The following is a 72,089-nucleotide window of genomic DNA, read 5'->3' as shown; positions in this document are numbered from 1 at the left end:
GTGCTAAACTTTCTCCATTTATAGACAATTTGTCTTACCGTGGACTGATGAACAGCAAGGCTTTTGGAGATACTTTTATAACCCTTTCCAGCTTTATGCAAGTCAACAATTCTTAATCGTAGGTCTTCTGAGAGCTTTGTGCGAGGCATCATTCACACCAGGCAATGCTTCTTGTGAAAAGCAAACCCAGAACTGGTGTGTGTTTTTTATAGGGCAGCTGTAACCAACACCTCCAATCTCATCTCATTGATTGGACTCCAGTTGGCTGACACTTCACTCCAATTAGCTCTTGGAGATGTCATTAGTCTATGGGTTCACATATTTTTTTCCACCTGCACTGTGAATGTTTACATGGTGTGCTCAATAAAAACATGGTAACATTTAATTCTTTGTGTGTTATTAGTTTAAACAGACTGTGATTGTCTATTGTTGTGACTTAGATGAAGATCAGATCACATTTTATAAACAATTTGCACAGAAATCCATATAATTTTTCTTGCAACTGTATACGTCTGGTTTTATGGCTCAGTTCCTTTGAGAATTAATACAGGGGTGCATTGAGCATTTTAATTTCGCAAGTGTTTCATAAAATGTATTACAATTAGGGCATGAAAATAAAAAATTGCATGTTAGAAGGGAAGAAGCACCATTTGACTTTTGAAAACCAGATTTTACTGGAATGCGTTTAGGTACCATATGAAACTTGCAGCACCCCTGAGGTACTAGTACAGTGGAAACTCTATGAAATAGCCCCATTTTTGAAACTGCAACCATGAAGGAATTCAGCTAGTGATGTAGCGATGGTTAAGATTCTACGGGTGTTTTATAGAATTTATTATCATTGGATGAATGAAAATAAAAAAATATTTTTTCCTGTAGTACAGTATGTTGTTTTAGTCCCAAATTTTTCATTTTTGCAAGGGCTAAAAGGGGAAAACAGATGACATAATTTGTTACACAATTTCTCCTGAGTATGGAAATACCCCAAATGTGGTCATAAACTGCTGTTTGGAGAAATGGCATCACTTAGAAGAGAAGAACCGGAATCTGGATTTTGTAACATAAAAAACATTTTTAGCAAATTCTAAGAGCCATAACTTTTTTTTGTTCACTGAGCAGTGTGAGAAGTTGTTTTCTGCAGGACATTTTCAGTTATTGTGCCCACTGCATACAAAGAAATGTGATCAGTGACGAAGTAATTTGTTACGAAGCAAATTACGTTGTGAAATTCGGCGAAGCAGCAAAATCAAGCTTTCAATAACTTTGCTCAACACTAGTAGTTTGCATCGCCTTATACTAACATCCATAACATTTTTATTTTTCAATCAATGTAGTTGTGCGACGGCTTGTTATTTGCAGGATGGGTTTAGTTTTTATTGCTATCATTTTGTGGTACATATGACTTTTTGATCAGTTTTTATACAATTTTGGGAAGGTAGGGTGACAAAACAGCAATTCCATAATTGTTTCCTAGCTTTTTTTTTTAAATGCCGTTCACCACAGGGGGTAAGTAAAATGATCCTTTTAGAAATCAAATCATGCCAATTATGTGTATTTTTTTTTTTTTTTATCGTTTTTTACCAATTATAAGTGGATACAAAAAAGGGTGATTTTTTTGTGTTGATCGAGCACCAGAGCACAATGGAAGTCAATGGGAGATCCAGGCACCCCCTGCTCTGAAGAGGGGAAGGTGTCTGGTTCACAGTAAAGGGTCAGAAATTGATGGAAACACCACTGAAATGGTTCGAGAACAGCATGGGGAGCATGTCTGGATGCATCTTGGACTCCCAGGTCGCTGCTGGGAATGATGTTGCCCGAGTAGTACGCCACTTTTACAGACTGACAATAATACGCACAAAACCAAAGATAAAATTGATTTTAGAGGAAAAATTGTTAGGAAACATTTTTTCCTATATATTTACTTGTATATAAAGTGCAAGTGCTGCCAAAAATTACAAGGAAGAGGCACTCTGATACAACCTATATATCACATAAAGGAGGGTCTGATTCACATTATGATACAATTGTTCAGGTAGTGGGACTCCTACACTCATAAAACCTATGCACTAAGTGAAAGGGCTGCCAAAAATTACAAGGAACCGGCACTCCAATACACCCTTTATTACACATAAAGGAGGGCATCCTATACACCCATGAAAAATTATGATTGATGGCCTGCTGGTGACCCTCTAAAACATTAGGAGCAAGGGCCTGCTAGTGACACTCTAAAACATTAGGGGCGAGGGCCTGCTGCTGATCTGACCTTCTGAAACATTAGGGGTGAGGGTCTACTGCTGAGCTGACCATCTAAAAAATTACGGGTGAGGGTCTGCTGCTGATCTGACCTAAAACATTAGGGGTGAGGGTCTGCTGCTGAGCTGACCATCTAAAAAAGTAGGGGTGGGGGGCATAGCCAGCAGCCAAAATGAACGGACGCTGGTGAGAGGAGCTCCGTGGCTGCAGCTACACAAAAGGATAAATCCTGACCAACACCACAGCAATTCATGAAAACAAAGACCCTTGACGAAACCCTGCAATACTTGGAAGCCAGAGCTGTGTAGAGGCACCTTAGGCAGTGAGCCAGTGAAATCGCGCCGGGAGCCGGAGGAGCACACCACGCGGCAAGCCTGCATAGAGACCAGCAGTGTGCCCGGACACACTGGACTTGGTGAGGAGAAGGGAGAAAGAGTGGGAGGCGGCAGGCACATTACCTGTCGGGGAACAGTGTGATCTGGTCGCAGTGTCAGTTACTCCCTTGGTTTCCCGCCAGTTGGCCATTTTACCCGCACCTCCACTACCCAGTAATGGAGGGGGGAGAAAGAACATTAGATCCTGTGCAGCAAAAGTGCATAGCGATCTGGTGGGCCTCATATAACAGCAGCAGGTCACTATATAAAAGACTAGAAGGAAATACAGATAAGGAGAGAGCAGACATAAGCTATTGCCCTACATATAATCTTACAAGACACACACAGGAGACAACAACCCCTCTGCAAAACAGCGGAAGGCCAATAAACAGAAATATACTACGTCCTAAAGAGGTCCAGATCCTGATTTCATTACAATAAACGGACAGATACCCTGACACTTCAATGGGTCCACAAAAAGCACAGAGTGCTGCTGACAAATTGCGTGACTTCGCTAGACACCCAGAAGAGGGTTCGTGGTTGCCAATACCACAACAGAATGTCACTACAAGAGCAAGTAAGGGGAAGACCGTGAGGAACTCACACTGAAACAAGTGTCTGCCCAAGTTCTATAGGCTATAACAGCTTGTAAGTCATCCGTCACAGGGAAACTAGACGAAGACAAAAATGATTTGGGGTTACTACACCAAGACCTACACAACGTGCGAGAAAAAGTCCAGCACACCGAAGAACGCATATCCCACATAGAAGATGCTACTGCCACTGTTCCATGATCCATTTCTGATCTAAAAACTAAAGCAGAAATCTGAAAACAAAAAGCAGACGACCTAGAAAACAGACTTCGTAGAGACAAAATCAGAATTATCGGTCTTCCTGAAAGAGCAGAAGGTCGTGCACCAGATGAGTTCATAGAAAAATGGATAAAAGAGCTTTTCCCTGATAATGAGTTCTCAGCAGCTTACACAGTGTCACGGGCACATAGAGTACCAGCAAAACCCCCGCCGCCAGGGGCTCCACCTCGACCTATGCTTTCCAGGTTTCTCACCCGCAAAGACAGATACAAGATTCGGGTTCAACGTTTTGGGCCGAACTTCACAAAAAAGTTTGACCCGAACTTGACCCCGAACCTGAACCCCATTAAAGTCAATGGGGACCCGAACTTTGGATCACTAAAATGGCTGTAAAAAAGTCATGGAAAGGGCTAGAGGGCTGCAAATGGCAGCAAAATGTGGTTAAGAGCATGGCAAGTGCTCTGCAAACAAATGTGGAAAGGGAAATGACTTAAAATAACATAAAATACATTATAAAAAAATAGAAAATCTTGATCTTGGAGGGCGAGGTCCATATGGAGTGGGAGGTTGAGGAGGTGGTGGATGTGGCAGTATAGGTGGAAGTGGCAGTGGAGGGTGAGGAGATAGCCTACACTGCTTTTTGGTTTTATTTTTTATTGTTTAAATTAGGGTACACCCCAAAACATTGGGAAATATAACCTGTGATAACCCCCTCCAGCCGTGCTAAAAAAACGTTCAGACAATACATTGGCTGCAGGATAGGCCAGCACCTCCAAGGCATAAAGGGCAAGCTCAGGCCATATGCCCAATTTGGAGACCCAGAAGTTGAAGGGGGCAGACCCATAAGTCAGTACGTGTAGGCGTGTGCACACATACTGCGCCACCATGTCGCACGTCCCCGTGATGTCCACGATCCAATCGGATATCTGCTCTATCAACTTTCGATGTTTTTTTCTGCGCCTACCTTGTTGATCATGGTTAGCGGCGAATCAGGGTTCCATGCCGGAGAGGGAGCGTGAGAAAGGGATACCACATCCAAGGGAGGTCAATGTATGAAATTAAATGTGATCGAGCGGAAATGTGGGAGAAGTTATCAAAGCGGAAGGATCGAATGAAAGGAGGGGGCGCATGGAAATTGCCCACTCCCGACTCGGAAACGTTAGACAGGAGAGGCCCTGGTGCCCCTTTGTTAACTTAAGATAACTTCTGCTTGATCGCACGTCCCCGTGACGTCCACGATCCAATTGAATATCTTCTCTATCAACTTTCAATATTCTTTTCTGCGCCTACCATGTTGATCATGATGAGTGACGAATCAGGGATCCACGCCGGAGAGAGTGGGAGCATGAGAAAGGGAGACCACATCCAAGGGATGTCAATGGCTGCAATGTGATCGAGCGGAAATGTGGGACAAGTTATTAAAGCAGAAGGATCGAATGAAAGGGTCAATTAAAGACAAATTTTAGAAATTTAAGTCCCTGTCACCGATGCAGAGCAGTGGTTTTTCATCGCCAGAAATGGGTTAATGTCACCCACCAATGGAACAGATGATTTTTTTCAATTTCAGTCCCTGTCACCTATGCAGAGCAGGGGTTTATTCATGGCAAAAATTGTAAAATGTCACCCAAAAATGTAACAGAAAAATTAGTGAAATTTATTAACCTGTCAACTAGGTAGAGCAGGGGTATATCACAGCCAAAAATTGGTGAATTTCACCAGAAGAAGTAACAGACAAATTAGTGAAATTTGTTTACCTGTCTACTAGGTAGAGCAGGGGTATATCATAGCCAAAAATGGGTGAATGCCACCAGAAAATATAACAGACAAATTAGTGAAATTTGTTTACCTGTCTACTAGGTAGAGCAGGGGTATATCACAGCCAAAAATTTGTGAATTTCACCCGAAAATGTAACAGACAAATTATTGAAATGACATAAAATAAAATAAAATACTTACAAATAAAAAAAAAAAATCTTGATGCATCAGGTGGAGGTCCATATGGAGTAGGAGGTTGAGGAGGTGGTGGACGTAGCGGTGTAGGTTGAAGCGGCGGTGGAGGAGGACGTGGTAGCCAACACTGGTTTTTGGTTTACATTTATTTATATATTTTTTTAATTAGGGTACCCCCCAAAAGAGTGGAAAATATCAAAAATACCACAATGAGCAATTGCGCTGTAGTATAACAATGGCTGGGTAAGGCCGGTATACATGTCTATTCTGCACAAGGTAAGTCCTGTGGGATCCATGCCTGGTTCATTTTAATGAACGTGAGCTTGTCCATATTGGCTGTGGACAGGCTGCTGCACTTGTCTGTTATAACGTCCCCTACCGTGCTAAACACACGTTCAAATAATACACTGGCTGCAGGGCAGGTCAGCACCTCCACGGTGTAAAGGGCAAGCTCAGGCCATGTGCCCAATTTGGAGACCTAGAAGTTGAAGGGGACAAACCCGTCATTCAGTATGTGTAGGCGTGTGCACACATACTGCTCCACCATGTTGCTGAAATGCTGCCTCCTGCTAAGACGTTCCATATCAGCTGGTGGTGCTGGTTGTTGTGGCGTGCTGACAAAGCTTTTCCACATTTCGGCCATGCTAACCCTGCCTTCTGAGGTGCTGGTGGTGCCCCAGCTGTGTTGGTGACCTCTTCCTCCTCCTCTGCCTTGTGCTTCCACTGTGCCCCCGCTGTCAGGTGGGAATGCCACCAGCACTCGCGCATCTTACGATCACGCTCCAGTGATGGAATTAAGGACGGTACGTTGTCCTTGTAACGGGGATCCAGCAGCGTGGGCAACTCGGCGGTCATTGCAGAGACACTGCAGCAAGTAATCGCTCATGTGTGCCAGGATGCCCCGAGGCAACGAAAAGCTGTCCTCTGTGGGAGGTGTATAGTTTGTGTCCTCTGTATCCCCCCACCCACGCACCAGTGATGGCCATGAGCTTGTTTAGCTGCCACCCTGCTGTGAAAACGGTTCCTCCTCCTCCATCTCCTCATCCTCCACCTCATCATCCTCCAGATTTGTGCCCTGGTTGGACAATTGTGTACCTGGCGTTTGTGGGTGCAGGAATCCATCCTCGGAGCCACTTGTGAATGACTGGCCGGAAACTCTATGAAATTTTCCCTCTTACTCCTCCTGTGCCACATCCTCTTTCATCATCGCCAAAATAGTTTTTTCAAGGACGCATAGAAGAGGGATAGTAACGCTGAGAACTGCGTTATCGGCACTGGCCATGTTGGTGGAGTATTAGAAACAGCGCAACAAGGAACACAGGTCTCGCATGGAGGCCCAGTCATTGGTGGTGAAGTGGTGCTGTTCCGCAGAGCGACACACACGTGCATGCTGCAGCTGAAACTCCACTATCGCCTGCTGCTGCTCGCACAGTCTGGCCAACATGTGCAAGGTGGAGTTCCACCTTGTGGGCATGTCGCATATGAGGCGGTGAGCGGGAAGGCGGAAGTTACACTGCTGCGCTGACAGGCAAGCAGCGGCAGAGTGAGAACGCCAAAAGCGCTCACAGACGGCCCACACTTTCTGCAGCAGCTCTGACATATCAGGTTAATTTTTAAGGAACCTGTGCACCACAAAATTCAGCACATGCGCCAGGAAAGAGATGTGTATCAAACCGGCTAATCCCAGAGCTGCTACGAGATTTCCCCCATTATCGCACACCACCAGGCCGGGATTGGGGATCACTGGGACCACCCACTCATCGGTCTGTTGTTCAAGGCCTGTCCACAGCTCCTGCGCGGTGTGGGATTTGTCCCCCAAACAGATAAGTTTTAAAACTGCCTGCTGTCGTTTACCATTGGCTATGCTGAAGTTGGTGGTGAAGGTGTTAAACTGACCAGATGAGGAGGCAGTAGAGGATGAGGAAGCGGAGAAGGAGGAGGAAGCAACTGTCATGCCCCACTCTGACGATGTGCGGAGGTCGGCCAGGATTGCAGCACGAGTTTAGTGTTTGTTTTGGAGTCATGCTGGATCCGCCCCTCATCAGGTGCACTGGGTGGAGTCATTAGTTTAAATAGCTCCTCTGCCCAGTGCCCTGAGCGGATTATATTCATTATTGTGATCTTGGAAGCTAGGAAGGAAGGTTGGCTGTCTGCTCCAGCTCAGGAAGATAAGTGTTGTTTCTAGTTGGTTGTTTTGTGTCATCTTTCCCATCCAGGTTCTGTGCGAGCAGACTGCTCCTATTTCCCACTTCACCATCTCAGGGAATTCAGGGTTTTGTCAGCCCAGGCACGGGGACATCTCAGATCTACCTTCAAGATCTGTAGATGGGCTGAGCAGTGCAGAGAAAGAGGTCAGGGATTAGCTAGGAGATGACCCTTCCCTGTCTCTCGCCCAGAGCCTGGTTGGTTCATTATCTGTCATACTGAGTGCACGCCCGCCGTGACAGCAACAGGAGGCAAACTGAAGCGCCCTGCAATCCTCAGTGGTGGAAGGACATGCGCCAAACTGCTATCCGCCTCAGGCCCAGCTGCCACTGCATTTACCCAGTGTGCTGTTAGGGAGATATAACATCCCTGACCGAGCTTACTGGTCCATGTATCCATAGTTAGGTGGACCTTGCCATAGATGGCGTCTGCATCCTCCACTTGGTTGTGCAGGGAAAGGGATGGCTCACCGCCATAAGGCTTTTAAAACTCTCCGTCTCCACCAGACGGAATTACAGCATTTCAAAGGCCAGTAATTTTGAAATGCTGGCATTCAGAGCCAGGGATTGTGGTTGGGTACTTCCTCTTGCGCTCCAGAGATGGAGAGCTGAACGCTTCCGTGGTACATTGTGGAGATGCTTGGTGACCTAGGTGGTGGTGTTGCTGGCAGATCCTCTGTTTGCTGGGTGACCTGTGACACTGTTACTCCAGAGGTGGATGAAGAAGCCGAGACTGCAGCAGAAGAGGAAGCAGGAGGAGCCAGAGACCTTTCTTGATATTTGAGGTGTCTACTCCACTGCAGCTCGTGCTTTGCACTTAGATGCCTGGTCATGCAGGTTATGCTCAGGTTGAGAACCTTCAGGCTCTGATTGCACAGCTTGCAAACCACTCGTATCTTGTTGTCAGCACATTGTCTGAAGAACTGCCACGCCAGGGATCTCCATGGAGCTGGCTTTGGTGTGCTCAGTCTCTTACTGCTTTGGGCAGTAGCAGGCGTACTGTCTAGGGGACAGCCTCTCCGCTTTTGCACCCTGCTCCCTCTTCTGCTGTGTTGGTGGTTCTGTGCAACCACCGCCTCTTCCTCCGAACTACACAGGTCACTCGCATGACCTTGATTCCATGTGGGGTCAAGGACCTCATCGTCCTCCACATCATTTTCCACCCAGTCTTCACCCCTGCCCTCCTTGTCGGTCTGCACACTGCAGAAAGTCATAGCAGTTGACAACTGTGTTTCGTCATCATCCGAGACATGCTGCGGTGATCCTCCCATATACTCATCCTCAAACATAAGTGGTTGGGCATCGGTGCACTCAATCTCTTCCACTTCTGGGGCAGGGCTATGTGGACTGCCCTGGGAAACCCTGCTAACAGAGTCATCGAAAAGCAGAATAGACTGCTGCATGACTTGGTGCTCAGACTGCTTGGCTGATTTGCAAGGGGGTGATGTGAAAGACTAATGGACATCGGCTGCAGGTGCTAACTCTGATCTTTCAGCAGGAGACTGGGCAGTTAGACAATGTGAAGGAACTGGAGGCACTGTCAGCAACCCAATCTACTATTGCCTGTACTTATTCTGGCCTCATCATTCGTAGAGCCCACATTAGGCCCGACCAAATAACGCTGAAGGTTCTGTCGCCTACTCGCACCTGAGGAAGGTGTTTCACTTGTGCGTATAGCTGGCACAGATCGACCACGTCCTCTCCCTGCAACAGGAGCTCCACCAGCAGCACCACGACCGGGGCCACGTCCCTTATTCGACGCTCTTCTCATTCTCTGCAAATTTAGTATTTGGCCCAAAATGGGTCAGTATCTAACGCGTGTATTTCACACTGACAGATTCAGCAAAGGCTGCAAATTTAGTATTTGGACCAAAATTTGTGTTTTTATTAATAACAGAATATAACAGCAGTATCTAACGCGTGTATTTCACACTGACAGAAGCAGCAAAGGGCGCAAATGTATTATTTGGTCCAAAATGGGTGTTTTTTAAATAACAGAAGATAACAGCAGTATCTAACTCGTGTATTTCACACTGACAGATGCAACAAGGACTTTAAAACCCAGAAAATTATTGCAGTATTTCAAGCTTAAATTTCACACTGACTAATGCTGCATAGGCCCCAGATGGAGGGTATTGCCAAAAAGGGGTGCTTTTTTTAAACCCAGAAAATTATTGCAGTATTTCAAGCTTGTATGTAGCAATGACAGATGCAGCAAACACCGCAAATTTAGTATTTTGGCCCAAAATGGGTGTTTTTTTAAATAACAGAATATGACAACAGTATATAACGCTTGTATTTCACACTGACAGATGCAACAAGGGCTGTAAAATTTAGTCTTTTGCCCCAAAAGGGTGTTTTTTAAAACCCAGAAAATTATTGCAGTATTTCAAGCTTAAATTTCACACTAACTAATGCTGCATAGGCCCCAGATGGAGGGTATTGCCAAAAAGGGGTGCTTTTTTAAACCCAGAAAATTATTGCTGTATTTCAAGCTTGTATTTAACAATGACAGATGCAGCAAATGCTGCAAAATTATGATTTTGCCCTAAATGGGTGTTTTTTAATAACAGAATATGACAGCAGTATATAACGCTTGTATTTCACACTGACAGATGCAGCAAGATGTAAAATTTAATATTTTGCCCAAAAAGGGTGTTTTTTAAAACCCAGAAAATTATTGCAGTATTTCAAGCTTAAATTACACACAGACAAATGCTGCAAAGGCCACAGATGTAGGGTCTTGCGAAAAATTGGTGATTTTTTAAAACCCAGAATATAATTGCAGTATTTCAAGCTTCTATTTGACTGTCACAAATGCACATATGCTGTGCTGGTGCACAGAACTTGAATAAAATGGCCGCCGCCGCCCACCTAACTAACAGACAGATAAAAGTAATTTTTCTGGGTCACTGGGCTCAGGGCAGGGTAAAAAGATTGTGTACTGCACCCACAAAACAAAATCTAGGTAGATTGCAAGCACTTACAAGCACTTCAGATTAAAGATTCTGTCCTATTCTCTCCCTCACAGCAGCAGCATCTTATCCCTACACTAATCAGAGCAGAGTGACGTGCAGCGCTACGTGACTCCAGCTTATATAGAGGCTGAGTCACATGCTGCACTGGCCAATCACAGCCATGCCATTAGTAGGCATGGCTGTGATGGCTTCTAAGGGCACACAAGTTAAACGCTTGTTGATTGGCTGCTATGCAGCCTTTCAAAAAGCGCCATTAAATAGCCGAACACCAAACCCAAACTTTTACTGAAAAGTTCGGGTTTGGGTCCAGGATCCAAAAATCCTAAAGGTCGGTACGAACCCGAACTTTACAGTTCGCTCAACCCTAGATTCTAGCACTAGCCAGAAGACGGCAAGAAATTAAATTTGATGGTATCAGGGTCTCTTTATTTCCAGACTTTTCAATGGAACTGCAAAAACAACGCGCCATTTTTATGGATGTTAAAATACCCCTGAGAGAAGAAAGCATTCATACTCCATGGGATACCCTGCAAGACTCAGAGTAGTGGATGGCGACAGGGCAGTCTTCTTTTCCTCCCCTGGAGAAGCATCGGAATGGTTGGCCCTACGAAGAAGATCCCTAAGACGCTGAGACTCACGTTATAACTAGAGTCCGGTTGCCGATTGATGACAACAACCTGGTTTGGTTTATCTGCTAAATATAAGACAGTTAACTAGCGTTGTACTGTTATACTTAGTGACTGTCTAATCAAGGATATAGGGCATTAATATTCACCTTCATCTAATAGAATGGTTATACCATTGTTGTGGCTACTAGGGATGAGCAAACCCGAACTGTATAGTTCGGGTTCGTACCGAATTTTGGGGTGTCCGTGACACGGACCCGAACCCGAACATTTTCGTAAAAGTCCGGGTTCGGTGTTCGGCGCTTTCTTGGCGCTTTTTGAAAGGCTGCAAAGCAGCCAATCAACAAGCGTCATACTACTTGCCCCAAGAGGCCATCACAGCCATGCCTACTATTGGCATGGCTGTGATTGGCCAGTGCAGCATGTGACCCAGCCTCTATATAAGCTTGGGTCACGTAGCGCTGCACGTCACTCTGCTGTTACAAGTGTAGGGAGAGGTTGCAGCTGCGACGTTAGGGAGAGATTAGGCAGTGATTAACTCCTCCAAAACACTTAAGACAGTGATCGATCTACAGCTGTGGATCATTGAACTCCTGCTATTCAATTGCTCACTGTTTTTAGGCTGCCCAGAGCGTTTTTCAGTCACTTTTTTTTTTGGTGTGATCGGCGGCCATTTTGTGGCTTGTGGTGCGCCAGCACAAGCTGCCACCAAGTCCATTTAACCATCAATAGTGTGGTTATTTTTTGCTATATCGTACATCAGGGGCAAGCTGTCACCAAGTCCATTTAACCATCAATAGTGTGGTTATTTTTTGGCTATATCCTACATCAAGGGCAAGCTGCCACCAAGTCCATTTAACCATCAATAGTGTGGTTATTTTTTGGCTATATCCTACATCAGGGGCAAGCTGCCACCAAGTCCATTTAACCATCAATAGTGTGGTTATTTTTTGGCTATATCCTACATCAGGGGCAAGCTGCCACAAAGTCCATTTAACCATCAATAGTGTGGTTATTTAAATCTATCCCTAAAAGGGTATATTAGATTCAAGGTGCTGTTAGGGTCATTCTCAATAACTTCACACACACGCTACTGTGCAATTCCAAGTCTAATTCTGTGTGTAAACGTATACCTGTCACCCAGCGCCTAAAAAATAGGCCTCAAATTTATATTCATCCAAATCTGTCATTATTGCTTTAGCTGGTCAAGTTATTTAGTGTCCGTCAAAGCACAGTTTTTGTTCTGGGTTGAAATACAATTCCCAATTTTGCAATTCTCTAAATTAGTGGTTTCTGCTGTATCAGGCCTACTTTAAATCTATCCCTAAAAGGGTATATAAGATTCAAGGTGCAGATAGGGTTATTCTCAATAACTTCACACACACGCTACTGTGCAATTCCAAGTCTAATTCTGTCCGTAAACGTATACCTGTCATCCAGCGCCTAAATACTAGGCCTCAAATTTATATTCAGCTAAATCTGTCGTTACTGCTGTGCCTTTATTAGTGTAATACGGTACCTAAATAGATAGCCAGATAGTGTTAGGTGTCTGTAAAAAAAGGCCTGAATTTGAATTCAATACATTGGGCCAAATAATATTTTTCTTATTGTGGTGAACGGTAACAATGAGGAAAACATCTAGAAAGGGACACGGACGCGGACATGGTCGTGGTGGTGTTAGTGGACCCTCTGGTGCTGGGAGAGGACGTGGCCGTTCTGCCACAGCCACACGTCCTAGTGAACCAACTACCTCGGGTCCCAGTAGCCAGCAGAATTTACAGCGATATTTGGTGGGGCCCAATGCCGTTCTAAGGATGGTAAGGCCTGAGCAGGTACAGGCATTAGTCAATTGGGTAGCCGACAGTGGATCCAGCACGTTCATATTATCGCCCACCCAGTCTTCTGCAGAAAGCGCACAGATGGCGCATGAAAACCAAGCCCATCAGTCTGTCACATCACCCCCATGCATATCAGGGAAACTGTCTGAGCCTCAAGTTATGCAGCAGTCTCTTATGCTGTTTGAAGACTCTGCTGCCAGGGTTTCCCAAGGGCATCCACCTAGCCCTTCCCCAGGGGTGGAAGATATAGAATGCACTAACGCACAACCACTTATGTTTCCTGATGATGAGGACATGGGAATACCACCTCAGCACGTCTCTGATGATGACGAAACACAGGTGCCAACTGCTGCATCTTTCTGCAGTGTGCAGACTGAACAGGAGGTCAGGGATCAAGACTGGGTGGAAGACGATGTAGGGGACGATGAGGTCCTAGACCCCACATGGAATGAAGGTCGTGCCACTGACTTTCACAGTTCGGAGGAAGAGGCAGTGGTGAGACCGAGCCAACAGCGTAGCAAAAGACAAAGAGGGAGCAGTGGGCAAAAGCAGAACACCCGCCGCCAATAGACTCCGCCTGCTACTGACCGCCGCCATCTGGGACCGAGCACCCCAAAGGCAGCTTCAAGGAGTTCCCTGGCATGGCACTTCTTCAAACAATGTGCTGACGACAAGACCCGAGTGGTTTGCACGCTGTGCCATCAGAGCCTGAAGCGAGGCATTAACGTTCTGAACCTTAGCACAACCTGCATGACCAGGCACCTGCATGCAAAGCATGAACAGCAGTGGAGTAAACACCTTAAAAACAAGGAAGTCACTCAGGCTCCCCCTGCTACCTCTTCTGCTGCTGCCGCCTCGGCCTCTTCCTCCGCCTCTGGAGGAACGTTGGCACCTGCCGCCCAGCAAACATGGGATGTACCACCAACACCACCACCTGCGTCACCAAGCATCTCAACCATGTCACACGGCAGCGTTCAGCTCTCCATCTCACAAACATTTGAGCCACCCTCGATCCCTGGCCCTGAATACCAGCATTTCTAAACTACTGGCCTATGAAATGCTGTCATTCAGGCTGGTGGACACAGACAGCTTCAAACAGCTCATGTCGCTTGCTGTCCCACAGTATGTTGTTCCCAGCCGGCACTACTTCTCCAAGAGAGCCGTGCCTTCCCTGCACAACCAAGTATCCGATAAAATCAAGTGTGCACTGCGCAACGCCATCTGTGGCAAGGTCCACCTAACCACAGATACGTGGACCAGTAAGCACGGCCAGGGACGCTATATCTCCCTAACTGCACACTGGGTAAATGTAGTGGCGGCTGGGCCCCAGGCGGAGAGCTGTTTGGCGCACGTCCTTCCGCCGCCAAGGATCGCAGGGCAACATTCTTTGCCTCCTGTTGCCTCCTCCTCCTACTCAGCTTCCTCCTCCTCTTCTTCCACCTGCTCATCCATTCAGCCACACACCTTCACCACCAACTTCAGCACAGCCCGGGGTAAACGTCAGCAGGCCATTCTGAAACTCATATGTTTGGGGGACACCGCACAGGATTTGTGGCGGGGTATAGAAAAACAGACCGACGAGTGGTTGCTGCCGGTGAGCCTCAAGCCCGGCCTGGTGTTGTGCGATAATGGGCAAAATCTCGTTGCAGCTCTGGGACTAGCCGGTTTGACGCACATCCCTTGCCTGCTGAATTTGGTGGTGCAGAAGTTCATTCGAAACTACCCCGACATGTCAGAGCTGCTGCATAAAGTGCGGGCCGTCTGTTCGCGCTTCCGGTGTTCACATCCTGCCGCTGCTCGTCTGTCTGCGCTACAGCGTAACTTCGGCCTTCCCGCTCACCGCCTCATATGCGACGTGCCCACCAGGTGGAACTCCACCTTGCACATGCTGGACAGACTGTGCGAGCAGCAGCAGGCCATAGTGGAGTTTCAGCTGCAGCACGCACGGGTCAGCACCACTTCACCAGCAATGACTGGGCCTCCATGCGAGACCTGTGTGCCTTGTTGCGCTGTTTCGAGTACTCCACCAACATGGCCAGTGGCGATGACGCCATTATCAGCGTTACAATACCACTTCTATGTCTCCTTGAGAAAATACTTAGGGCGATGATGGAAGAGGAGGTGGCCCAGGAGGAGGAGGAGGAGGAGGAAGAGGGGTCATTTTTAAGTGACTCAGAGGGAGTTTTTTTGCGACAGCAGAGGCCAGGTACAAATGTGGCCAGACAGGGCCCACTACTGAAGGACGAGGAGGACGAGGATGAGGTGGAGGAGGATGAGGATGAAGCATGTTCACAGCGGGGTGGCACCCAACGCAGCTCGGGCCCATCACTGGTGCGTGGCTGGGGGGGAAACGCAGGACGATGACGATACGCCTCCCACAGAGGACAGCTTGTCCTTACCTCTGGGCAGCCTGGCACACATGAGCGACTACATGCTGCAGTGCCTGCGCAACGATAGCAGAGTTGCCCACATTTTAACGTGTGCGGACTACTGGGTTCCCACCCTGCAGGATCCCCGGTACAAAGACAATGTGCCCACCTTACTTCCTGCACTGGAGCGTGATAGGAAGATGCGCGAGTACAAGCACACGTTGGTAGACGCGCTACTGAGAGCATTTCCAAATGTCACAGGGGAACAAGTGGAAGCCCAAGGCGAAGGCAGAGGAGGAGCAAGAGGTCGCCAACGCAGCTGTGTCATGGCCAGCTCCTCTGAGGGCAGGGTTAGCATGGCAGAGATGTGGAAAAGTTTTGTCACCACGCCACAGCTAACTGCACCACCACCTGATACGGAACGTGTTAGCAGGAGGCAACATTTCAATAACATGGTGGAACAGTACCTGTGCACACCCCTCCACGTACTGACTGATGGTTCGGCCCCATTCAACTTCTGGGTCTCCAAATTGTCCATGTGGCCAGAGCTAGCCTTTTATGCCTTGGAGGTGCTGGCCTGCCCGGCGGCCAGCGTTTTGTCTGAACATGTATTCAGCACGGCAGGGGGCGTCATTACAGACAAACACAGCCGCCTGTCTACAGCCAATGTGGACAAGCTGACGTTCATAAAAATGAACCAGGCATGGATCCCACAGGACCTGTCCATCCCTTCGGCAGATTAGACATTAACTACCTCCGCTTAACCATATATTATTGTATTCCAGGGCACTTCCTCATTCAATCCCATTTTTATTTTCATTTTACCATTATATTGCTGGGCAACCCAGAGTTGAATGAACCTCTCCTCTGTCTGGGTGCTGGGGCCTAAAAATATCTGAGAGTGGCCTGTTCCAGTGGTGGGTGACATGAAGCCTGATTCTCTGCTATGACATGAAGACTGATTGACATGAAGCCAGATTCTCTGCTATGGGACCTCTCTCCTCTGCCTGGGTCTAAATATCTGACAATGGACTGTTCCAGTGGTGGGTGACGTGAAGCCTGATTCTCTGCTATGGGACCTCTCTCCTCTGCCTGGGTGCCTGGGCCTAAATATGTGACAATGGACTGTTCCAGTGGTGGGTGACGTGAAGCATGATTCTCTGCTATGACATGAAAACTTATTCTCTGCTGACATGAAGCCTGAATCTCTGTTATGGGACCTCTCTCCTCTGTCTGGGTGCCAGGGCCTAAATTATATGACAATGGACTGTTCCAATGTTGGGTGACGTGAATTATGATTCTCTGCTATGACATGAAGACTGATTCTCTGCTGACATGAAGCCAGATTCTATGTTATGGGACCTCTCTCCTCTGTCTGGGTGCCGGGGCCTAAAAATATCTGACAGTGGCCTGTTCCAGTGGTGGGTGACATGAAGCCTGATTCTCTGCTATGACATGAAGACTGATTCTCTGCTGAGTCGCTGACATGAAGCCAGATTCTATGTTATGGGACCTCTCTCCTCTGTCTGGGTGCCGTGGCCTAAATTATATGACAATGGACTGTTCCAATGTTGGGTGACGTGAAGCATGATTCTCTGCTATGACATGAAGACTGAATCTCTGCTGACATGAAGCCAGATTCTCTGCTCTGGGACCTCTCTCCTCTGCCTGGGTGCCTGGGCCTAAATATGTGACAATGGACTGTTCCAGTGGTGGGTGACGTGAAGCATGATTCTCTGCTATGACATGAAGACTGATTCTCTGCTGACATGAAGCCAGATTCTCTGCTATGGGACCTCTCTCCTCTGTCTGGGTGCCGGGGCCTAAATATATGACAATGGACTGTTCCAGTGGTGGGTGACGTGAAGCCTGATTCTCTGCTATGACATGAAGACTGATTCTCTGCTGACATGAAGCCTGAATCTCTGTTATGGGACCTCTCTACGCTGTCTGGGTGCCGGGGCATAAAAATATCTGACAGTGGCCTGTTCCAGTGGTGGGTGACATGAAGCCTGATTCTCTGCTATGACATGAAGACTGATTCTCTGCTGAGTCGCTGACATGAAGCCTGAATCTCTGTTATGGGACCTCTCTCCTCTGTCTGGGTGCCGGGGCCTAAATTATATGACAATGGACTGTTCCAATGTTGGGTGACGTGAATTATGATTCTCTGCTATGACATGAAGACTGATTCTCTGCTGACATGAAGCCAGATTCTATGTTATGGGACCTCTCTCCTCTGTCTGGGTGCCGGGGCCTAAATTATATGACAATGGACTGTTCCAATGTTGGGTGACGTGAAGCCTGATTCTCTGCTGTGACATGAAGCCTGATTCTCTGCTATGACATGAAGACTGATTCTCTGCTGACATGAAGCCTGATTCTCTGCTATGGGACCTCTCTCCAATTGATATTGGTTAATTTTTTATTTTTATTTTAATTCATTTCACTATCCACATTTGTTTGCAGGGGATTTAACTACATTTTGCTGCCTTTTGCAGCCCTCTAGCCCTTTCCTGGGCTGTTTAACAGCCTTTTTAGTGCCGAAAAGTTCGAGTCCCCATTGACTTCAATGGGGTTTGGGATCCCGAACCCGAACATTTCCGGGAAGTTCGGCCGAACTTCTCGAACCCGAACATCCAGGTGTTCGCTCAACTCTAGTGGCTACATGCTTCTGCCTTATAGTTATAGGCGGGGGCATCCCAGACTTACTGGCCAATAGTTTGGGGTTAGACATAACTCTGAAATATAATTGCTTGTAAAGAAAGCAATAATAATGTTTTATAGGTTAAATGCAGTTGCTTATATAGTAATGTTACACACTACTAAACCCACTGCGCTGTACTCCACCTGTGACAACACATGTCTGCTTTGGAATCCATGACTGAGCTAAAAATAGTGTCGTGGAACGTCAGGGGCTAGGAACCCCGCAAAAGAGATCTATGGTGTTTGCCTTTACTAGGAATTCTAACCAACAAGTCCTATGTCTGCAAGAGACACATCTCACCAATAGCACTTCTAGAGTCTTACAAAAGCCCTGGGTTCAATGGGCCACTCATTCCTATCACACTTCTTCTTCACGAGGAGTCTCCCTACTAATTATTAAACAACTGTGCTGGGAGGTAAAAGAACTAGCTGTTGATTCGGAAGGCAGATATGTCTTTATTCACTCTCTCATTGACAATGTACAATACACATTATTATGTATCTACAATCCTCCCCCTGGTTCAAAGCAAATATTATATCAGGCTGCCATATTCGCAGCCACTTACCCACAGACTAGAAAAATATGCATGGGAGATCTCAATATGACGGTAGACTCCTCGATGGACAGATATAGTAGCCCCAGCAGGGATAGAGAGTCCTTCAAGACTTAACAGGTTTCTAACTGAGTTCAGATGGTTTGATCTGTGGAGAGCTAGGCACCCCAGAGATAGGGTACACTTCTGCCATAACAATAGTCACAATTCCCTAACTCGAATAGACTACATGCTAGGTAATGGACTGACTATGTTGAGCCTCAGGAATATACGATATCTATCTAGAGGTATATCAGACCACTCGCCAATGCTGGGGGTTATAACACGAGGCACTACCTCAGTAATGTACAGAATGAGTATACACCCGTTCTGGTTGAACTTACTGGATTCAGCAGACGGAACATCATTCCAGCTACAAGAATTCTTGGAGTGGAAGAGACCAATTAAGCACTGGTATGGGACACGTTAAAAGCATTCCTTCGCGGGTCCCTGCATTCTAGCATATCCCACATTAAAAAAGACACCAAACGGTTAGAAGCAGAAATGGAGTCTCAATGTAGCACATTAGAACAACAATATATACAGCACCCGACTGACTTTAACAGAACTTCTTGGCTTCAAGCGGGCAGGAAATATCTTATGATACATAAGGACAAAGCAGATAGGAAATTATTTTTCTTGAAACAGACAGCATTTGAACTAGGGAATCAATCAGCTAAACTTTTGGCCCAACTGATCCATCACAACTCACTCTCCTCAACAATACTATCGATAAGGAACTCTGCAGGTCAGATACTTAACACGCAACAAACAATCCTTCAGACCTTTACACAATTCTACTGAGAGCTATATAGAACCAGCATAACAACATCAGAATCAGAGATAGGCGCATATTTGGAGAGCATACCTCTCCCCAAGCTCACAACAGCACAAAGTACGCACTTAGACCAACCAATTAGCCTAGAAGAAATAACGCAAGCCATATCTGATCTCAATAATGGGAAGTCACCTAGGCCTGATGGGCTTCCTAAGGAAGTATATGCCAAATATGCAAAGGAACTAGCCCCACAATTGCTGCTCACTCTACATGCAGCCCAGGAAACAGGACATTTGCCAGAGTCATTCATGGAAGCAAACATTATCTTATTACTTAAACCAGATAAAGATCCCCTAGAATGCAGTTCATATATACCCATTGCATTGCTGAATGTAGACTATAAAATCCTAAGGAGGTATGGCTTTGGTCCACAATTTTTTAAATGGATCACTCTTCTATATAGCAACTCGGTGAGCAGATTATTAATAAACGAGGAGCCCTTAGAAACATTCCATCTTCACAGGGGCACTAGGCAGGGATGCCCGTTATCACCATTCCTGTTTGCTCTTGCAATTCAGACACTGGCAATTAGAGTAAGAAATAGTAATAACTTAACTGGGGTGAAACTGGGAGAGAAGGAGGCGCATATTGGGCTATACGCAGATGACATGATCCCATATCTATCAACACCCAGCAAATCACTGAAGGGTGCAATAGAACTAATAAATGAATATGGGGAGTTTTCAGGTCTCAGAATTAACTGGGGTAAATCAGTGTATATGCCTCGGGCAGAGCAAGCTAGACAGGCCCATCTCATGTGGAGATGCTGAAGGTAGTGGACACATTTAAATATCTTGGGGTAAATATAACTAAAAGGCACTCCCAGGCCCTGTCGCTCAACATTCATTTCTTAATTGGGTATATACGGAATAAATTACAAAATTGGAAGACCTTACCTATCTACATAGCAGGACGTATTAACTTGATAAAAATGATTATACTTCCCAAAGTTCTCTATACACTTCAACATTCTGAAATATACTTACATAAGGCAGTATTCCAGGAGATAGATTCACTATCTAGGACTTTTATATGGGGAAGATTTAGAGTTAAATAAAGCTTGGATACATTAAAATGCCCCAAAGTAGAAGGTGGTATGGCATTACCAGACTACCACATATATTTTTTAGCAGGCCAGCTGAGACTAATTAGCACATTGTATTCCTCTGAAGAACTGCCCATCTCAGAATATTTTTTAAAACATTATTTAAACTGCCATACTCTATGGTCAGTCCTGGAAATGCCTCCAAAATTTCAGAGACCGCTGTTACTTCTCCACCGCCTGGAGCAAATGACCTGGAGGGAGGCTAAAACATTGACCTAGTTCACAGGATCACATCTGACATACCTTTGTGGACCAATTAATCGCTGCCATAAATGCAAGTGGTCATGGGGGTGGATAGATGGAAGATAGCAGAGGTTAACGCTCTCAGAGATGTATATGAACAGGGAGTGTTGATGACATTCGAAGCACTAGCACAGAAATACAATATCCCCAGAACCCATTTCTTCTCATACCTACAGCTTAGATCAGCCATACAGAGCAAATTCCCGAGCACCAACACCACAATATCTAAATTCCCACTCATAGGAATAGTTAAGACCCAGGGACCCAGAGGACTGGTGTCAGTAATTTATTCGTACCTGGTACAGGCAAAAATTAAAGCTAACCCCCTCAAGACAATAGAGACATGGAAAAAAGTAATACCCCCACTGACGGAGGAATCAGTATCAGATTTATTGGAATCGCATTTATATGTATCACCAGCAGTCAACAATAAAATGATCCAGTTTAACATCCTTCTTCGGACATATCACACACCAACTAGGATGTACAGAATGGGTAGAGCGCCATTCACAGCATCTCCAAGGTGTGAGGAAATGGAGACGGATTTCTGGAATATGATCTGGAGGTGTAGCTCAATTGCTGCCTTCTGGGTGGAGGTGACTTCCTTTCTCTTGGACTTGTGCCTGTTCAGGTGGAGTGTAGACCTGAGATATGCCTGCTGGGATAATTGGATGGGGATAACTGGGATCATTACATGACTATATTTTTAAAGAAATCTTTATTCATGGCACGTAAATGCATTGCCCTGAGATGGTATGATCCCAATACACCGAATTCTTCCATATATAGTGTTGGTGTTTAAACACCGCAATAAATTACAAAAAATTGATGGGGGTTTGAGGCTTGTGGTGTGACTCCCCTCACACACAATACTCATCATCGGGACTTCGACAAACCATTCTACTGGCTCAGGGATCCATATCTCTATTAGTTTAATGGGAATACCAAAAGATACAGAAGTGGTGAACGACAGTACTGATACAATTGTAAATGTTGATATTATAAGGCATTTTTTGTTGTACTTACTTGTACTCGGACGTATATTAGGAATGAATATGTCAATGTACTGTACCTTTTCTTATTCACTGTTGATAAAAAGAGTTAAAAAAAATAATAATTAGGGCTGAGTGTTTGCTGCTGAGCTGACCATCTAACAAATTAGAGGTGAGGGCCTGCTGCTGAGCTGACCATCAGAAAAATTAGGGGTGAGGGCCTGCTGCTGCTCTGACCATGGAAAAAATTAGGGGTGAGGGTCTGCTGCTGAGCTGACCTTCTAAAACATTAAGGGTGAGGGCCTGCTGCTGATCTGACCATCTAAAACATTAGGGGTGAGGGTCTGCTGTCGAGCTGACTCCCTAAAACATTAGGGGCGAGTGCCTGCTGCTGATCTGACCATGGAAAAAATTATGGGCGAGGGCCTGCTGCTAAGCTGACCATCTAAAACATTAGGGGTGAGGGCTTGCTGCTGAGCTGACTCTCTAAAATATTAGGGGCGAGTGCCTGCTGCTGATCTGACCATGGAAAAATTTATGGACGAGGGCCTGCTGCTGATCTGACCATGGAAAAAATGATGGGCTAAGCTGCCCATCTAAAACATTAGGGGTGAGGGTCTGCTGCTGAGCTGACTCCCTAAAACATTAGGGGTGAGTGCCTGCTGATGAGCTGACTCTCTAAAACATTAGGGGCGAGTGCCTGCTGCTGATCTGACCATGGAAAAAATTATGGGCGACGGTCTGCTGCTGAGCTAACCATCTAAAACATTAGGGGTGAGGGTCTGCTGCTGAGCTGACCATCGAAAAAATTATGGTTAAGGGTCTGCTGCTGAGCTGACTCTTTGAAACATTAGGGGTGAATGCCTGCTGCTGATCTCATCATGGAAAAAATTATGGGCGAGGGCCTGCTACTGAGCAGACCCTCTAAACCTTTAGGAGCGAGGGCAGCCTAACAAGCATGTTGATATGATGGAGGAGGAGGAGGAGGAGGAGGAGGAGAAAAGGAAGATTGAACCATATACCCTTTTTTGTGGTGGAATGGTGCATGGGAATACAGTGTATTCAATACACCATAAAAGCCACATTTAAAGTGCCTTTATGTTCAGCCTCTTTCCTCTGGTGGAGTAGAGAAGTCATGGGCAATCCAGGCCTTGTTCATTTTGATAAGAGTCAACCGGTCAGCAATTATTTTCAGTTATGCCCCCAGCAGCACTAAATACCCACTCTGACAAAACGCTGGCGGCAGGGCAGGCCAGCACCATTCCTACTCATCCATTTAGTCTGGTCTCACCCATTATGCTATGCGGTTGATAGCTCCCTTTGGTTGTGAAGAGCTGGTGTATGGTTCTCCTCTGAGTTCCTGCTTATCTGCATATTTTAGAGCTAAGTGCCCTTTCCCTATTTCTTGTTTGTGGTTTTCTCCTACCTTTTGGTATTATGCCTAAGGGGGTCTCCTGTTCCTTCAGCTGGGAAGGAACAGGTCCTCTCTTGTCCTAACACTATTTCCAGGGCCCTTTAGGGTTAGATAGGGCCCTAGGTTACAGCATATGAACATTCCTACCATCAAGGTCTTTTCATACTTATAGTAGTCAGGGCTTGGGTTAGTGATTCACTAAGTGGTGACCTTTCCCTAGTTTCCAGGCCTGCCTAGTATCTTTTCCCTTCCCTCTTGTGGTCGGTGTTGAGTTATCCTCCCACACCATGCCGTGACAGTAACTTAGTCACAGGCTTGCATGCACCATGCAGTTTTTGCCCATCTGAAACATGGCGCTGATACCAGAAACCGGCCAAATCCCTGCTGGATTACAGTCAATTGGCTCTGGCAGTGCATGGCCTTATCCAGCTATGCCGGATATGGTAAAATACCTAGATGTAAAATTAGCCTAAAAGTTGATCAGTAAGTTATATATAACCCAAACTGGTGTGATTAAAAACTACAACTTCTCCAACAAAATACAAGCCCTCATATGACTACATCAATGGAAAAGTTAAAAAGTTATAGCTCTTGAAATGGGACAATGAAAAGAAAAATATTTGCTTGGTCACTAAGGCCCAAAACAGGCTTGTCACTGAAGTTTTAAATAAGAGAAGCAGAAGGGCTTGGCAATAGCTGAGGCCGTTGACTCCAATGGCTCTGCATTTTGAGGACAAGTATAGGAGATTTTTTTGCGGCACGGACATATGGATGTGGAAAGCACACAGATCATCTGTGTGCTTTCCTGTTTCGCATGTTAATTACACCAAAGATAGACTGTGACCGCAAAATGCAGACCACAGATTCATTGAAAATAATGGGTGCGCAAATAAAATGCGATATGGCCATATGCATGGGACAGTAAATAGACCGTTGGGTCTGACATCGTCTTGAGGTCCTGGTTATACAGGTATTTGAACACAGATGTTATGACTACAGGAAACAGGAGCATTGCAGCCCAGAACTGAAGTGGCACCGGCAAGTGCTGGGGAAGACATTTTATGAGGGCGTGTCAGAAATTTGATACGGTGACGGCCTGGGTGCTGAAAGCTGGGAATGTCATGTCCGGTTCGGCCGCATCACAACAGGAAGTGACGAGGGTAGGGAAATTTCACAGGTAGGAGAAATATCACGGAACACCCCCAGCAATTGCTATAATAAAAGGCTCTACTCGAACAGGCAAGGTTAGTAATCTATGGCTATAGATTTTCTACTAGGTTTACATCATTCTGATCCTAGGAGAGAAGTAAAAAGCTGAACTGAGCTAAAGGGGCACAGAGCTCATACCTCCCTTTTTCATAGATCATTTAGGGTCTCAGCATCTGGACCCCACCTATCGAAACTTCCGATCTGATGCCACTATGTCATGTCAAAAAGTTTTTTAAATGACAGAGCTCCTTTAAGATTAAACCAGCTGTTGGAGAAATAACATTTTAAATCTTACGAATATAAACACCATACAAATGGTCTGACATTTACATGGCAGCTGGTACAGCTAATTTATAGTGTGACTTTTGCTTTTCCAATACAGAACAGTAAAGTACAAACAGTACGGATTCTTTTGCATTGGTTACACACATTTTGCTGACACGGACTATAGTAAATTCTGAAAACCATCATTGGAATATTAGCCTGAAGTGTAACAAGAACTCTTAAGCTCTGAGCACAGGAAGGGGGTTTTCTTATGTCTCCCTCTTACTGCTTTACAAGCACCCCAAAATGAGCAACCAGCAATACAAACTGGAGAGTGAATAGTGCAGTCACAAGAAATATTATTTGCATAAAACTATTACATTTTTTTTAATTAGATTTGTTTTAAAATAGTTATTTTTCTTTTCTTTTGGTATGTGAGAAGTTCTACACCTTCATGTGTTCATAATATAGCAGATATAGAAATTATAAGTGTTTTAAAGAGGACACGTCACAGGCAGTGTGTTTCGAGCAGAAGCTGAGCAGATTGATAAACAGTTTTGTGGGATAAGATTCAGTAAAACCTGAAATTAACACGTTTAAAGTGTCACTTCAGCAAATAGCATTTGTTATGTAGTGGAAGTTAATACAATGCACTTACTAATGTATTGCAGGGATCTCAACTCTCCCGGAGGTTCAGGGAGTCTCCCGCTATTAGATAACAGCTCCCTGACACCCATCCCGGAAAGGTTTACTGATAGCAGAGCAGAGAGATAAGAGAAGTGACAGGACAGAGTTTAGATTACAGGTTGAATTAACCCTTTAGGGTCAAATTGGCTTCTCAAGGAGATATATATGTTAAAGGCCTCCCTTCTTCTGTCTCATTCAGTAGCTATAGAACTATTGAGAGAGATGCATTTTTTTTTAAATACATTTACACATTTAACCCTCCATTTTAATTATATTATTTACCCCAGTGTTAAATTCACCCCCCCTGGATGCTTTAATAATATATATAAATATGATAATTTGGGGCAGGGTAATGAGCCCCGTCCTCCACACCATAGAGCAAAGTGTGCAGATACTGCATATGTATGGAAAATGTAATAAAAAGTTTGTAAAAAAAAACAAAAACCTCCCTGAAATGAGAAGTGCACCTCCCTGAAATGAGTTTTTGCAGGTTGGGATGTCTGGTATTGTGATTGTTCGTATTGTTTCCTTTGCTGGCTGGAATCATTTTTCCATCACATTATACACTGCTCATTTCCATGGTTACGATCACCCTGGTCGTGCTTGCACACTATAGGTAAAAGAGCCAACCTCTCTGGTAGTCAGGATCATGGGAGCACGCATAGGCTAGTGTTTTTTTTTTCTATAGTGTGCAGGCACAGCCACCACTGATGGATTGCAGAGTGGTTGTAACCATGGAAACGAGCAGTGTATCATGTGATGGGAAAATGAATCTAACCAGCAAAGAAAGCAATATGGACAATCACAATACATTAGTAAGTTGCTTGTATTAACTTCCTCTACATAATAAATGCCACTTGCTGAAATGAGATAGCCCTTTGATGGTGTGCCCTTGTTGGGGTGCCCTTGATGGTGAAGACGTTTGCTGACTGCAAGGCAGGAGTGCAGATGTAGAGCCAGCAGACAAATGATTATGTCAATAATACAGGGGCAAAAGGCACAGTTCCAAAGTATATCACAGTGCATTCTTTCTCCCAATAGCAGAGTATAGGCAGCAACAATGGAGGTTGTAGTATTCTCTTTTTCTCTCCCTAAAGACACTTTGCAGTTTCTCTAAAATAACCACAAGAATGCATTCAGATTGAATGCATTTCTAGACTGAAGGAAGCAGATTCAAGATACAAATATCCCGTTCATCTCAAAGTGTGGGAGGTGCCAAAGCAATACTTCTTTCCACAGAAGTAAATTCTTTTATGCCATAAACAAGTGAACACCTTGCTGCCTGAAGCTTGCATGGCCTCGTTGGTTCTGGACCTGGTCTATTTCCTTCAGGGTTACTCTAATAGGTCATCAATATTAAATGCCTGGAGAACCCTTTTAAGCAGCAGACTCAGGCCGTTATTCTACTCTCCTTCTCAGCAGAGGTACAAAGTTTATCCTTGCCTCTGTAACATGATACAGAACCAGTGTCGGGACGGAGAGAGGGAGTGCAATTGCACTGTGAAGCCTGGGCTATATCAGCCAGTCTTGAGTGGGACTCGAAGACTCCTCCCTCCTCCCATTGCAAGCATGGCCACATGCTGGAGGTAACTGGTGAGCTGTTTGTGAGTCGGCCTTATGCTCCTGTAATTTGCCCACTGGCTCCTGTTATCGCCCATACGGCTCAGGTAGGAGAGCGTTAGGTCCCAGGCTACTTGAGAAACCTTGGCGTGGTGCCCGGGCTTAGACATGTTCTACACCGTAGGACATGTTGACTAATCTCTCAATTTTAAAATCAGTTTGAGGGTTTAGGTAGATTGCAGAGTGCACCTGTATTTGTTATTGTTTTGTTATATTGTCATATTAATTACAACATCCGCACTTGTTACCTTGTGTAGGATGTCTATTGTGGTACTTGTGGTTCGCCGCGGGCATCCTCCACCGTATGCATTTTGCTGGGGATTGCCATTAGCAAAGGGCCACAAGTGCAGGATCTGCTCCCCTATATATATGCACAACTGCATGTGGGTTTGAGCAGCTCCTGCTAATGCCAACCTGTCTTCTTAGTTTGTATATATAGATTCCTGGAGGTGTATAAACTCCAATTCAAATGTGCCTGTTTTCCATCTACAGGTCACATTTAGGTGCACCTGTGAAGCCTGGGCTATATCAGCCAGTCTTGAGTGGGACTCGCAGACTCCTCCCTCCTCCCATTGCAAGCATGGCCACATGCTGGAGGTAACTGGTGAGTTGTTTGTGAGTCGGCCTTATGCTCCTGTAATTTGCCCATTGGCTCCTGGTATCGCCCATACGGCTCAGGTAGGAGAGTGTTAGGTCCCGGGCTACTTGAGAAACCTTGGCGTGGTGCCCGGGCTTAGACATGTTCTACACCGTAGGACATGTTGACTAATCTCTCAATTTTAAAATCAGTTTGAGGGTTTAGGTAGATTGCAGAGTGCACCTGTATTTGTTATTGTTTTGTTATATTCTCTTTTTCTCTCCCTAAAGACACTTTGCAGTTTCTCTAAAATAACCACAAGAATGCATTCAGATTGAATGCATTTCTAGACTGAAGGAAGCAGATTCAAGATACAAATATCCCGTTCATCTCAAAGTGTGGGAGGTGCCAAAGCAATAATTCTTTCCACAGAAGTAAATTCTTTTATGCCATAAACAAGTGAACACCTTGCTGCCTGAAGCTTGCATGGCCTCGTTGGTTCTGGACCTGGTCTATTTCCTTCAGGGTTACTCTAATAGGTCATCAGTATTAAATGCCTGGAGAACCCTTTTAAGCAGCAGACTCAGGCCGTTATTCTACTCTCCTTCTCAGCAGAGGTACAAAGTTTATCCTTGCCTCTGTAACATGATACAGCCAACAGAACCAGTGTCGGGACGGAGAGAGGGAGTTCAATTGCAGACACTGTGGGGAAGTCAAGAAGAATGCAGGGCCCTCCCCATCTCTAAAAGCGCTCCCCGTCCACTCCATGTGTGTTAGTCTCTCTAGTGGTACCTTCTATGAACTGTTCCCGCAGAGTTTTGTCTCTGTCTTCTGCTTCACGGGGGTCCATGTGAACGACAGCTCTCAGGGCCTCTTGCATTGATAAGTCAAAGTCTCTGAGGGACTTACCAAGCGATTGTTTCTTGCCAAAGTACCACATTTTAAGTTCTCATGCAGTTCTGGTTTCAAAGGTAGTGCATAACTTTTCAAGAAATTGTTCTACATTTTTTTTCTCTGACCATGGCTTGGTGCAGCACCCTCTAATTGGTCAATGAGAATTTCTACTTTTTGCTCTGTGGACACAGGATACAGCTTGAAGGAGGCAAACATTTTCTCCTGAATGTCTCTTAATGTGTGGGCTTCTCCTGTGTAGTGTGGGAACCCTGGTGCCCCAAAGTAGTATGGCTTAGTTATCAGGCATGGTGTAGCAGTTGTAGAGCAGTTGCTGCGGCTTGATTGAGCACTATCCTCGTTATCAGACATTTTGATAGTGAGTTCTGCCAAATACACAGTTTAAAGGGAGGCTATTATACCCATTTGTGATGCATTGCTATTGGCTGTAATATAGGGTACAGGTCCCTTTAAGAAGCATGAGGAGTGGCTATAGTGCACAGCTATGGCAGCGATGGCCCCAGACAATCTGTGCAGAGTCTATTGTCTCCAGCAGTACTCATTATGGCTGGGCTGGAACCTTGCATGGGTTATCATTGTTGGTGCTACAGCAAAGTCATACTGAGAAGCAGTTGTCTATGCGCCTTTTTCAAGATGGCAGCGCCCTTGCACTTCCTGTGGGTGTACGGCTGTTTTTTCTTGCTGTGGCCGGGTTTGAGGTGGCCCCCAATGCTACAATACGCAAGGTACCAGTCAGATCCCTATTCACTATAATAGGATCTGTCGGGTGTCTGGCAAGAGTGACGGCTTACTGCATGTAAAAAAGCCAACAATCATGCCAGAAACTTGCTGGAAACCCAACGGATCGCATTATAGTGAATGGGGATCTGGCGGGCCCTGGCAGTGTCTGGCTATGCCAGACTACCAGATTTACTGAACGCAGATGTGAACCTGGCCTAATAGTAAAATACATCATGAACATTGGATGTAAAATAGAATACAACACTAAAGGCATAAGGCACTAAAGAGTTATCTAGACTAGAGTAATTAGATCTTAGGACAGCTAAACCTCTTTTGCTTTGATACATAGATACAGACCTCACAAGACATTTGCAATCAATACAGGGGCTTAATGTGCACACAGAAACCTATGTATTGATTTCAAAACCCTTCTGCGTGTTGTGACTACATGAAAATGTATCACTCATTTCTTTTTATAACACGCTTTCTGTATGTAGTAAGTATAAGGAGTTTCATCTTTCTTGAAGCATCGTATGGACTCCTTTTCATTATGGGCCACATAACAAGTACACCGCCATATATTCATCTTCATACTTCATCTGACGTGTTAGCGCCAGAGCATCTGCAATGAGCCCCTAAAGAGGTCAATTGTCATGTTTTATATGCAATGTTGTTTATTTTTTCATGTACTGGCCGTGTGTTTCAGTAGAGGAGGGTATGGTTGGCAAGAACAGGGAGTACACCGTGACACAACATCTCATCAGGGCCACTACCACTTCCATCCTCTGAACTGGCTCCTCTTAGTATTTAAAAATGAAATACTACAGGAAAAGATATGTAAAACAGTTGTGTTATCAGCAAAAATAATAGTACCATAAATGATCTTTTTCCATTATCCCACGGACAACTTCAGAAGTATGCAGTCTCTGTTATTCGCAGGAGACTGTCAAACAGCTTTAGTAATGTACTGACAGGCACTACAACACTCAGCCTCTCTAACTAGTCTATCAACACACTGTAGGCTTCCACAAACAATGCCTGCATTCTAGAATTTGGAATTCTTAGTAGACATGTTAGCTGGACGCATTACAAATTCTTGTAAAGGAGGTGATTATCAGATTCTGTCCTCTTTGGAAAAAGTAAGTACCCAGTGTGCGTTAAAAGTCTACTTTTATTAAATCATGATTAAAACATTTTCCTGAGATGAACACAGCCTCAAGCCAACATGTTTCCGCCAAACATGGTCTTAATCATGGCTGTTCTCAAATATGGTATAAGATTTAATAAATAAAGCTAATTAGAGGGCCATGCAAACATTGTACATTGGGGCTCTATTCTAAAGCTGACCACACATACAACATAACTGTAGACTGGCAGCTGTATTCCTCCTAAGAGTTTTGGGAAATCCTGCATGCCCGGTATCTCTTTCCACAAGATGTGCCATCAAGGGAGGACACAGCACACATTGGACAATTCTGTTGAAATTGGTGCCACTATTCAACCACATATTATCTGTTTTGGCCACTTTAAACGGTATACCTATTTTAACTTTTATGGCATATGCACAGAACTCAAATCCTATGGCTGCTGTAAATGAAGAGATTGGGCCTGCATGCAGTTTTTCTTTCGTTCACTTTGATAGTATTTCTTAAATAAGCAAAGTAATGGAGCTAGTACTTGTAATTACACCGGGCCGCCGTTGCCAGGGAAATGACAGAGCTCGCATAGAAGAAGCGATCACATGGAGCACCGCTGATTGGCGGGGATAAAACCCCTGCACAAACACTTTAAGTAACTCAGCAAGTGAATTGAAGTAACTGTGTTGAAGAAGATTTTAAACTATATGAAAAGTTTATTGTATTATGTTGTTGGAGATTTCATTCACTTTTATTTTTAATAACTAAAATCAATTAGTTAAACAAAGCTAATTAACTGTTCACCAGCTACACCGACCCTTGTGTCCAAGAGCTAAAATAATTCTACTTTTGCTTGACTGTGGTAGTGACAGCAATTACTCAGTTCATGTGCTGCTTTATACTGTTTATCTCTTAATGCGGAGGGCATTAATTAGAACATAATATCGTGACCTTAATTCTGAGTTGAACAAACACATAAGATTACATTAAAATAGCTACAGCATAACATTGAACAGAATCTTTTGTTCCCCTAAAGTTACTTTTGGGGCTTCCCAGGTAATAATGAGCGGCAGGGGCAATATTCGAATTCGCAATATTTCACGAATATTTGGGTCAATATTCATCATGTATTCACAAATTCGAGATCTCCAGTCATTATTTTCTTGATTGCGAGAATCTGCAATCGGAAAATTTGCAATACGAAAATTAGCGATCAACACTACTCTTAAAGTCAAAGATATTGCAGCCTTCTCATTGGCCCACAAGCAAGAAGCAATGAGGATTATGGGTACTGATGAAAAAAAATCCTAGAATATTTGCGATTACGAAGATATAGAACTATATTCTAGATATTCGTGAATTCTCGAAGTGCCAATATTTGCGATAAAAATTTGCGAATAGAATATGTCAGGTGCTGCTATGTTATGTCTGAAAACCTGTTTTTGTCTGGAAAAATTGCTATGTCATTGAGTATCATTAAAGCTTTAATGCTAGAAGAGATGGAAAGTGTAACATTGTATTTATTTGTACTGATTTTCTCCACTCCACCCCTCCCATTAGAAATTCTAGTTCAGCTAGAAACTAGATACAAGGAAAACAGTCAGAGCCCCTAGTGTTCTACAGTTAGGGATCAGTGCTTAGGCTACTTTTACACTAGCGTTTCTATTTTCCGGTATTGAGATATGTCATAGGGTCTCAATACCGTGAAAAAAACGCTTCCGTTTTGTTCCCATTAATTGTCAATGGGGACAAAACGTAACTGAACAGAACGGAATGCTCCAAAATGCATTCCGTACCGTTCTCATACCGGAAAGCAAACCGCAGCATGCGGATCCGTTTTCTCTGACACAATCTGACACAATAGAAAACGGATCCGTCCCCCATTGACTTTCAATTGAGTTAATGACAGTTCCGTCTTGGCTATGTTAAAGATAATACAACTGGATCCGTTCAGAACGGATGCAGATGGTTGTATTATCAGTAACGAAAACGTTTTTGCTGAACCCTGCCGGATCCAGCAACAACTTTAGTGTGAAAGTAGCCTTAAAAGAAGAGACTCATGCCAGACTACTTGAGTGACCAGAAGAAGATGCTGAGACGGGGATACTCTACCACAGACCCTGGAATACATCAGCCTTTGTCCAGGCTACAAGCCATCTTAGAGAGAAGGACAGTTAGCTCAGGCCTTTCCTCAGCATCACTATAGAAAAATAATAAATGTTTGGAACTCGGATTCAATGTACCGGTAGATTGTTTTTAACTTTTATTCCATCAATAATGTTTTTTTGCAAAATGGCCAATTTTTACATCCGTCCCGGATCTTGTTCACGGTCGATCGGTGCTGTAGTAACTAGAGGAATGGATAGCCATGAAGGTGATGTCACTGTGTTTTTTACTCATGTACTATGACATCACTGTGTTTATTATCTCTATACTATGACATCAATGTGTTTATTATCCCTGTACTGTGACATCACCGTGTTTATCATCTCTGTACTGTGACATCACCATATTTATTGACAAAAAGAACAGAGAGCGCCGGGTGCTTCCTAAAGAAGCACTGTATAGGTTGTGAGAAGGGTACCGTTTGCGAGAACTGATATCTCTCATTGAAACAGTTAAACTGTGTTTGGTAAGCCTTGGGTGTGTCTCTGGGAACCGAAAGGTTAACCCAGACACAGGATAAGCAGGGTTGATAGCCTGTTTTGTCTGTTAGCCACAGCTAACATAGACAGATTGTAAAATACGTACTAGGACCTGCTTATACTGGAGTGAGTGAGGTTGGCAGTGGGACACTCACTCCACTCGGGCTTCGGTCCTGGGCTTCCATAGCCCACAGCTGTGGGTCACATGGGTCATTAGGGCCTAATTTAAAGCTCAGTGTAGAGCTGAGCAGTGTGGCCATACCTGGAGAAGCTGACTGCTGAACTACTGAAGGTATTGCATGTGCCAGCCAATACTTTCCATTTGTACCTGTGGGCTGGGTAGCTGGTCCCAAGTATAGTCAGGGACTGTCTTGTTGTATTAGGTACTTGCTCAGCCGAGCACGGTTTGTTTGTATAAGCATATTTGTTAAGGCTATGCTTATGTTTAAATATATGTGTAAAATAAAAACACTTAAATCTGACTTTATCCTGTCTGTGTCCCTGTTTCCTGCACAGCTACCAAGTGTCTGGCGACCCCCCCCCCCCACAAGTTATTCCCATAAATGCAGCACTATGGTTGCACTTACTCGCGTGAGTTGTGCACACTGAGGCACAACTGTGGAGTAAACATATGGATGTGACCACTGCTCCTACTACTCGGGACTTCAAAAATGGCAGACACTACAATATGATGAAGAGGGAAAAAAATGGTTTTGGGGCGTTGGTCACTAAAATTGTAGTTTATTAAATAAAATACATAGGAAAATAAAGACAGAGAGTGAAATGTTTTCGGGTGGACTGCCTCCCTTCTTAGGCTATCAGACAACGGTATCCTCATGCCATTATATGTGGATGTTTCACTACCTGGTTTTAATTAGTATAAGTGACATATTCTTTATAAAAATGATCACATACCACATAGTATACCAATACATAGTGTAGGGATTTGCTCTGGTAGGCAGGGTAAGCGGACGCAATACAGAGGCAAGACCACGGTTGATAAGCTAAAGTTCAGTGTTTATTCACACAAAAAGGCAGAAAAGATAAACAATACTTTGCAGGGTCCTGGTGTTAATTCACACAGAAAGAGTCCACAGAGCAAAAGATGTCACCTGGCAGTTCACAGCAGGCTTTAGGGCGCCTGACTCCCAGCACGCGGCTCTCAGCCTTGCAGCATGGCAGAACTCTTTAGCTCCCAAACACAGAGCTTCCACAGCTCCACTAAGACTACTTTCACACCTGCGTTCGGGTGTCCGCTTGGGAGCTCCGTTTGAAGGGGCTCACAAGCGGCCCCGAACGCATCCGTCCTGCCCTAATGCATTCTGAGTGGACGCGGATCCGCTCAGAATGCATCAGTCTGGCAGCGCTCAGCGAGCGTTCGGGTGTCCGCCTGGCAGTGCGGAGGCAAGCGGATCCGTCCAGACTTACAATGGAAGTCAATGGGGACGGATCCGTTTGAAGATGACACCATATGGCTCAATCTTCAAACGGATCCGTCCCCCATTGACTTTCAATGTAAAGTCTGGACGGATCCGTTCAGGCTACTTTCACACTTAGAAATTTTTTTCAACTATAATGCAGACGGATCCGTTCTGAACGGATCCAAACGTCTGCATTATAGGAGCGGATCCGTCTGAGCAGACATCAGACGGACCCGCTCTGAACGCTAGTGTGAAAGTAGCCTAACCCCCTTTAGGATCATTCCACACCCAGCTGAGCTGCTGGCTGGGTTTTTAAATCCCAGCCCAAAACCTGGCCTGGAACATGGGGAACAGCCACCCACCCTGCTCTTTGGCTGCCCCCAATAAGAACCGGCCCGGATTGGCTCTACAGCCACACTAAGTAAAAACAGTGTCAGCGAGCACTAGCTGCCGCTGACGCATAAAATTACCGGTTCCTATGTCACCGAGGGCAGGAACCTCGGTGACAAGTACCTTCCGTCAATGACGGACCCTTGCGCCTTCCTACAATAGTAACTGTTATCCAGCAAGTTGATCCAGAGGAAGGCAAAAAAAAAACTGAGGTACAAGCCATTTTTCCCCACTTAAGGGGGGTAAAATTCCTTCCCGACTCCAATCAGGCAATCAGAATAACTCCCTAGATCAATGACCCCTCTCTAGTAGCTATAGCCTGTAATATTATTACACTCAAAATTTATCTAAGCCCCTCTTGAATTCTTTTATTGTACTCACCATCACCACCTCCTCAGGCAGAGAGTTCCATATTCTCACTGCTCTTACCGTAAAGAATCCTCTTCTATGTTTGTGTACAAACCTTCTTTCCTCCAGATGCAGAGGATGTCCCCTCGTCACAGTCACAGTCCTAGGGATAAATAGATGATGGGAGAGATCTCTGTACTGCCCCCTGATATATTTATACATAATAATCAGATCTCCCCTCAGTCGACTTTTTTCTAAAGTGAATAACCCTAATTTTGATAATATTTCAGGGTACTGTAGTTGCCCTATTCCAGTTATTACTTTAGTTGCCCTCCTCTGAACCCTCTCCAGCACTGTTATGTCTTCCTTGTTCACCGGAGCCCAGTGATTTGTAAAGTGGTAGGACTGTGTTCTCCTCACGGGCATCTATGCCCCTTTTGATGCAACCCATTATCTTATTGGCCTTGGCAGCAGCTGCCTGACACTGTTTTTTACTGCTTAGTTTGCTGTTTATTAAAATTCCTAGGTCCTTTTCCATGTCAGTGTTACCGAGTGTTTTACCATTTAGTATGTACTGGTGACTTGCATTATTCCTTCCCATGTGCATAACCTTACATTTGTCAGTGTTAAACCTCATCTGCCACTTCTCTGCCCAAGCCTCTAATCTATCCAGATCCATTTGTAGCTGTATATTGTCCTCTTCAGTGTTAATTACTTTACACAGTTTAGTGTCACCTGCAAAAATTTATATTTACTGTGCAAGCCTTCTACAAGATCATTAATAAATATATTAGAGAATAGGGCCCAATACTGACCCCTGAGGTATTCCGCTAGTGACAGTGACCCAATCTGAGTGTGTACCATTAATAACCACCCTCTGTTTTCTATCATTGAGCCAGTTACTTAGCCACATACAGACGTTTTCTCCCAGTCCAAGCATTCTAATTTTATATACTAATCTTTTATGTGGTACAGTGTCAAATGCTTTGGAGAAGTCCAGATATACAACATCCATTGATTCACCACTGTCAAGTCTAGAACTTACCTCCTCATAGAAACTGATTAAATTAGTTTGATTAGTTTCATCCCTCATGAAGCCATGCTGATATGATGTTATTTACTTGTTTTCATTGAGATCCTCCAAGATAGCATCTCCTAGAAAACCTTCAAACAGTTAACCCACAACAGATGTTAAACTTATCGGCCTATAGATTCTGGGCTCTGTTTTTGCACCCTTTTTGAATACTGGCACCACATTTGCTATGCGCCAATCCTGTGGAACACTCCCTGTCAGTATAGAGTCTGTAAATATCAGAAATAAGGGTTTGGCTATGACATTAATTAATTATCTTAGGATACGGGGTGTATGCCATCCGGTCCTGGCGATTTGTCTATTTTAATCTTTTTAAGTCGCTGTTGTACTTCTTCCTGGGTCAGACAGGGCACTTTTAATAGGGAATTTACTTTTACATTCCGCATTTTATCTGACAGTTTATTTTCCTCAGTGAATACAGTGAAGAAAAAAATATTTAATAGCTTTGCTTTCTCCTCATCGCTCTCTGCAACTTCCCCCTCATTGCTCTGTAGAGGACCGACACCTTCAGATTTATACTTTTTACCATTTATATAATTGAACATTTTAGGGTTAGTTTTGCTCTCTTTGCCAATTAATCTCTCGGTCTCTAGTTTTGCGGCTTTTATTTGTTTTTTTCCTTATAGCTTTTCAGTGCTTCCTCGCTACCCTCCTGTTTTAGTGATTTAAACGCTTTCTTTTTTTAAATGCTGTCATTTATTGCCTTCTTTACAGTTCTATTTATCCACATTGGTTTCTTCTTGTTCCTTAACCTTTTATTCACATAAGGTATGTACCTCTCACAATTAGATTTTAGGATGCTTTTAAAAATATCCCATTTTGTGGCAGTATTTTTAGTTTTGAGGATTTTGTCCCAGTTAGTTAGGCCTATGCCCTCTCTTAGTTGGCTAAAGTTAGCTTTTTTGAAGTTTGGTATTTTTGTTCCTCCCTGTAGAAACGCTCGTTTGAAGGATAATTGAAAGGTTATTACTTTATGGACACTATTTCCCAGGTGTCCCCCAACCTGCACGTCTGTTGTTCTGTCAGGCCTATTGGTTAATACTAAGTCCAGTATGGCCGTCCCTCTAGTCGGGTCCTGAACCAGTTGGGAAAGGTAATTGTCTTTGGTTATTGCCAAGAACCTGTTTCCTTTATGAGATGTACAGCTTTCAGTTTTCCAGTCTATATCTGGGTAGTTGAAGTCCCCCATAATAACTATTTCATTATGATTTGCCGCCTTGTCTATCTCGTTTAGTAGTAGATTTTCTGTGGACTCTGGTTTATTAGGTGGTTTATAATAAACTCCTTTTAGTAATTTATTATTATTTTTGCCTCCATGTATTTTTACCTACAGTGACTCCACATGTTCATGTCCCTCACTTATATATTCTCGGACTGTGGGCATTAGACAGGACTTTATATAAAGGCAGACCCCTCCCCCTCTCCGGTTTTGATGATCCTTTCTAAACAGACTGTAACCTTGTACATTAACTGCCCAGTAATAGTTGTCATCCAGCCATGTCTCAGTTATTCCCACTTTGTCATAATCCTCCTCACACATCACTAATTCCAGTTCACCAGTTTTATTAGTCAGACTTCTGGCATTAGTATACATACAATTAAGAGGTTTATGTATATTTTTTACCCTACACCTTTCCTACTGAACTGTTCTAGTCCCTCCTTCCATTCCTCCCCCAACAATTGTATTGAAAAGCATAGTTGGCTACATTTTTCAATGTAACGTATATCTCAACATCTCAGATTTTTACTTTTTTGCACTGTTTGCTATTACAGAGTATTTTAGTTTTTTTGGGCACAGTAACTATTGGACCCTTTAAAGATTTCAATTTATATATGTGATCTTTTTTTATTTATTAATAATGTTATTCTATAATGGGAATTACACTTTATTCTGTTATGAAGGCTACTGCCAGGATCAAATTGGCACGTGTGGTTGCAAGCTCGATACAGTACACCCAGTAAGTACAAGTAATGCCAAAATGGGGATTTTCCGTAGGATCATGCTGAAACTCTAGATTGAAGATAATGTTTTCAGAGAAGTGATCTCCCTTTATATCAACTACTTAAATTAAACAAGCTATTAATTTGCCACAGAAAGGTCTTGAAAAAGATGGTAAATGGCTTCAGGAATATATTTTGTAGTGTTGTGCAAGAAGACCTGTTTATACAAAGTAATGTTTAAGCAAAGTAATGCAAGTAGTGATATAGTATGAAATTTTTTTATGATGTGTTTGACAGATAACTTTGATTTTTAATGTGCAGATTCCTTTATGTGTACTATGCATGTGAATAATATGTGGATGCAACCTTCCAATGTGAGGAATGTGTTTTATATTCATTTTAAATGCATAAGTTCTCCATCAAAGAGAGAATATGGAATACAAATTACATATACAGTGGATATAAAAAGTCTGCACACCCCTGTTAAAATGTCAGGTTTCTGTGATATAAAAAAAGGAGACAAAGATAAATAATTTCAGAACTTTTTACACCTTTAATGTGACCTATAAAATGTACCACAAAAAAAAAAAAAAATAATGTGGTGCACACCCTCTTATTTCTGGGTATGTAGCCGTGTTCAGAATTAAGCAATCACATTCAAAATCATGTTATATAATATCTGTAGGAACGCCTGAAATGGCCACACACCTTCCTGGCCTGCTTGAGGACGTCCTGTAAGCCTGGGTACTTATGCACAAAGCGTTGTACGATCAGATTCAACACATGTGCCATGCACGGCACATGTGTCAACTTGCCCAAATTCAATGCCGCCAACAAATTGCTTCCGTTGTCACACACCACTTTGCCGATCTCCAGTTGGTGCGGGGTCAGCCATTGATTCACCTGTGCGTTCAGCGCGGACAGGAGTGCTGGTCCGGTGTGACTCTCTGCTTTCAGGCAAGTCAACCCCAAGACGGCGTGACACTGTCGTATCCGGGATGTGGAATAGCCCCTGGGGAGCTGGGGGGGTGCAGTTAATGAGGAGCAAGGCGCAGCAGCAGAAGAGGACTCAGCTGAGGAGGTTAGCGAAGAGGATGGAGTAGGAGGAGTAGAGGAGCTGGCAGCAGGCCTGCCTGCAAGTCGTGGCGGTGTCACCAACTCCTCTGCAGAGCCACGCATTCCATCCTTGGCAACTGTCAGCAGGTTTACCCAATGCACAGTGTACGTGATATACCTGTCCTGACTGTGCTTTGCAGACCAGGTATCAGTGGTCAGATGGACCCTTGCCCCAACACTGTGTGCCAGACATGCCATGACTTCCCTTTCCACAATAGAGTACAGGTTGGGGATTGCCTTTTGTGAAAAACATATCGGCCGGGTACCTTCCACTGTGGTGTCCCAATAGCTAAAAAAAAATTTAAGTTCTCAGACTCCACCAGCTTGTATGGTAAAAACTGGCGGGCTAAGAGTTCCGACAAGCCAGCTGTCAGACGCCGGGCAAGGGGGTGAGTCTGTGGCATTGGCTTCTTACGCTAAAACATTTCCTTGACAGACACCTGACTGTGGGCAGATGAGCAGGAACTGACTGCTGAAGGTGAGAGGCGGAGTGGCGGGTGGTTGAGAGGGCGCAAGGAGGACATCAGTGGTTGACGTGGCTGAAGATGCTGGACCAGGAGGAGGATGGTGGCTTTGAGTTTGTGTGCTGCTTGTACTCATCATGTGTTGGTCCCATAGGTGTTTGTGATGTGAGATCATGTGCCTTCGCAAAGCAGTTGTACCTAGGTGGGTGATGGACTTCCTACGACTCAGTTTCTTTTGGCACAGGTTGCAAATGGCATCGCTGTTATCAGAGGCAGACACACAAAAAAATGCCACACTGCTGAGATTTGCAATGACAGCATTCTGGTGGTGGCAACAGCATGCGTTGATTGGCGTGCTGTCTGACTGACCCCGGGTGCCGATACATGCTGTCTGACTGTGCCACTAGCTCCTTGCGACGACCTCCCCCTCCTTCCAACTCGTCTCCTCCTCCTCTCTGTCTCTCCATCTGAACTTTCCCCCTGTTCTTCTTCTCTTCGAGCGGGCACCCACGTGACATCCACGGACACATCGTCATCAGCAACCTCTTCACTTGTATCTGACAACTCAGCAAAGGAAGCAGCAGCGGGTACAAGATCATCATCATCACACCGTACGTTCATGTGTGTAATGCTGCCTGACTGAGACATCCCTGTTATCTACATCCTCTGGCAATAATGGTTGCGCATCACTCATTTCTTCCAACTGATGTGTAAATAACTCCTCTGACAGATCAAGTGAAGCAGCTGTGGTGCTAGTGTTGGTGGTGGCGGCGGGCGAGTGGTAACTTGAGAGGTGCCCGAAGCTGAGCTGGAGGAGGATGGTGCGTTAAGGTTCCGAGTGAAAGCTGTAGAAGATTGGGTGTCCTGTGTAAGTTAGTCAACTATGTCCTCAGAATTTTTCAAGTTCAGGCCTCTGAACACTGGGCATTATTCTAGGGCCAAAGGAAATCACAGCATCACGACCAAGACGGCCCCTGCGGGGTGGCCTGCCGCTGCCTGTCATTTTTTTTTTAGATTAGTAGTACTATGCGTGCAAGGTACTGTGCCACCCTATATGAGTGGTGGGCAGTGGGCACAGTACAGTCAGTGGGCCTGACACTCACTGGCAGGCAACTGCAATTATATTACAGAGAAAAAATTGAATGACTTTTTCATCTGCAAGGTACTGTGCCACCCGATATGAGTGGTGGGCACTGGCAGTGGGCACAGTACAGTCAGTGGGCCTGACACACACTGGAAGGCAACTGCAATTTTATTAAAGAGTAAAAATTTAATGACTTTATTATCTGCAAGGTACTGTGCCACCCGATATGAGTGATGTGCAATGGGCACAGTACAGTCAGTGGGCCTTACACACACTGGCAGGCAACTGCAATTATTTTACAGAGAAAAAATTAAATGGCTTTTTATCTGCAAGGTACTGTGCCACCCGATATGACTGGTGGGCAGTGGGCACAGTACAGTCAGTGGGCTTTACACACACTGGCAGGCAACTGCAATTATATTACAGAGAAAAAATTGAATGACTTTTTCATCTGCAAGATACTGTGCCACCCGATATGAGTGGTGGGCACTGGCAGTGTGCACAGTATAGTCAGTGGGCCTGACACACACTTGCAGGCAACTGCAATTATATTACAGAGAAAAAATTAAATGGCTTTTTATCTGCAAGGTACTGTGCCACCCGATATGACTGGTGGGCAGTGGGCATAGTACATTAAGTGGGCCTTACACACACTGGCAGGCAACTGCAATTATATTACAGAGAAAAAATGTAATGACTTTTTCATCTGCAAGATACTGTGCCACCCGATATGAGTGGTGGGCACTGGCAGTGGGCACAGTACAGTCAGTGGGCCTGACACACACTTGCAGGCAACTGCAATTATTTTAAATGGTAAAAATTAAATTACTTTTTTATCTGCAAGGTACTGTGCCACCCGATATGAGTGGTGGGCACAGTACAGTCAGTGGGCCTTACACACACTGGCAGGCAACTGCAATTATATTAAATGGTAAAAATGAAATTACTTTTTTATCTGCAAGGTACTGTGCCACCCGATATGAGTGGTGGGCACTGGCAGTGTGCACAGTACCGTCAGTGGGCCTGACACACACTGGCAGGCAACTTCAATTATATTAAAGGGTTAAAATTAAATGACTTTTTTATCTGCAAGGTACTGTGCCACCCGATATGAGTGGTGGGCACTGGCAGTGGGCACAGTACAGTCTGTGGGCTTGATACAAACTGGCAGGCAACTGCAATTATATTAAAGGGTAAAAATTAAATGATTTTTTTATCTGCAAGGTACTGTGCCACCCGTTATGAGTGGTGGGCAGTGGGCACAGTACAGTCAGTGGGCCTGACACACACTGGCAGGCAACTTCAATAATATTTTACAGAGAAAAAATTAAATGACTTTTTATCTGCAAGGTACTGTGCCACCCGTTATGAGTGGTGGGCAGTGTCAGTGGGCTTGCCACACACTGGCAGGCAACTGCAATTAAATTAAAGGATAAAAATGAAATGACTTTTTTATCTGCAAGGTACTGTGCCACCCGATATGAGTGGTGGGCACTGGCAGTGGGCACAGTACAGTCTGTGGGCTTGATACACACTGGCAGGCAACTGCAATTATATTAAATTGTAAAAATTAAATGACATTTTTATCTGCAAGGTCCTGTCCCACCTTATATGAGTGGTGGGCACAGTTCAGTCAGTGGACCTGACACACACTGGCAGGCAACTGCAATTTTATTATAGGGTAAAAATTAAATGACTTTTTTTATCTGCAAGGTACTGTGCCACCCGATATGAGTGGTGGGCAATGGCAGTGGGCACAGTACAGTCTGTGGGCCTAACACACGCTGGCAGGCAACTGCAATTTTATTATAGGCTAAAAATTAAATGACTTTTTTTATCTGCAAGGCACTGTGCCACCCAATATGAGTGGTGGGCACTGGCAGTGGGCACAGTACAGTCTGTGGGCCTGACACTGTCACAGCTGAGGATGGGGAAAACCCTCAGCCGTGGTACAACAGAAGATGGTGGTGGCTGCTTGGACAGGAGCACAGAATTAGGGAGCAGGTCACCTCCTATCGCATCCCTAATCTGACCCTGACTCCTAGCTGCATGAGCCGACCTTGAAGGTAGGAGGGCTCATGGCCGGAACCTCGGATCCCTAGTAACCCTCCTCATATCCCTAAAGCTAGGAGCAGGGTAAGACGACCTGTTCCTCCTAGACACGGAGGAACAGGAGTCTCACAGGCCAGGCTACAATAAAGGGGAACATATACAACTCATGGCAGTGGCAGGTAAATGCCATAAGCACAACACCCACCTGCCACAGACACAAAGCCTGGAACCCATGCGCAAGTGCTGCTGTCCTAACACAGAAACGGACACAGCACACAACACACAGGAACCCAGGACCATAAGCTGCAATAAGAAACATACAACAGACACATCTTCATCACATCAAGCAAGGTTTATGACCACAAGAGTGGCTCTCAGTGGCAGATGGTATAAACCAGAAGGGTGCCTCCAGCTTACAAACAAGGCTGGAGTACCTCTCAGCTTCAGGACTCAACTGAGGCTTTATAGCCCAAGTAGCCACACCCACACTCAGACACACCCAGTGCACACACACACTAGGAAGGAAGTTAACCCTTCCAACACCAGGGAAGGGAAGACTTCAACTTAAAGGGGAAAGTGTCCAAATGAACATCACACTGCAGCTGTTACCGCAGTCAACGACATGCGTGGCAACCATGTCCTAGGAGTCAGCCTGAAGGCCGGGACACTGCCACCACATGTACACCATACCAAACGTTGCCACGGGCAGCCACAGTGAAGGGAAGTGTCACAGTGCACACCTACATAAACCTCGTGCACACCAGACATACAAAGTGCATAACATACACACACACACAACCAGGAGTTACCGCATACACTTGACAGCAAGCTGCCCAGCAACAGCTCAGGCTGCTATACTGCCAAGTACAACCATGTTACCAGCGGCAACCACACATGAGGCAACATACCAGCAGCCCTCACCATGTGGTTGACAATAAAACCAAACCGCAGGCAACCGCATGCGGATCCTGAGTCACGACCATGACCATGGTCGTTACAGACACACACTGGCAGGCAACTGCAATTATATTAAAGGGTAAAAGTTTTTATCTGCAAGGTACTGTGCCACCCGATATGAGTGGTGGGCAATGGGCACAGTACAGTTTGTGGGCCTGACACTCACTGGCAGGCAACTGCAATTATATTACAGAGAAAAAATTAAATGACTTTTTTATCTGCAAGGTACTGTGCCACTCGATATGAGTGATGGGCAATGGGCACAGTACAGTCTGTGGGCCTGACACACACTGGCAGGCGACTGCAATTATATTACAGAGAAAAAATTAAATGACTTTATTATCTGCAAGGTACTGTGCCACCCGATATGAGTGGTAGGCAATGGGCACAGTACAGTCTGTGGGCCTGACACTCACTGGCAGGCAACTGCAATTATATTACAGAGAAAAAATTAAATGACTTTTTTATCTGCAAGGTACTGTGCCACCCGATATGAGTGGTGGGCAGTGGGCACAGTACAGTCAGTGGGCCTGACACACACTGGCAGGCAACTGCAATTATATTAAATGGTAAAAATGAAATGACTTTTTTATCTGCAAGGTACTGTGCCACCCGATATGAGTGGTGGGCACTGGCAGTGTGCACAGTACCGTCAGTGGGCCTGACACACACTGGCAGGCAACTGCAATTATATTAAAGGGTTAAAATTAAATGACCTTTTTATCTGCAAGGTACTGTGCCACCCGATATGAGTGGTGGGCCCACTGCCAGGGATATGAGTGGTGGGCACTGGCAGTGTGCACAGTACAGTCTGTGGGCTTGATACACACTGGCAGGCAACTGCAATTATATTAAATGGTAAAAATTAAATGATTTTTTCATCTGGAAGGTACTGTGCCACCCGTTATGAGTGGTGGGCAGTGGGCACAGTACAGTCAGTGGGCCTGACACACACTGGCAGGCAACTGCAATAATATTACAGAGAAAAAGTTAAATGACTTTTTATCTGCAAGGTACTGTGCCACCCGTTATGAGTGGTGGGCAGTGGCAGTGGGCACAGTACAGTCTGTGGGCTTGCCACACACTGGCAGGCAACTGCAATTATATTAAATTGTAAAAATTAAATGACATTTTTATCTGCAAGGTCCTGTGCCACCCGATATGAGTGGTGGGCAGTGGGCACAGTACAGTCTATGGGAATGACACTGGCAGGCAACTGCAATTATATTACAGAGAAAAAATGTAATAACTTTTTATCTGCAAGGTACTGTGCCACCCGATATGAGTGGTGGGCCCTGGCAGTGGGCACAGTACAGTCTGTGGGCTTGATACACACTGGCAGGCAACTGCAATTATATTAAATTGTAAAAATTAAATGACATTTTTATCTGCAAGGTCCTGTGCCACCCGATATGAGTGGTGGGCAGTGGGCACAGTACAGTCTATGGGAATGACACTGGCAGGCAACTGCAATTATATTACAGAGAAAAAAATGTATGACTTTTTTATCTGCAAGCTACTGTGCCACCCGATATGAGTGGTGTGCACACAGCACAGTCTGTGGGCCTGTGGCCTCTCACACACGGGCAGGCAACTGCAATATATATATATATATATATATATATATATATATATTTAAAAAAATATTCAGACTGATGTACCAGCCCTAAAAAGGGCTTTTTGGGGTCCTGTCAGGACGCTGTCCTTACAGCAGATGAGTCTTTTAGGACTGGAGTGGATACAGAACACTGGCCTAGCTAACGATTTCCCTATTAATTCCGCAGCAGCAGCACTCTCTCTGCTCTAACTAAGGCCTCATGCACACGACCGTTTTTTTTTTTGCGGTCTGCAAAAACGGGGTCCGTAGGTCCGTGATCCGTGTCCGTTTTTTCTTCCGAGGGTCTTCCTTGATTTTTGGAGGATCCACGGACATGAAGGAAAAAGTCGTTTTGGTGTCCGCCTGGCCGTGCGGAGCCAAATGGATCGATCCTAACTTACAATGCAAGTTAATGGGGACGGATCCATTTGACGTTGACACAATATGGTGCAATTGCAAACGGTTCCGTCCCCATTGACTTTCAATGTAAAGTCAATAGTCCCTATTATACCATCGGACCTGAGTTTTCTCCAATCCGATGGTATATTTTAACTTGAAGCGTCCCCATCACCATGGGAACGCCTCTATGTTAAAATATACCATCGGATTTGAGTTATATCATGAAAACTCATATCCGACAGTATATTCTAACACAGAGGCGTTCCCATAGTGATGGGGACGCTTTAAGTTAGAATATACTAAGAACTGTGTACATGACTGCCCCCTGCTGCCTGGCAGCACCCGATCTCTTACAGGGGGCTGTGATCCGCACAATTAACCCCTCAGGTGCCGCACCTGAGGGGTTAATTGTGCGTATCATAGCCCCCTGTAAGAGATCAGGTGCTGCCACCCTCCCCTGTATTACATTCATTGGTGGCCAGTGCGGCTCCCCTCTCCCCCCCTCCTAATTAAAATTCTCCCCCCCCCTTGGTTAGTTTAATAGCGGTCTACAACCAGCGCAGGGTAAATGTCTGCATTTATCCTGCATATAAATGTATATATATTGTTTGATACCTCCATTTGCAATATAACACGAAAAAACCTAACATGAGCAAAAGCTGTTCCCTTAGACAAAATACAGTCAAAAACAAATATTGATTCAACATCATATCTTCTTAAATATCTCCGTGTCTCACTATCTACACACCGAGCACGTCTGACCTGGACATTTAAAATCTTCACAAAAAAAAAAAAATGTATATTTTACCTGTTTATAAGCTTATGCTGTTGCTATTTCTCATTGTATATGTACATATATCTCAGCAAGCATGCGCTGACTTCTGTATGGCCTTTAAGTCTGGGCCGGCACCAGGTGTAGATGCCCATCATTGGTGGCAGCGGAGAGTTCCAATCGGAGTCCCAGTTTAATCGCTGGGACTCCGATCGGTAACCATGGCAACCAGGACGCTACTGCAGTCCTGGCTGCCATGGTTACTTAGCATTATACTTACCTGCGCTGTCTGTGGCCGGCCGGGCGCTCCTCCTACTGGTAAGTGAAAGGTCTGTGCGGCGCATTGCTTATAGCACAGATCTTTCACTTACCAGTAGGAGGAGCGCCCGGCCGGTCACAGACATCACAGGTAAGTATAAAGCTTCTAAAATTGCTAAGTAACCATGGCAGCCAGGACTGCAGTAGCGTCCTGGTTGCCATGGTTACCGATCGGAGTCCCAGCGATTAAACTGGGACTCCGATCGGAACTCTCCGCTGCCACCAATGATGGGCATCTACACCTGGTGCCGGCCCAGACTTAAAGGCCATACAGAAGTCAGCGCATGCTTGCTGAGGGGGGGGGGAGGCCGCACTGGCCACCAATGAATATAATTGCGGCACCTGAGGGGTTAATTGTGCGGATCACAGCCCCCTGTAAGAGATCGCGTGCTGCCAGGCAGCAGGGGGCAGTCATGTACACAGTTCGTAGTATATTCTAACTTGAAGCGTCCCCATCACTATGGGAACGCCTCTGTGTTAGAATATACTGTCGGATCTGAGTTTTCACGAAGTGAAAACTCAGCTCTGAAGAAGCTTTTATGCAGACGGATCTGCGGATCCGTCTGTGTGAAAGTAGCCTACGGCCACGGACCACGGACGCGGATGTCAATCTTGTGTGCATCTGTGTTTTTTCACGGACCCATTGACTTGAATGGGTCCGTGAACCATTTTCCATCCAAAAAATAGGACAGGTCATATTTTTTTGACGGACAGGAAACACGGATCACGTCAGCGGATAAACAACGGTGCGTTTTCCGAGTTTTCAACGGACCCATTGAAAGTCAATGGGTCCGCAGAAAATCACGGAAAACGGAACAATGGCCACGGTTGCACACAACGGTCGTGTGCATGAGGCCTAACACTGCAGCTTCAGAATGAATCTAAGATGGATGCTGTCCTTGCTTTTTGATAGGAGGTGGGAGGGTCTGGGAGGGAGGGTGTGCTGATTGGCTGGAATGTGTCTGCTGACTGTGAGGTACAGGGTCAAAGTTTGCTCAATGATGACGTATAGGGGGCGGATCGAACATCGCATATGTTCGCCTGCCGCGGTGAACAAGCGATGTTCGCCGGGAACTGTTCGCCGGTGAATAGTTCGGGACATCTCTACTGGCTGTGAGGTACATGTGACAACAATCTCCCGTATTCTTCATATGTCTGGGCTATGGGGTAGAGTGGCAAGACGAAAGCCTTTCCTTACGAAGAAAAACATTCAAGCCAGGCTACATTTTGCAAAAACACATCTGAAGTCTCCCAAAAGCATGTGGGAAAAGGTGTTATGTGTAAAATTAAGAGGGGCACTCTCTACATAAGGGATCACACTTGGATCGTATAATTGAGTTGGAGTGATATATATACATATAATTGAGTTGACAAGGAGTGATATATATACATATATACTATACTAACAGTGGACTAATTTGATACTTGTCCTCCACAAGTCCAATTGCATTTTATATTGTGTTATTGTTAGATGTGCTTTTAAGATTTTGTGTGGATATTTTACTATTTTACTATTTTAGGGATTGCTTATTCCTTGTCATTTTTCTGCAGTGCAGTTATTAAATTTAATACAACTCAATTATATGATCCAAGTGTGATCCCTTATGTAGAGAGTGCCCCTCTTAATTTTACACATATCGTTTTCTTTACATAGGTCTGGGGTGAGGCCTCTAGAGGTAAGCACCTCATTCCAGAACCGATTAGTGGGTGCAGCCGCTGTCTACTACGATATATAAAAAGGTGTTATGGTCTGATGAAACCAAGGTGGAACTTTTTGGCCATAATTCCAAAAGATATGTTTGGCGCAAAAACAAAACTGCACATCACCAAAAGAACACCATACCCAGAGTGAAGCATGGTGGTGGCAGCATAATGCTTTGGGGCTGTTTTTCTTCAGCTGGAACTGGGGCCTTAGTTAGGCTAGAGGGAATTATGAACAGTTCCAAATACCAGTCAATATTGGCACAAAACCTTCAGGCTTTTGCTAGAAAGCTGAACATGAAGAGGAACTTCATCTTTCAGCATGACAACGACCCAAAGCATACATCCAAATCAACAAAGGAATGGCTGCACCAGAAGAAGATTAAAGTTTTGGAATGGCCCAGCCAGAGCCCAGACCTGAATCATATTGAAAATCTGTGGGGTGATCTGAAGAGGGCTGTGTCCTCGCAATCTGACAGATTTGGAGTATTTTTGCAAAGAAGAGTGGGCAAATCTTGCCAAGTCAAAATGTGCCATGCTTATACTCATACCCAAAAAGAGTGCTGTAATAAAATCAAAAGGTGCTTCAACAAAGTATTAGTTTAAGGATGTGCACACTTATGCAACCATATTATTTTATTTTTATATATTTTTTTCGCTCTACCTAAAAGATTTCAGTTTGTTTTTCAATTTACATTTTATAGGTCACATTAATGATTTATCTTTGTCTAATTTTTTTTACATCACAGAAACATGACATTTTAACAGGGGTGTGTAGACTTTTTATATCCACTGTATATATACAGTTGCAAGAAAAAGTATGTGAACCCTTTGGAATGATATGGATTTCTGCACAAATTGGTCATAATATGTGATCTGATCTTCATCTAAGTCACAACAATAGACAATCACAGTCTGCTTAACCTAATAACACACAAAGAATTAAATGTTACCATGTTTTTATTGAACACACCATGTAAACATTCACAGTGCAGGTGGAAAAAGTATGTGAACCCCTAGACTAATGACATCTCCAAGAGCTAATTGGAGTGAGATGTCAGCCAACTGGAGTCCAATCAATAAGATGAGATTGGAGGTGTTTGCTACAGCTGCCCTTCTCTATAAAAATCACACACCAGTTCTAGGTTTGTTTTTCACAAGAAGCATTGCCTGATGTGAATGATGCCTTGCACAAAAGAGCTCTCATAAGACCTACGATTAAGAATTGTTGGAAGGGGTTATAAAAGTATCTCCAAAAGCCTTGCTGTTCATCAATCACGGTAAGACAAATTGTCTATAAATGGAGAAAGTTAAGCACCGCTGTTACTCTCCCTAGGAGTGGCCGTCCTGTAAAGATGACTGCAAGAGCACAGGGCAGACTGTTCAATGAGGTGAAGAAGAATCCTAGAGTGTCAGCTAAAGACTTACAAAAGTCTCTGGCATACACTAACATTCCTGTTAGCGGATCTACGATACATAAAAAACGAAACAAGAATGGATTTCATGGCAGGATACCACAGAGGAAGCCACTTCTGTCCAAAAAAAAGATTGCTGCACGTTTACAGTTTGCACAAGAGCACCTGGATGTTCCACAGCAGTACTGGCAAAATATTCTGTGGACAGATGAAACCAAAGTTGAGTTGTTTGGAAGAAACACACAACACTATGTGTGGAGAAAAAGAGGCACAGCACACCAACATCAAAACCTCATCCCAAATGAGAAAGTATGGTGGTGGGGGCATCATTGTTTGGGGCTGCTTTGCTGCGTCAGGGCCTGGACGGATTTCTATCATCAAAGGAAAAATTAATTCCCAAGTTTATCAAGACATTTTGCAGGAGAACTTAAGGACATCTGTCCACCAGCTGAAGCTTAACAAAAGATGGGTGTTGCAACAGGACAACGACCCAAAGCAAAGAAGTAAATCAACAACAGAATGGCTTAAACAGAAGATAATACGCCTTCTGGAGTGGTCCAGTCAGAGTCCTGACCTCAACCCGATTGAGATGCTGTGGCATGACCTCAAGAAAGCGATTCACACCAGACATCCCAAGAATATTGCTGAACTGAAACAGTTCTGTAAAGAGGAATGGTCAACAATTACTCCTGACCGTTGTGCACGTCTGATCTGCAACTGCAGGAAACGTTTGGTTGAAGTTATTGCTGCCAAAGGAGGTTCAACCAGCTATTAAATCCCAGGGTTGACATACTTTTTCCACCTGCACTGTGAATGTTTACATGGTGTGTTTAATAAAAACATGGTAACATTTAATTATTTGTGTGTTATTAGTTTAAGCAGACTGTGATTGTCTATTGCTGTGACTTAGATGAAGATCAGATTACATTTTATGACCAATTTGTGCAGAAATCCATATCATTTCAAAGGGTTCACATACTTTTTCTTGCAACTGTATATGAATATGGAATAAATTAGTGTTTATGAGCTATCAGGAGTTCAGAGATAAAGGCAACACGTCCAGCCGGCCTGGGGTGTAACTATAATTCATAGTGCCTCATAGCAAAATAAGACAGGGCTCCCATCAGCTAGTGTAAGAAAATGAAAACAGTAGAATAAATAGCAATAACTAAAAATCTGTATAATAGCACTATATATCAGAAAACCCACATTATAGCAAAAAGCCACCATATTGTTTTAACCACAAAAAAATACAATGTTCTTGAACCTGATTAGATGCCCCCAACCTCTGGCCCCACAGCAAATGTTATGGCTGCTATGGTTATATTCACGTCCTTGCGACTGTTAGAAGAACAAAATGAAGTGACCTAGTGTAAAACTGAAACTAAGATACTCTACAGCTAGGCTAAAACTTAACCCTGTGATACAAAAACTGCTGAAAGTGTAATATAAAGTAGTATGTACTTTAATAGTTAAATATACTTTGCTTATTTTTCAAAAATGTCTAAGAACTTTTGGGGCAATTGACACTGTGTGAGCAGCATTCAACAAAAATTCTAGAACTGTACTATTTTTAAAGTGACCCTCAGTTTTTTTTTTTCCTCTTCCCCCGTCTCTCTTCCAACTTCTCAATACACCCAAGGTAGCTCCCTGATCATATAATGCCACCAAAGGTACAAAACAGGAAATCTTTGGGAGCAAGCGGGAGTAGTTCAATCTCAAAGATGGATACATTTTTTAAATCCCCACAATATAAGACCAGAACAAATCAGAAAGGTAATAGAGAAAATAAAATTGACCTAATAGACCCACAAAACTTAGTGGAAACAGTGGAAGTGATTGACAGAGTAGAGGGGAAGAGTGATAAGAATGCCCCAATGGCAGAGAAAATAGAAGTGATGGATAGGAAACTGACAGATATTCTTAGTGCTGTGCAGCAGTCGAGTGCATCACTGGGAGAACTGTCAGTTAAACTATCCACAATACAGGTAGATCTGTCTCTGATTAAGGACGAGATGAACAAAGTACGCGAGAAAGTTAAGGATCTTCAGGTGGTCTCAAGGGAATTAAAGGGGGAGGTGGATGGGATTAAAAGAAGAGTGAAGGGTATAGAAACTGAAAAGAAAGCACTACAGGAAAGGGTAACAGAAAAGGAGGATAGATCTCACAGAGCAACATACGCTTGGTTGGGTTCCCTGAAGGGGCTGAAAATGAAGACCCGAGCGGGTTTGTTCAGCAATGGCTACTGGAAGTGGTTGGTGCGGATCGATTTTCTGAGTGGTTCTTGGTGGAGAGAGCCCACCGGATACCAAACAAACAGCCACAGGCCGGAAGCCCGCCAAGAGCAATCTTGGCCAAAATGATGAATGCCCGGGATAGAGATACTATTATGAAAAATAAAAGAAATCTCTCGCCTCTAGAATATAATGGCAGGGAAATACAAATTTACCCTGACTACTCGAGGGTAACCCAGGCTAAGCGTTGAGAATTTAGGGAAGTTAAAAAGAGAATGGAGGCAGCCAAGATTAAATACTCTCTATTCTACCCCACTAAACTGAGAGTGATTCATCAGGAACAAGTGTTTTTTTTTTTACTCATCCTAAAGAGGTTCAGGAATGGTTAGATGATAAGGGGATAGGTTCCTGAATGAGTAAATATGATATTAGTGGAGTGATTATAAAGGGGGTCGGACGGGGAGGAGGGTGGGAGGGGTGAAGGTTAAGAGGTTGGGGAACTGTTTGGTTCATCCGGCCAGGATGGGGAGGGGAGGGGCTATTGGGTGGTGGGATGGGCTGGGTGGGTGGATGGGGTCTCGGTGGTCGCGGTGGGGTGCTCTCTCTCTCTCTCTCTCTTGCTCCTTTGCCCGCCTCTGTGGTGGGTCCCAGAGGCTGTATTGGGGTAGAAGAAAGCACATGAACAGAATATTAACATGGAATATACGGGGAATGGCCGAGATTGCTAAGCGGGTGGTCATATTTGATGTAGTTGCGAGACATCTTCCTGCAATAGTATGCCTCTTAGAAACACATCTTATAGATGAGAATATTAATAAAGCAAAAAGGAAATGGGCAAAATATGACTACCATGCTTGCTGCTCGTCGTATTCCCGGGGTGTTAGTGTTTATGTGCATAGAAGTATGGATTATATTCCAATAGCCCATAGAACTGATAAAGAAGGTAGATTTGTTTTCCTCCATTGTTATTTGAATGGTACTGTCTGTATACTGGCATTCGTGTATGTTCCTCCTCCTTTTGCTATGTCTGTCATGTCAGACCTGGCAGACTTTATTGGCTCCAGAGCACGGTGTCCGGTTCTGGTAATGGGTGACTTTAATGATGTTATGAACTTGGAGGTAGATAGGTACTCCTCTAAAGACCATGTTTATAAAGCAGATAAGGATAAATCAACACCGCTAAGAAGGGTCTCCCGGGAAATGGCATTGACAGACATTTGGTGAAATTTATATGGGGGAAAAAAAGTATTCTCTTGTTTCAGTCGGGCAAATAATGTTATGTCCAGAATAGATTTAGCTTTAGCTAACCCCGATTTTTTGGATTGTGTAATGAAAATGAAGTACACCAGATATCTGACCACTCTCCTAATAATAGTTACGACGATAAAAATAAGGAATGTTAAAAAGAAAAAAAAGGAGCTTTAGACTAAACCCCCACTGGATCAAGTTGGTTAAAGATGAGGAAAATATAACAAGGGAGATCCGGGAATTTTGGCTACTGAATGCTCCATCAGCACCCTTGCATATACACTGCGTGCAGAATTATTAGGCAAATGAGTATTTTGACCACATCATCCTCTTTATGCATGTTGTCTTACTCCAGGCTGTATAGGCTCGAAAGCCTACTACCAATTAAGCATATTAAGTGATGTGCATCTCTGTAACGAGAAGGGGTGTGGTCTAATGACATCAACACCCTATATTAGGTGTGCATAATTATTAGGCAACTTCCTTTCCTTTGGCAAAATGGGTCAAAAGAAGGACTTGACAGGCTCAGAAAAGTCAAAAATAGTGAGATATCTTGCAGAGGGATGCAGCACTCTTAAAATTGCAAAGCTTCTGAAGCGTGATCATCGAACAATCAAGCGTTTCATTCAAAATAGTCAACAGGGTCGCAAGAAGCGTGTGGAAAAACCAAGGCGCAAAATAACTGCCCATGAACTGAGAAAAGTCAAGCGTGCAGCTGCCAAGATGCCACTTGCCACCAGTTTGGCCATATTTCAGAGCTGCAACATCACTGGAGTGCCCAAAAGCACAAGGTGTGCAATACTCAGAGACATGGCCAAGGTAAGAAAGGCTGAAAGACGACCACCACTGAACAAGACACACAAGCTGAAACGTCAAGACTGGGCCAAGAAATATCTCAAGACTGATTTTTCTAAGGTTTTATGGACTGATGAAATGAGAGTGAGTCTTGATGGGCCAGATGGATGGGCCCGTGGCTGGATTGGTAAAGGGCAGAGAGCTCCAGTCCGACTCAGACGCCAGCAAGGTGGAGGTGGAGTACTGGTTTGGGCTGGTATCATCAAAGATGAGCTTGTGGGGCCTTTTCGGGTTGAGGATGGAGTCATGCTCAACTCCCAGTCCTACTGCCAGTTTCTGGAAGACACCTTCTTCAAGCAGTGGTACAGGAAGAAGTCTGCATCCTTCAAGAAAAACATGATTTTCATGCAGGACAATGCTCCATCACACGCGTCCAAGTACTCCACAGCGTGGCTGGCAAGAAAGGGTATAAAAGAAGAAAATCTAATGACATGGCCTCCTTGTTCACCTGATCTGAACCCCATTGAGAACCTGTGGTCCATCATCAAATGTGAGATTTACAAGGAGGGAAAACAGTACACCTCTCTGAACAGTGTCTGGGAGGCTGTGGTTGCTGCTGCACGCAATGTTTATATTGAACAGATCAAAACACTGACAGAATCCATGGATGGCAGGCTTTTGAGTGTCCTTGCAAAGAAAGGTGGCTATATTGGTCACTGATTTGTTTTTGTTTTGTTTTTGAATGTCAGAAATGTATATTTGTGAATGTTGAGATGTTATATTGGTTTCACTGGTAAAAATAAATAATTGAAATGGGTATATATTTGTTTTTTGTTAAGTTGCCTAATAATTATGCACAGTAATAGTCACCTGAACACACAGATATCCCCCTAAAATAGCTAAAACTAAAAACAAACTAAAAACTACTTCCAAAAATATTCAGCTTTGATATTAATGAGTTTTTTGGGTTCATTGAGAACATGGTTGTTGTTCAATAATAAAATTAATCCTCAAAAATACAACTTGCCTAATAATTCTGCACTCCCTGTAGTGTGGGACTCTTTTAAAGCGTTTTTGCGAGGAGTCTACATAGCTAAAATAAACTGGAAAAAAAAACAATATGCAGCAAAAGAATTATCTCTTAAAAAAAGAGTCCAGAACCTACAGGGAGAGTTAGTTAACAACAGAAATATTACTGCCCAATCACATTTTGAGGAAGCTAGATTGGAATATAAAAACTATTTAATTGAAAAAGCACAACACAGGAGCTAAATATTTCACTCAAGCAGGGAAACCTGGAAATCTTCTCTAATCCTTGATCCAAAAAAGTATTAACAGAATAAAAAATATTAGGTTGGGAAACTGAAAAATTACCATGTGCCCGGAGGAGATTAACCGCTTTACGTCCGCCCATAGGATATAAACGTCCTATGGGTGGACGTCTATTTCTGAACGGACGTTCCAGAACGTCTTTTCAGAAAGTGCAGCTGCACGCTAATCGTGCAGCTGCTGATCGGGTTGCCCGCTGTCAGTGACAGCAGGGCAACCCTAAGACAAGGCAGGGACAGTGCCCAGGTGTCCCTGCCTTGTAGATCGCAGCAGACACAGCGCTCACCGAGCGCTGTGTCTGCAGAGAAGGAAGCGCTATGCGCTTCCTGTTCCGGCCCGGCGGTCATGTGACCGCCGTGACCGGAGTGTGCAGGAGCTGTGTGAGGTCTCTCAGAGACCTCGATCAGCCCTGCTCTGAGGCTGTACAGCGCTGGATTGCTGCTGTATAGCCTCTATAGGGGTGCATTTGTCCTGTAACTGGGGCTACTATGTCAGCCCCAGTTACAGGAGAAATCAACAGTGAAAAAAAAAAAAAAAAGTGAAGTAAATGTCCCCCAGAGGTCTTGTATGACCTTATGGGGGACGAAAAGTGTAAAATAAAAAAGAATAAAAATAAAAGGTTGAAAATAAAAAAATAAAAAAAGTTTCACATGTAAAAAAAAAAAGTCCCCAAGTAAGGAATGAAAAAAAAAGGTTAAAAATAGAAAAAATAAAAAAAAGTATAGATATTAGGTATTGCCGCGTCCGTAAAAACCAGCTCTATAAAAATATCACATGACCTAACCCCTCGGGTGAACACCGTAAAAAAAAAAAAAAAACAAGCTATTTTTGTCACCTTGCATCACAAAAGGTGCAACACCAAGTGATCAAAAACGCGTATGTCCCACAAAATAATACCAATAAAACCGTCACCTCATGCTGCAAAAAATGAGCCCCTACATAAGAAAATCTCTCAAAAAATAAAAAAACTATAGCTCTTAGAACATGGAGACACTAAAACATCATTTTTTTGGTTTCAAAAATGCTATTATTGTGTTAAAGTGAAACAAATAAAAAAAGTATACATATTAGGTATTGCCGCGTCCGTAAAAACCAGCTCTATAAAAATATCACATGACCTAACCCCTCGGGTGAACACCGTAAAAAAAAAAAAAAAAACTGTGTCAAAACAAGCAATTTTTGTCACCTTGCATCACAAAAGGTGCAACACTAAGTGATCAAAAACGCGTATGTCCCACAAAATAGTACCAATAAAAGTCACCTCATCCCGCAAAAAATGAGCCCCTACATAAGAAAATCTCTCAAAAAATAAAAAAAACTATAGCTCTCAGAACATGGACACATTAAAACATCATTTTTTTGTTTCAAAAATGATATTATTGTGTAAAACTTTAATAAATGAGAAAAAGTATACATATTAGGTATTGCCGCGTCCGTAACAATCTGCTCTATAAAAATGTCACTTGACTGAACCCCTCAGATGAACGCTGTAAAAATAAATAAATAGAAACTGTGCTAAAACAACCAATTTTTTAGTCACCTTGCCCCATAAAGTGTTATAATGAATGATCAAAAAATCATATGTACCCAAAAATAGTACTAAGAAAACTGGCACCTTATCCCCTAGTTTCCAAAATGGGGTCACTTATTGGGAGTTTCTACTGTAAGGGTGCATCAGGGGGCTTCAAATGGGACATGGCATCTAAAAACCATGTGGAGTTCCTTTTCTTCTGCGCCCTGCCGTGTGCCCATACAGCAGTTTATGACCACATGTGGGGTGTTTCTGTAAACCGCAGATTCTGGGTAATAAATATTGAGTTTTGTTTGGCTGTTAACCATCGATGTGTTAAAGAAAAAAATGTATTAAAATGGAAAATCTGCCAAAAAAGTGAAATTTAAAAATTTGATCTCCATTTTCCTTTAATTCTTGTGGAACGCCTAAAGGGTTAACAAAGTTTGTAAAATCGGTTTTGAATACCTTGAGGGGTGTAGTTTCTACAATGGGGTCATTTATGGGGGTATCCACTATGTAGGCCCCACAAAGTGACTTCAGACCTGAACTGGTCCTTAAAAAGTGGGTTTTGGCAATTTTCTTAAAAATTTGAAGAATTGCTTCTAAACTTCTAAGCCTTCTAACGTCCTAAAAAAATAAAATGACATTTCCAAAATGATGCCAACATAAAGTAGACATATGGGGAATGTTAAATAATAAATATTTTATGAGGTATCACTTTCTGTTTTAAAAGCAGAGAAATTGAAATTTAGAAAATTGCGAATTTTTCAAATTTTTGGGTAAATTTGGGATTTTTTCATAAATAAAGGTGAAATATTTTGACTCAAATTTATGACTATCATGAAGTACAATGTGTCACGAGAAAACAATCTCTGAATGACTTGGATAAATAAAGGCGTTCCAAAGTTATTACCACATAAAGTGAGATATGTCAGTTTTGCAAAATTTGGCCTGGTCAGGAAGGGGGCAAATGGCCCAGATGGCAGGTGGTTAAGTTTGTAGAGTATTACAAAATCTTATATAAAAATAACAAAAACCAGCAGGATGGAGACGTTGAAAAGTTCTTGGAGGATATCAACCTCCCAAAATTAACAGAGCAGGAGTGTGAAATACTAAACTGACCTATAGAATTAAAGGAACTATTAGTGTCACGGGAAGGGAAGGTAGAAGGAAGTGCACCCCCTAGACTGCCACCCTCAACCCTGTCCCTGCCTACTTGCACCACCCACCCTAGGTGACGGGGCGCAACTGGGCGATGGTCCCTAACCTCCGTAAGTGCCGGGTAGGGGAGGAAGGAACAAAGAGGGTACCGGATAGCTAGGCAGAGAACGGTATGCGAGATGCAGGCAGACAAATGGACATGAAAGTGGACAAGAGAGAGGTACCCTGTGGAGGAGAAGGCAAAGGCGGGTCAGCTAGCCGAGGTCAGTGTGGGAGGTCACGTCAATACATAGGGAAGAGGCAGGTGGCAAATCCGAGAACGAGCCGAGGTCAGAATACGAGATGTAGCGTCAAAACCAAGGGAGCAGGCAAAGGGAGGTCAGGAAACGGTCAAGGTCATATTCCAGAGGTCAATCAATAGAGTAGCTAACCATACAGACAGCCTAAGAGACTAAAATCACAGGCAACCTGGAGCCAGCAGGCCGCCTGTATTTATAGTGGGGAGTGAGGGTGATGTGACGTGGCCAGCGTCACATGACCGATAGACAGACAAGTCGAGCCCCGAGTGATCAGCTCGGCGCTCAAGGCAGACCTAGGAGCAGGGAGCCTCCCAGCGAGCAAAGCCGCCCTGGGAACAAGGCCAAACACAGATCCTCGCTCCCGAAGCTAAGCAGTCTGCGGCTGATGGGAGAACGAGTGTGCCTTTGGCGCCCCTTTCCAATTAGAGGTGGTTGGGCCAATTCAGGGAAACTCTTCCCCAGGTACAGACGGACTTCCGTTCAAAATCTATCGCCAATATGGGGACACAATTCTGTCAATGTTATTACAGGTTCTAAATAACACTTATCAGACAGGTGAGCTCCCTGTATCTTTATCCGAAGCAGTGATTACACTTATCCTGAAAAAGGGCAAAGATGAGAGAGAGATCGGTGCGTATTGCCCGATCTCCCTCTTAAATACAGATTATAAAATTTGAGCAAAAATATTCCCTAATAGACTAAAAGGAGTCATTGAAAGGCTAATTCATCCAGATCAAACTGGATTTATACCCAAGAGATTGGTACAATCTAGCATACACAGAGCTTTTTTAAATATGCAGGTTGAGCATGGGGGCGGTTCCCGCTCTATCCTGTCAAGGCGTTCGACAGGGTGGAGTGGGAATATCTCTGGAAAATAATGTATCGGATGAACTTGGGTAAATACTTTATAAGATGGGTACAGATCCTATATAATCACCCCAAAGCCAAAATTAATATCAATGGAGTATGGTCTGAGCAAATAGAGCTGCATAGAGGAACAAGAAAGGGATGTCCCCTTTCCCCTTTTTTGTTTTCTCTATTTATAGAACCATTGGCAGCCAAAATAAGAGAGGACAAGGAGATCTGTGGCTTTGGTATGAAGGGGACCTCTGATAAGATAAGTATGTATGCAGACGATATCCAGATTTTCTTGGAGAACCCAATATTACAGTTGCCCCATCTTATGGAATTAATAAATAAGTTCAGTGATATTTCCGGATATAAAGTTAACTGGGCAAAATCAGTGCTGTTACCACTTGACCAGGAAAGACCATCAAACTCCTTAGGAATCAGGGTCTTAAAAACCATGGAATATCTGGGCATAAAGTTGAGTGCGAGTATATTAGACTTTGTGAATGTTACTCCCCTCTTGACTAGATGTAAAAGTAAAATCAGTGTTTGGCAGAAGTTATCCATCGGACAGGCGGATAGAATTGCTTTAATAAAGATGATTTTGCTTCCCCAGATTTTGTATATTTTGGTGGCCTGTCCAGTCTGGATAGAGGATCGTTTTTTCAACCATCTGGAACGGCTGCTGAATGACTTGATCTGGGGAAGAAAAAGGGTAAAACTCAAACAAAAATATCTCTAGTTAGCGGAGGAGTATGGAGGACTATCCGTCCCTTTCTTCCAGGGATATCATTTAGCCTCCCAAGTCCAGTGGATAAAGTCAGGGAGAAATAATATAAAAGAATATCTGGAAGGGGGTTTTATTGGCCCAAGGTATAATATATTCAGCATATTGGAGACAGGATTTATTAAAAATGAAGGGGAAAAATGCCCAATATGTCGAATGGTGGACCTGTCTTGGGGAAAGATAAAAAGAATATTGGGAATTTCGAACACCTTATATTTTTTTTACCTCTCTGGTGTAATAGCAATATTGTAGAATTCCAAGTAATCACAGATTATAAATACTAGGAAAATCACAGTATTATTTATGTATCACAGTTAGTAAAGGACGGGACAATAAAAGAATTATGCCCTGGAATAAATATAGATTCGATGAGTCAATATCGATACTACCAATTAAAACATGCATTTGAAGCAATACAAAATAGGGAGTATTTTATCACTACAAAACACAAATTTATAGACTTTTGTTATCAACACACAACAACAAGTGTGACCACCTCTCAAGTGTACAGGATAATAAGGAAGGGATTGGGGAAAATATTAAAGTTTAACAGTGAGGAAAAATGGGCAAAATATATAGGATCAAACACAATAGAATGGGGGAATATATATAAAAATATAAAAAAGACAACGATTTCTAGCAACTTTAGGATTATTTTAATATTATTCACAGAATATATTTGACTCCAATATTGCTAAGCAAGATGTATAAAGAACGAGAAAGATGTTGGAAATAGAGAAGAGTCTGCTGACTACATGCATATGATATGGAGTTGCCCAAGCATGCAATCGTATTGGCGAGAGGTCTATGGCTTCCTAAGCGCAGAGTCCCTAATATCCCTTTCATATAAACTGGAAGTGTCCATCCTAGGATCAAAAAGTGGACCTAACATCATGGAGTGGAAGAACCTATTGGCAAGGAATGAGAGGTATGAGGAATATGTGGCTGGTGCTGAATGAGTGCTGCTGCTGCCGCCGCCCGGGGGGGGCGGCGGAGAGACCGGCACGACCATTGGCGACTTCTACCGAGATGACCATCATGGGGGGGGGGGGGGTATGGGTGACAAATATGAAAGTGACCCTCAGGTAACAATATAAATAAATCTATAAAATGGCCACCAGCTTAACTGTGCATTATGGGTCATGTGGCCGCTGCACCCAACAACTGCCAACAGCTGTGATGTATCCCTCATGGGTCAAGTGACACATCACATCAGAGACATATCACCACTGCAGCCAGCTCCTAGCTGCAGCAGCCACGTGACCTGTGTCAAACAGGATGTTGACACGTAGAGACATACAGAGCGACATGTAAAGTGTAATTACAACTGCTGAAACGAAGGAGTTGTAATAACACTGCGCTGCCACTACAAAGGAGATGGCGCATAGGTAAACTTTGAAGAGGATGCAGCGACTCTTGGAAGATGTGCCTGTCAGAATCCTGATGTATTTTTCTAATTTAACACTAGTGACCGCTGTTTCACTCCCTCTGAACTATTATGTTGCACTTCCACTCCTCACCACTGGAGGTTGCTGTGTTTGTCCTAGGATTTGCCCTTTACAAAGATGGCCAATGTGTGCTGATTGGAAGCCATATTGTTTCCTGTTTGGGCCTACTTATACCAATGGGGCAATTCAAACATTTCTCTAGTATTATGACTTGTTCCAGTCTCCTGCTTCTCAGAACTGTCTTTCCCAATTCCCAGACTGTTTCTACTCTTCGCTGAATTATCATCTTGCGGTCTACACTTCAAGTCGCACTATGGACTACAACTGCGCCTGACTTATTCCATCTGGCTACTGGATTCACGCCGTGTATACCAGCATCGTAACAGTGCCTTTGCTGTGGCTCATAATCACTAGTGCTAGCAGATGAGGGCAACATTACAAATTGTTTGCTAGCTAGCTCTCTCAGTATCTGAGAAGATTGTGGCATATGCCTATTTTGCCAAATACAGACGCTGAACCCTTTTTTTTTTTATCAAATAAACCTGAAACTAATAAACCTGAAACTATATCATTCTATCTATCATTCTATCTATATCTATCTATCATACTTTAAACCTAAACCTAACGTTCCCTATGCTAACCCTAACCAACTGTAGGAGAATAAGAGTAAACTTTGATCAATGATGGTGGATCCCTTGAAGTTATTGTCTCTAATGTCCCAATGTTCTGTATCAATAAGTATGAGTAGGAACTCTAAAAGTGTTTTTTAACTATAAGTTCTCTGAGAAACTTTTTAATGTCTCTGAAAGATGATATTGTAAGGCTTTATTATGTGGGAATGACATGTAGAGAGCTGTGACATTAAACATTATCCGTCCATATACTTTGCGGCATTTAAATTTGCTCATGATTTTCAAGATGTCTTTAAAATGTTCAATAGATCCATGGGTGCAGCTAACTAAGAGTTGCAAGAAATCAATACGAACAGGTTAAAGAGGACCTTTCAGGGGTCCGGACATTATCATATAACTAGCGGGTGTGTAGGGCATACTGAAGGCATGTTATATTGCTTACTATTTTTCCTATGCGCTGCTCCATTTGCCTACTGTGCCCCCCTGTTCTGGTTTCCCACCTGATATGTAAGTTCATACCATCGGTACAGGGAGGAGGAGACAGCTGTGTTTCTCAAGGGGCGTATCCTTCTCCCTTTCTGTGAGCTGCCCAATCGCAGCGGAAAGAGTCACAGCTAGGGAGAAAAAAATGCTCACCTTCTCCCTGGCTGTGATGCTCTCCGCTGCGATTGGGCAGCTCACAGCCAGGGAGAAGGCGACGTTCTATAGTAATGTTAGATTGAGGTCTGTATGAAAAACAAGTAAAGAATCCAGTATGTTACACGAAGAGACCATCAATGTTAAACTCAAGACTGATCCCACTAAAACTTACCAATGTCAATTGTCCTCTATTTTACAAGAGGGAAAGACCATTGGTATTTTATGCTAAGAACTGGATTATATGTTTGTGGAGTATCTAATTGGGGTCCATTCACACGTCCGTAATTTGGGTCCGCATTTGTTCCGCAATTTGTGGACCCATTTACTTTTAATGGGGCTGCAACGGATGCGAATCTGCATTTCCGTGATCCGCATCCGCATTTTCGGGATCCGCATCAGTTTTTTCGGGATTAGTTTTTTCGGGATCCGCAATTCCGTTCCTGAACGCAATTGCGGACCAGAAAAGGCATTTTCTATTATAGTGTCTGTGATGTGCGGTCCGCAAATTGCGGATCGCACATTGCTGGTGTCCGTGTTTTGCGGATCCGCAATTTGCGGATCCGCAAAACACTTACGGACGTGTGAATGGACTTTTACTCTAATTTTTCATGCATTCCCTACATTCTAGGAATTCGAAATTCTAAGAATGTGTTTCTACCGCTACTCAAACCAATAATTTCTGGAACTAAATCCCTAATGGAACGAGTTTGGGGGAGATTTATCATCTCCTTATGCCTGATTTCTCTTCGTGCTTGGGACTTTTTGGACTCCATTAGAACAACATATTGTCGCAAGTGGTGTATTTATGCTACCTTCATCACTTTTCCAAAAGGCAAGTGGTAAGGGTGAGAGGAGGCGTGGCGAGCGACAGCGACACAGTCTTCGCCAGTTTTCTGGCGTAAATGAAGACGGGAATCTCCAGCAGCTTGGAGCTACCAGAGATTTCTGTTTAGGCGCATGGTCTGCCAGAGGATGTGCCTAATATATGACTAGGCTTGTGCCTCATTATAAATTAGATACATCCTTCGGCCACAAAGGGGATATCAAATCTGGTGTACAAAGTGCCGGTCTTAATAAATCTCCCCCTTCATGCTTGGGTAGATGATTTCTTGCAAACCTTAGTTAGCTGCACCCCTGGATTTAGTGAACATTTTAAAGACATCTTGAAAATCATGAGCAAATTTAAATGGCACAAAGAATATGGACGGATAATGTTTAATGTCCCAGCTGTCTACATGTCATTCCCACATAATAAAGCCTTTTACTGCTACAATATCATCTCCGACTGTACAGTAATTACTTATTATCACTGCAAAATTATATCCTGGATGTGGTTAGTTTTTTTTTCCCTTTTAATTGAACACAACATTTTTTTCCTTTGATGAGGAGTTTTCCATACAAACACAGAGATGCCCGATGGGTACCAAATTTTCACCTTTATTAGCTAATTTATATGTGTCCTTTTGGGGGGAACTATATATAGTACCTATAATGAGAACAACATCTTCCGTAACCACATTAAGTAGTACGAAACATACATCGACGATGTGTTAGTTGTGTGGGGTGGAAATCGGATATCCCACGGTTCATAGAATATATTGACCATAATATGGAGAACTTGCAATTTACACATCAATACAATGAAGTTAATCAGTGGTACATCTTCTGTGGACCTCTGTCTGACTGGTGATGCATTCAAACACGTCACACTAAACTATTCAGGAAACCCACATCTTATCTCATGCTGTAAGCTGTCACCCCTGACATATTCTTCATTATCGACCTGTTAGGGCATATCGTTCTGATCAGAATTTATTTAATCAAGAATGTAGAATAATTGATGATAGACTCTCTAATAGGGTATATACTCTGGAAAACCGCTAAATAGACCCAAGAAATCATGACCGTGAGAAGGTTGTCTTCTTCAGTATAAGAAGTCTTTCAGCCATTGCCATTTGAATTCAGAAAATTAAAATGATTATGTATTTAACACAGTATATTAACCAGTTCAAAGAAACCATCAGAATTATAAAAGAAAGTTTCCCTTTGCTGTATGAGGATCCTTGTTTAAATGAAATATAATGTAATGGGTGCAACTCTATAACAAAAATGTTGATTGGCTTATACAGAAAACAGGACAAGGGACTGAAAGGAACCTGGCCATCATATCAGGGATGTGGAACACACAAACCTCGGTGTTCACTTCAAGAAATGCAGAGATTACCTATCTAATGAGAATCTATATAAATCGCATCATCACTTATGTAGTTTATATGATTTATTGTATAATATTTATAGTGGCATAACATGTTGTAAACACTACATTTCGGTCAGCTCACCACATAGCACGGATGTATGGACGTACATAGTTCCATGGTGTAGAATTGAAAAAAAGCAATTCTTCACAATTTTAGGGGTTTTGTTTTTACGGTGTTCCCTATGCAGTAAAGCTAAACTGTTCTATTCATTCTCTGGGTCAGTACAGTTACAGCTATACAAAATTTGTATAGTTTTTCTTGTGTTTTTATACTAATAAAAACTTTGGAATTTTTTGTTTTCTTTTCATCGCCATATTCTAACTCACATAACTCTTTATATTTACATCTATGGAGCTCTGTGAGGATTCATTTTCAGTGATCTGAAGTTTTCAGTGATACCATTTTGGGTATTTATGACTTGGTGAAGTGTTGAAAAAAAAAAAAGGCAAATCAGCCGTGATGATCGGATAAGTACATTTATATTTTAATAGTTCGGGCATTTTGGGATCTGGTGTGCCTATGATTTTTATTTTTATATTTTTTATTTTTATTATGGGGAAAAAGGGGGTGATTAGAATTTTAACTTTTTTTTATATATATTTATTTTTTATTTTTAAGCCATTTAGATCACTTACGACTTATATTGCAATGAATTATCATTGCAATAAATGGTGAATTTTCTATGTTCTTATGGAGCCCTGCCACCTGCAGGCCTTTATAAGAACTACAACTGTACTAGCATGCGTTTCTTCAGAAAGACCCAGGTGTTTGCAGACAATGAACAGCTCCCCCAATCGCCACTTAAACAGCCTCAGATGCTGTGGTTACAACTGACCATAGCCCTGAGGGGTTAAATGTTTGGAATCTGCGTTATTGCTGATTGCAGATATTAGCACCGGGTGTCTTCTGTTTGAAACAGCAGAAACCAGCAGCATCTTTAAACACCCTATATCCACTGTACATGTATGGAATAAGTTATGAAGGGGGTTAAACATCCTGAATAAAATCCAAACAACAAATGCAATGATTGCTGCCAATGCGTTTCAAACACAACAGTACTCTTAAAGGGAAACTGTCACCAGTTTTATGGTGTCCTAACTAAGGGCAACATAAATAAGTGACTGATTCTCTTAGCACAATGCTGGGTCACTTTCTTTAATTGACCCAGTCAATCTGCCAACATCTTGTATTGAAAAGCTGCAGCTCATAATGATGAGTCCTGAATATTCATGAGCTCCTGACTCTCCCCGCCTAGCTGCTGCTGAATGACAGTTTGTTTCCATATGAACCAGCAGCAGGTGGGCAGGGGAGTGGCTATAGCTCTGAATTAAATATACGCTGGACTCAATGACATCACGCTGGACTCAAATCAGCTCATTAGCATGCGGCATGTGGCATCTTTGTGTGTATATTATGAGGTAACCATCTGTCACACCAGTAAGTGAATACATCTAAGGCACTTTTTAGTAGTTAATGATTGTATATAATTAGTTAGATTATAATCAAATATCCACATGACAGGTTCCCTTTAAGCCCCCTTTACATGGCCCAGTGGAGTAGACAGTTGTCGGGAAGGAAGTGCCAGTGTCAGTGGAGAAGACCCCTACATTTACATGCAGTGATCTCCCCCACAGAATCGGGAGAAGCAATCGCTCATGCCTTTGCTAGTTTCCATACAGGCTGTTTCGATGGCATGATCTGCTGCAGACAAACTATGATTTAGGTGTCTGCACCAACAATCCTGGTATTCGATGAAGGAGCGTTTTGCTTGTTCATGGGGGTAATAGGAGGCGCCTTTACACTGGCAGATTATCGCTAATCAGCATTTGCGATAATCTGCCCGAACATTGGGCTGTGTGAAGGTGCCTTTATGCATGTCATACCGGCAATACAAAGTGTAACATTTATATATTCCCACCATCCAATCAGATAAACATTGCAGGTGTAAAATAAATGAAAACCAACATGTCAACACTTTCATTACACAGTAAAGAGAATAGATTTAGTCACGGTGAAACTAATAATGCAAAATAAAGTCTTGGCGCCTTTTCATACCTCTTCTTGTGCAGGTATTTATAACCATAAATATCTAAAAGGCTTCTCTACTCATTAGTTTGCGCGTTAGTCACCACAATGTAAAGATGGATTGACTCATTCTATTCTATACCTTGCACCTTTAAGGATGAATAGCTATCATTATGTTTCTGATGACAGTGTTACGACACTGGGGCAGATCAATTGCCACAAATGGAATAACCCATTGGTTGTGCCACTGTGGTCAAAACAAAATATTGCTCATCTGCAACTACATCATGTATTTCTGTCAAAAGAGGAGCCCTTCTGACAGCCTAAGCACGTTGAATATCTTTAAGAGAACAACCCCTCTAAAAGATCATATTTTACTGTAATTTTGGGTGATTGTTTCAAATTTAGATTCAGTATTCAAGTTATGCATTCAATAAGTATTATTCTTGGCCCTTCCAATTAAGCATCTGCTTACTGAACTTTTGTTGAACCGTCAACTGCTACTTAATTTTATCACGCTTCCTTTCAAGCCGTCCTTACAACAACTGTAGAATCTAATTGCGCTGTAATTGAATTATTCATGCAATTCTATGACAAGGTTTTGCTTTAGTACCTTAAAAGTCAACTTGACGGGTGTTGTAATAAACTTATATTAACAAATTTGTATCTTCAATAGATGCCAGACACCAGGATGTTATATGGCTTCCTTTGAAACGGAATGAAATGTTCCTGACTTATCTACGTCTCTTAGCAACAGAGATACACAGAATACATTGGGTACACATTTGTTTAGTCACTTGCTAGTGTGAATTCCCAAACGATTATTGTATTTTTTGACATAAGTAAGTCGTGGGAGAGATAAAAGAACAATAATATTGTGGTCCTTATACTGTGCTCAATATGCCAAGTGATTCATAGGTGAAAGAGAAGGCCGGAGAAGCTCTTCATCAAGCACCAAATATGCTTGAATGTCAGGAGTCAACATAATTTTATTATCATTAAGGGATATTCTGACAATTGTGTGTTATATTTGTATTCGGAGCTCATACATCTTCATTAGTAGTTTGGTACATATCCACATAGCTGGACCAACTCTAATCCATTATTATGAATGCTCAGCAAAGACTTGATGGATAATAATAAATTATATACAACTGTCAATGGAGTAAGCCAAGAACTGGTATCATTGTATTAAACTGGGTAGCAGCTGAGTTAGGTAGATGGACTAAAACAATTAGGATCTGTCTGCAATATTTCAGATGAAACAACAACAAAGTAAGGCCTCTTTCACATGGGCGCCGCGTGTGAGGGCCGGATAGGATGCGGGTGCGTTGCGGGAAAATGTGCGATTTTTCAGCACAAGTGCAAAACGTTTGAATGCGTTTTGCACGCGCGTGAGAAAAATCGGCATGTTTGGTACCCAGACCCGAACCCGGACTTCTTCACGGAAGTTCGGGTTTGAGTTAGGTGTTCTGTAGATTTTATTATTTTCCCTTATAACATGGTTATAAGTAATCTAGAGATGGAGGGGTTAAAAAAATAATAAATTAAACTCACCTTAATCCACTTGTTCGTGCAGCCCGGCTTCTCTTCTGTCTTCTTCTTTGAGGAAAAGGACCTGTGGTGACGTCACTGTGCTCATCACATGGTCCGTCACATGATCCATCACCATGATGGTGGATCATGTGACGGACCATGTGATGAGTGCAGTGACGTCACCACAGGTCCTTTTCCTCAAAGAAGAAGACAGAAGAGAAGCCGGGCTGCACGAACAAGTGGATTAGGGTGAGTTTAATTTATAATTTTTTTAACCCCTCCATCTCTAGATTTCTTAGCATTCTGTATTAAGAATGCTATTATTTTCCCTTATAATCATGTTATAAGGGAAAATAATAATGATCAGGTCCCCATCCCGATCGTCTCCAAGCAACCATGTGTGAAAATCGCACCGCATCCGCACTTGCTTGCGGATGCTTGAGATTTTCACGTAGCCCTATTAACTTCTATGGGGCCTGAGTTGCGTGAAAAACGCACAAAATAGAGCATGCTGCGATTTTCACGCAACGCACAAGTGATGCGTGAAAATCACTGCTCATGTGCACAGCCCCATAGAAATGAATGGGTCCGGATACAGTGCGGGTGCAATGCGTTCACCTCACGCATTGCACCTGCGCGGAAATCTCGCCCATGTGAAAGAGGCCTAATAGAGGAACTGTGACTGGATTCAAGACAGATCACACTAAATAGATAATGAGCCAATTAGATGAATGTTGTAACATTCAAAAATATTCCCCAAGAAGTTCCCCCAGTATACAAAAAAATCCAGAAATCAAAGTCTTTATTGGTCCTCTTATGTGAAGACTCTTAAAGCAACCCCTGGTTCAAGTTTAAAAGGGAAAGTAACATTATTAAAGGGAACCTGTCACCGGGATTTTGTGTATAGAGCTGAGGACATGGGTTGCTAGATGGCTGCTAGCACATCCGCAATACCCAGTCCCCATAGCTCTGTGTGCTTTTATTGTGTAAAAAAAACGATTTGATACATATGCAAATTAACCTGATTAGTCAGAGCTTGAAAATATGATTCTTCTCTTGTCACATAAGTAAGATATAACTATTTTATGCTAATTTGCATATGTATCAAATCGGGTTTTTTTACACAATAAAAGCACACAGAGCTATGGGGACTGGGTATTACAGATGTGCTAGCGGTGATCTAGCAACCCATGTCCTCAGCTCTATACACAAAATCCCGGTGACAGGTTCCCTTTAACTGGGCAACAAATAGAACACTTACATGGTGACCTCCTTTTTATCTTTTTTGTTGCAGGTCTTCTGCCATCCAAAATGGCCACATTGCTTCTGAGCCCAAACCACTTCCGACTTGTCCAGCCCTGCTCTTGGATTGGCCAGCACTGTTCATGTGAATACTGCTAGTCCATCCAAAGGCAGCAGGAAGTGTCTTGGCCTACCAAATTCACAGTATGCATCAGGAAGTCTGACAGGCAGTGCTGCCATCTTGGACCACAGAAGAGCATGGGAATTGAAGCTAATTGAAGCTGAAAAGGAGGGCACCATGTAAGTGTTCTTTTCATTCCCCAGGTAATGTTTTTTTTTTTTTTTTCTTGAACTGGAGTGTGACTTTATAAATTAGATTTAGCCCTTTCAGTGTTTTCTTGGTTTAGATGCCTGAAGGTTACCACTAATGTTAGTCATTACAGTGTCCATGGAAATGTATGAGCATTCAAACCAGCAATTCACAAAGAGGGACATTGCTTTGCTCCCGGTCTCCCACTTCTACTACTGCTATGCCTTTGCTAGGGGGCCCCTAAAGAAGTTTGAAATGAGGCCCCGCTCTGACGCTGGCTAACATTATCATACCCATAAACATCTGGGTTTGGAAGACTTTGTCCTTGTTACCACCTACATCTCCTTTTAAGGCTCCAGGGGTTAATTCCTTGCATGTGTGGAGAAAGGATCCCTGCAAAAGTTTCCACTATTCATTAAAATATGGGATGCAGCCCACCTGGTCAGATCCCTCTCAGCCTAGGTGCCTCATAGAAGCCCTATGGACTGCCCCTGTGATATCATGCCTTGAATCAAAGATGTCAGGACTTGAGCAGTGCTATAAACTTCCTCCAGATAAATGAATGCTGCATTGCATGGAGGAATGAGGACAGCCAAGGAAAAAGAAATTAAAATTTAAGATAAAAAAAATATGTGGTCATCGTTTATAGGTGGATGAAATCTGTTGGGACTTCCTGTAACAGATCTTTAATGTAAGGTGAAATTTTGAGAAGTGTATTTGGATGTACATGAATTCAGCAATAAGAGTAAAGTATTTAGGTTTTAGTATTCTGCTGTGAGCTCAGGATGAAGACAGAGATTTCTTTTAAGTGAAAATGAAACAAACATAAAATGTAGCAGATCATTTTGCAGCTTCTCTGGAACAGTTTTCAGGGAAAACGATGGCATATTAAAAAGCTTACCATTACCTGTGTGAAGAGATGAAATGCACATTTTGGAGTTGGCAGTGAAAACAAAACCTCAAGAGACTGTAGGATCCAGACAACAATGTGCTAGTTGAATGGAAAACAAGTGAGTGAAGATGGGCTTCTGACCTGGGTCTAGATGTTCTGTAACAATCTTATATGTAGTCATGATATAACCAGTCAGTCTTAAGTGATGGCCTATCATCATTTACTGAAATGGGAGCAGCGCTGCAGTAATAGATGGGGTGTGAGATGTGGGATCCAATCAACTAGTCCTGAGCATCCTGAGGATAGGCCATCACTTAATAATAATAGGTGGACAATCCCTAATGTTTTGTGTTTTTTGGTTGTTGTAGATAATTCAGTTCAAAATGAAATTCACAGTGTTTTACATTCTTGCTACCAGTGGCTAGAGATGTTATAGCTGCCAGTTGAGTTCGTATTTGGTCAGGTCCATAAATACATTGACTGGTAGCTGCCATGGCGTTCAGAGGTGTAACTTGAAGCTTTTGGGTGCCAATGCAATGCAGGATTCTGTCAATAGAAAAAATAGCATCAAAGCAATGGACACCTCGGTGGAACCTTAAGAGAACCCATGATAAGTCAATAGGATCCATCTGTCTCTGTTCAAATCTTACCATGTGTAGTCTTGCACCATAGTAAATAAAAACATCTTTGCCCATTAGATTTTATACTTTGAGTTTTGTACATTTCCTGCTCATCTGCAGACTCACTGCATTATACAGT

This window comes from Bufo bufo, chromosome 2 (genome assembly GCF_905171765.1).
Source record: "Bufo bufo chromosome 2, aBufBuf1.1, whole genome shotgun sequence".
Classification (NCBI taxonomy): Eukaryota; Metazoa; Chordata; class Amphibia; order Anura; family Bufonidae; genus Bufo; species Bufo bufo.
The sequence above is the reverse complement of the archived record's forward strand: the minus strand, read 5'-3'. Positions refer to the sequence as shown.